At 35.9% G+C, this 72,089-nt stretch overlaps 2 protein-coding genes and 1 long non-coding RNA gene across 11 annotated transcripts in view; all 3 read right to left on the minus strand.

The window, feature by feature from the left end:
- nos1 (nitric oxide synthase 1 (neuronal)) overlaps positions 1-17,545 on the minus strand; it is a 130,357-nt gene extending 112,812 nt beyond the window's left edge. Inside the window, exons 1-2 of one of the 3 annotated variants that reach the window (XM_073951027.1) lie at positions 17,339-17,545; positions 9,832-10,576 (exon numbers count right to left, since the gene is read on the minus strand). In XM_073951027.1, coding sequence (XP_073807128.1) covers positions 9,832-10,538 — 707 coding nt within the window. In that variant the 5' untranslated portion in view covers positions 10,539-10,576; positions 17,339-17,545. 3 annotated transcript variants of the gene reach the window in all.
- Positions 17,546-24,868: 7,323 nt separating this feature from the next.
- Positions 24,869-59,836, minus strand: LOC141385761 (uncharacterized). Of its 2 annotated transcripts, XR_012406737.1 has the most exons (4): positions 59,792-59,836; positions 52,964-53,260; positions 52,776-52,857; positions 24,869-25,658 (listed from the first exon to the last, which is right to left on the minus strand). It is a non-coding gene; the product is annotated as an uncharacterized lncRNA (long non-coding RNA). The 2 variants fall into 2 exon arrangements; XR_012406738.1 differs by lacking the exon at positions 24,869-25,658 and having other exon boundaries at positions 51,702-52,857.
- Positions 59,837-63,516: 3,680 nt separating this feature from the next.
- The window catches only part of ksr2 (kinase suppressor of ras 2), a 216,187-nt gene continuing 207,614 nt past the window's right edge, over positions 63,517-72,089 (minus strand). For 4 of the 6 annotated variants that reach the window (XM_009301241.5, XM_009301240.5, XM_073950865.1 and 1 more), the window contains 2 exons: positions 67,188-67,317; positions 63,522-65,760 (listed from right to left, as the gene is read on the minus strand). In XM_009301241.5, coding sequence (XP_009299516.1) covers positions 65,614-65,760; positions 67,188-67,317 — 277 coding nt within the window. In that variant the 3' untranslated portion in view covers positions 63,522-65,613. 6 annotated transcript variants of the gene reach the window in all.

Here is a 72,089-nt window from a genome sequence, read left to right on the forward strand (position 1 = left end):
TCGCCATTGTGTGTGTCTGAGCAGTTCGCTCTGAGTTCTCTGTGCGGCAGTGATCTGTCTGAAACCTTTCTTTTCAAAGTCATCTGGTGAGATACTCTGTTAAATACGGTAATAGGACGGTAACCTGCATTAGCTGTGGCTAATTGTTTAATGCCTTTCTCCAACCCTGTTTCAAAGTCATCTGGTGAGATACTCTGTTAAATACGGTACTAGGACGGTATCATGTGTTAGCTGTGGCTAAGATTTACCTTAATGCTGAATGATCAACGGGAAGGCCCTTTTTCTTTTGTCCAGTTTTTCTCCTGTTTTGTGGTTAGTTATGGAGGTTAGAATTGTATGCCTTATTTATGGAATTTTATTTTTGGTATAGGTAAGAGGTTTAATATTAGGTAGCGTACCTTGTTTTGTTTGTTGTTTTGGCCTTTTGTTCCCTGATTCTGGTTTTGATCTTTTTGTTTAATAAATCTGATACCCCTTATTGACAACTTGGCCTGTGTGTGTGTGCTTGGGGGAACAGGAACGGGGACTCCGGGTGACCACTTTTTATGGCGGTCATCCTTAAACTTATGTGCGTAGCGGGGTGCATCCGCTACGTAACATAATTGGGGGCTCGTCCTAAACTTCGTGTGAAAGCTCGTCTGCCTTTTGTTTGTCTGCGCATCAAATTGGGTGAGTAAAACTTCTCTCTTTACATCGTGTCGTGAATTGTGTTAAACTTTGGGTGTGGGGGGAGGAAATATGGAAGCTGAAGTGAAAGCTTTTATTGATTCTCCGTCGTTAGAGCAATTTGATCGCTTCCGAAAAAAAGATTTGCTGCAAGTGGCAGAAATCTATAAGATATCCGTTTCATCTGGTGCAGCGAAAGCTGAAATTAAAGCCGAACTTCTCTCTGAACTGACATCACAAGGCGTCTTTTCAGAGGAGCTCGAAGCCGCTGCTTCCCCTGCAGCAGATTATGACGTGAATGTGGCACTGAAGTTAAAAGAACTCGAGTTTAAAATTAAACAACAAGAATATGAGACTCACTTATTACGTATTCGCGAATTAGAACTACGCCAGGAAGCGAGAGAAGTACAAACTGCTGAGAGTAGTCGTTTCGATCCCAGTCGATATATGAAACTCGTTCCTCAATTTAGAGAGTCGGAAGTGGACGCTTATTTTATTGCTTTCGAGAGAGTGGCAGGCAAATTGGGCTGGCCAAAAGAAATGTGGGCGATTATGCTGCAGAGCAGTTTTGTGGGCAAGGCGCAGGAGGTGTGCTCCGCGTTGTCCATGCAAGATTCGCTCAAATATGACGTGGTTAAAGCTGCGGTATTGAAGGCTTACGAATTAGTGCCAGAGGCATATAGGCAGAAGTTCAGGGGCCATATTAAGAAAACGCAACAAACCTTTTTAGAGTTTGCTCGTGATAAAAAGACCATGTTAGAAAAATGGTGCACGGCATCTGAGGTTACCACTTTTGAAGGTCTCCAGGAATTAATTTTGTTGGAGGACTTCAAGAATGGTTTGCCTGAGAATATGGTTTTGTATTTGAACGAACAAAAAGTCACTACCCTGTCTAAAGCCGCTACACTGGCTGATGAGTACGTACTCACTCACCGCGCTGTCATTCCTGCAGCCCGCCCGCATCGAAATTTTAAAGTGGATAGTGAGAGATTTCACAAATACGTGTCCCGTGAAGCCAGAGATTGCCCGCACGCGAGCACCTGCGGGTGGAGTGAATAGTCGTACAGAAAAACGACTTTGTTTTTATTGCCTTGATCCGAATCATGTTATTGCGGAGTGCAAGGCATGGAAATTAAAGAATGCGTCCGGTAGAACTAAAAGTGTCGCACATGCAGTAATTGAACCTCGAATGATGAAGGCTGCGAATACTGGGCTGCACAATGATGTCTTCAAGCCTTTTCTGCTAGAGGGCTGGGTTTCCACGTCTCCAGGGGAGACCGAGAAAGCCGTATCCATCTTGCGGGACACTGGTGCCGCCCATTCCTTCATTCGGGAGGGCATTCTGCATTTGTCGGAGAGGACTTATACTGGTTCAGATGTTTTAATTCGCGGAATTGAACTGGGTTGTGTGAGAATTCCGGTTCATTCTGTGTTTTTAAAATCTGCACTTGTCACTGGAGCAGTTAAAGTCGGGGTGTGCGCACAATTTCCCGTTGAAGGGGTAGATTTTATTCTGGGGAACGATTTGGCCGGAGGTAGTGTGTTTCCCTGTCCAATTGTGTCCGATTTCCCCGATAATAATATTGCTGAGGTAACCGACACGTCTAAATTTTTCCCAGCCTGTGCGATTACACGCTCGCAGTCACGGAAATTTGAAGACACTGTTGATTTTGTCTGATTCGTTTTTGCTGCGCTCGGATCCTACCGAGTTCGTTCTGTCAGTGGATGACAAAGTGGTGAATGATAATGAAATAAAATTGGACAATCAAATTATTAAAATTGGTCGTAAACAATTGAGTGAAGCGCAAAAATCCGACCTGTCATTGTCTTATTGTGTTGACTCTGCTGTCCAAACCGAGTCGGAGTTAGACGGAGTTAGAATTGGATACTTTTGGGATGGTGATATTCTGATGCGTAAATGGACATCAGCGTCTGTGGTTGATCCAGACACACCGCCCACCTATCAAATTGTGTTGCCAGCCTGTTACCGGTCGGCAGTGTTGAAATTAGCGCATGACCACGTCATGGCAGGACACTTTGGTGTTAATAAAACTTTTAGTCGCATCACTAAGTATTTCTTTTGGCCTAGTCTGAGATCAAGTGTCGGGAATTACTGTCGTTCATGTCATGCGTGTCAGGTCGCCGGGAAGCCTAATCAAGTCGTGCGGCCGGCTCCCTTGCATCCTATACCAGTGATGGGTGAGCCCTTTGAGCGTTTGATTTTGGATTGTGTTGGTCCCCTTCCAAAATCTAAACAGGGTTATCAGTACATTTTAACTCTAATGTGCGCGGCCACTAGATTTCCCGAAGCTGTACCTTTACGCAACATTAAAACTCAGTCTATCGTGAAGGAGCTGATTAAATTCTGTTCCCTCTTTGGTCTGCCTCGCGTAATTCAAACCGATCGTGGCACGAATTTTATGTCAACTCAGTTTAAGCGTGCGCTCGAGGCAATTTCAGTGTCACATCAAGTCTCCAGTGCGTACCATCCGCAATCACAGGGAGCGTTAGAGCGCTTCCACCAAACGCTTAAAACAATGTTGCGTACTCACTGTGTCGATGCAGACAAAGATTGGGCAGAGAGCCTCCCGTTTTTAATGTTTGCTGTGAGAGAAACCGTGCAAGATTCGCTCGGATATAGTCCGGCAGAGCTCGTTTATGGCCATGTTTTTCGCAGCCCTTTGAAGCTTTTAAATGAGCAGTTACTAGCGAGTGAGTCTTCTACAGTACCAGTAACGGAGTACGTGGACTCGTTACGTAAACGTTTGTCGCGATCATGTGAGCTTGCCAAAATTCACCTTACTAATTCTCAAGCGTCTATGAAGGAGCATTATGATAAACGGAGTGTTACCCGTTCATTTGAGCCAGGTGATTTAGTGCTCGCCTTACTGCCGGTGCCAGGCTCCGCGCTCCAGACTAAATTTGAGGGCCCGTATGTGATAAAAAGAAAAATCAATGACACAAACTATGTGATAAAAACTCCTGATCGTCGCAAGAAAATCAAAATGTGCCATATCAACATGCTGAAACTCTATCACTCAAGAAACCCTAGCGAAGTGAAGTGTAAATCTGCAGTGGCAGTGCCAGATGATTCGAAAGAGAGTGATATGGATGTGGAAATTTGTGACTCAGTGTGTGTGGGGAGTTTACAAAACTCCGTAATATTAAAGGACTTGAATTCCCGTCTGTCTTACCTAGGTGATGGTCAAAAAGACAGTGTGAGAAACTTGATACACAGTTTCCCAGAGATTTTCACAGATGTTCCGTCCCGCACTAACGTTTTGAGTCACGATATTGATGTTGGCAGCGCATCTCCAATCAAGCAACACCCATATAGAGTCAATCCTTTTAAACGCAAAATTATGAAAACAGAAGTGGAGTACATGCTCGCTCATGGTTTAGCAGAGCCATCTCAGAGTGCATGGAGTTCGCCCTGCCTTTTAGTTCCGAAATCTGATGCATCTTTTCGTTTTTGCACTGATTTTAGAAAGGTAAATGCAGTTACCAAACCTGACTGTTTTCCGTTGCCGAGGATGGATGACTGTATAGACAAAATTGGACCTGCAAAGTTTGTTACAAAGCTTGACTTGCTTAAAGGGTATTGGCAAATCTCACTTAGTGCACGCGCTGCTGAAATTTCTGCCTTTGTCACCCCAGACTTTTTTGGTCAGTACTCTGTGATGGCGTTCGGGATGAGGAACGCCCCTTCCACTTTCCAAAGACTTATGAATATTGTCTTACGAGACATCAGAAACTGTGACTCGTATTTGGATGATATTGTGGTGTACTCTTCCACGTGGGAGGAGCACATTGAAACCTTACGTGAGGTATTTTCAAGATTGAAAGCTGCGTCATTGACTGTAAACCTCGCTAAATGCGAATTTGCTAAAGCTTATGTCACCTACTTGGGTAAACGTGTGGGGCAGGGTCAAGTTTCCCCTGTAAATGCTAAAGTAGAGGCTATAATGAATTTTCCCAAGCCTTCTAACAAGCGAGAGCTGCGCCGTTTTCTCGGCATAGCCGGGTATTACAGAGGGTTTTGCCGCAACTTTGCCAGCCTGGTGGCTCCCCTGACTGATCTTCTTCGGCCCTCCAACGTATTTCGCTGGTCTCCTGAGTGTGAACTTTCTTTTAATGGTGTAAAAGTTCTGCTGAGCAACGCACCTGTTCTCACTGCTCCGAACTTTGAGCGCCCATTTCAGCTGGAGGTAGACGCAAGCGCTGTGGGAGCGGGAGCTGTCCTTTTACAAAGTGCTGAAACTGGCATTGTAAAACCCGTGTGCTACTTCTCAAAGAAATTTAATCGAAACCAGTGTAACTATAGCACTATTGAAAAAGAAGCCCTTGCTTTGTTGCTAGCTTTGAAACACTTTGAAGTTTATTTGGGTGGTTCAAGTTTCCCGATCAAAGTTTACACCGACCACAACCCTTTGGTGTTTCTAAATCGCATGTTTAATGCGAATCAACGGTTGATGCGTTGGGCACTTTTACTGCAAGAATTTAATCTTGAAATTGTGTACAAGCGTGGGACTGAGAATGTGATCGCGGACGCGCTGTCCAGAGCTCCTGGTGTTGAAAGCTCTGTGTAAAGTAAAAAAAAAAAATTTGGTGCAATTTTTTTTTTACTATGGGTGGGGAGGAGTGTTACATATTGAGTAACATTAATTGTGACAATGCAAGTGTGTATTGTTCCTGTGTGTTTCCTCCCATTATCTATCTCTTTCTCTCTCTCTCCACATGAGCGGAGATCAGGTGCAGCTGTGAGAGGGGCGGCGCCAGCTATAAAGGCACGCCGTTGACGCTCCTCATCGAGTTCTCTTCCTGTTTCCCCTCGCCATTGTGTGTGTCTGAGCAGTTCGCTCTGAGTTCTCTGTGCGGCAGTGATCTGTCTGAAACCTTTCTTTTCAAAGTCATCTGGTGAGATACTCTGTTAAATACGGTAATAGGACGGTAACCTGCATTAGCTGTGGCTAATTGTTTAATGCCTTTCTCCAACCCTGTTTCAAAGTCATCTGGTGAGATACTCTGTTAAATACGGTACTAGGACGGTATCATGTGTTAGCTGTGGCTAAGATTTACCTTAATGCTGAATGATCAACGGGAAGGCCCTTTTTCTTTTGTCCAGTTTTTCTCCTGTTTTGTGGTTAGTTATGGAGGTTAGAATTGTATGCCTTATTTATGGAATTTTATTTTTGGTATAGGTAAGAGGTTTAATATTAGGTAGCGTACCTTGTTTTGTTTGTTGTTTTGGCCTTTTGTTCCCTGATTCTGGTTTTGATCTTTTTGTTTAATAAATCTGATACCCCTTATTGACAACTTGGCCTGTGTGTGTGTGCTTGGGGGAACAGGAACGGGGACTCCGGGTGACCACTTTTTATGGCGGTCATCCTTAAACTTATGTGCGTAGCGGGGTGCATCCGCTACGTAACAACTTGTTTGCGCACGTCATTCATCATTTATTAATAGAATGCTCATTAGTGATTAGTGTATGACAAGATTGGCATTAAAACATTTTTTTTTTTTTTTTGGGAAAATCATTAGTCAGTTCAAGAATCACTGAAAATGAATATATTATTTTAACTGGAAGCTATAGTAAATGTGTATGAACTTATATTCAAATCTTTTTTTTTTGGAAAAAACATATGTAACATAGTTCAAGGTCCAGTATATTTGGTTAACAAACCACACATTGTGGTTTTAATGGGTTTGTGAAGCAATTAAAAATCGAATTGAATTGAATTAATATGGTAATTGGTTAATCTAAATAATCATAATATATTATAAATAAATATATTCAATATTATCTTAGACTTTTACCCCAAAATAACATTTAAAATGACTGAAAATGTATTTTTCAATAAAGTTTGAACAGGTATTACAAAAAAGAACTGCTTTTAATAGCATTGTCACAGTCACCAGCGATCTAGCCCATGCAGAGAACTACAAATCTGCCAGCAAAAGGACTACAAGTTCCATTCATACACTACTCACACGCACCTGTTCCTCATTCAGTAGACTACACACACTCATGGCTGGGAGCTGGTCATGAACTGATTACATGGACTATATACACAACACACACGCACACCTATTTGCTGAGTCTTGTTTTACAGTTTTGTGACATCGTGTCTCGTGACAAACATGATGCGTCGCCATGGAATTATTAAGGCTAAAAATATTTTAAAATAATGATCGCCTAAAAAAACTCATTCCCTGTTCCAGATAGAATCTTTTAAACTCACCAGTGAAAGGGTCAATAACAGTAGTAAAGCAGCGGTAGTTACTTTACATTGCAAGACCAAAGACATGTTTATATTCACTTGCCTGTTATAGATCATAAATTTTTTCATCGGTTGTCATGTACTGGATTCCACTTTAAATGAAAATATATATAACAAACTCGATTAGTGAATTCATTTAGCAGAAAATGGCATGTTTTATTATAGATTTTAGACTTAGGGCACTGCCATCTTGGAATGTCGTTGTGTCTGACATCACAGGGTTGGTTCTGTTCCCTCAGCTGAACAGATACAGTGGAAGTAAAGGACTGAACACAGAGTCTTGAAAACCTAATTTAACCCAATGCGTGAAGTTGTGGATGTGGAGCTGGTGCAAATACAAGCAACAGATGTGTGTCTAATATAGAAGCATATATTTATTTTACTGTATTTTTCTTTTTTCCCTTTTAATCACTGATCATTTGATGCACTTTGATCCACTCTCTGTATTACGCTGCTTGACTGCCTGTCTGGGTTTCAACCATGGTAGTAACAAACTAAACACAGACACTGGACAGCCTGATTTAACCCATTGAATGAAGTTATGAACGTGCATCGCAGGGCTGGTGCTTTTAAGCGACTTAAGTTGTGTATTTTTCTTTTGTCAATACCTTTTGTTTGGTCCACTCTCTCACGCTGCTCCAGCGCTGCCTGATGAGGGGATTTTCATTCAGACTAATGCAACAATTGAAATGATATATGACTTCACGCTTTACTAAGTCACGTCTTTGTGGATTTGCTCTTCAGTGTTTGGACTCTCAGTACTGACTATTAAACCACACTGAACTAAGCTAAACTGAACTGAACTTAAACACTGAAAACTGAACTTCACTGTTTCAATTTACTATGATCTTTTATGTAAATCTGCTGTGACACAATCTACATTGTAAACGCGCTATACAAATAAAGGTGAATTGAATTGAATGTGAAGACCTATTCCCTTCTCAAGTCAATGAACTAAACTGTAAAACAAAATTTAAAAACCTGCCATGTGAAAGACTTGGCTGATCTTAGTTTGGTTTGAACACGAGCAGAGGTGAAAGCTGTAGCAGTAAAAACTGAAATTACCCGCCTTTATTAAGTTAGTACCAGAACTTGTTGAAACCCAGACAGGGAGTCAGGCAGCGTAATACATAGAGTGAACCAAAGCACATCAAATGATTGGTAACTAAAAGGGAAGAAAAATAAAACAAATATATATTTTATATTAGACACACATCCAATGCTTGAATTTGCACCAGCTCAACGTCCACAAGTTCATGCATTGGATTAAATTAGGCTGTCCAGTCTCTGTGTTTAGTCCTTTACTTCCACTGTATCTGTTCAGCTGAGGGAACAGAATCAACCCTGTGACGTCAGACACAGTGATATTCCAAGATGGCGGTGTCCTAGGTCATCTACGAGCAGATCAAGGTAAAGACAGATGCAGCTCGACTAGTGTATTCAGCCTTGAACTCCTTTGTGTTATAAATGAAACAGTTTTTTTTTACAGTAATAAGCTCAATATAAAATTTTAAAAATGATACTGCATTAGACATTTAATATGATTTAACCTACTAAGCCTTTAGTGTCCACACTGAAAAAGTGTTGCATGCAGAACTGTTGCAAACAATTTATTTGTGTTGAATTTAAACAAACAAATTAATTTTAATAATGTTCAACTTAATTTGTTTGTTTAAATTCAAAACAAATAAATTGTTTTCAACAACTTAACGTAAAAAAAAAAGTAAATCCAAGGAATCATCTTTGAATATTTTTTTTCAGTGCACATGGACAGCACATTTTAGCTCTTAAGTGGTTAACCTCTTAAGGCCCAAGGTGTTTTTTTACATGATTTTTTTTATTATTTCTCTTTACTATTTGGGCTTATTGGAACCTAATTAGAATAAAACCTAAGTATTATCTTTTGATATGATGTACTTTTAGAGAAAATTTATGTTCTTATATGTGGAGGAATTTACATAAAACACTTTTTACTGACTGTATTTTAATGCACATATAAAATATACATTTCTTTTAACCTGCTTTGACTATCAGAGAGTAACCCCCCCCCCCCCCCCTCCCCCCTTCAAAACAGTTGCAGGATGACACTGTATGTCTGTAACAAAATATAAAACATTCAAAACACTTTATTAAAGCAACGTTTTCTGGTTTATTTAAAATATTAGACTAAATGAAAAAAAAATCCCTTGGCAAATTGAATATAATACGGTGTGACAGAATGTCAGAATGTTCAATTTTAGGTGAACTATTCCTTTATTAACGTTAAATTAACAGCCCCAATCATAAAACAATTTTGTGTAAGTATTTGTGTTAAAATTTATTCTAATTAATTAATTAATAACTAAACTTGTAATCACAAATTTGTGTACAAGTAATAAAGTTGTGCTTTATTGTGTTTTTACAGTTTACAGGTTTAGTTCACTCAAAAAATGCTCACTATTTACTTTCCCGTAGGTGCTTTCAAACATTTTTTTTTATATAAAAAAGGAAGATATTTTATTTTAAAGAAAGAATTTCAAGTTAGTTTGGAACAAGTGTATGATGAGATAAGGATGACAGACTTTACATTTTTGGGTGACCTATTCCTTTTTTAACATGTTAAATTAACAGCCCTAATCATAACAAGTTTTGTTCAAGCATTTGCATGAAAGTACTTCTAATTAATTAACTAATAACTCACCTTGTAATAAAAATTTGTGTACAAGGAATAAAGTTGTGCTTCATTGTGTTTTAACAGTTTAAACTGATAGTTCAACATTAAAAACCATTATGCAGTATGCTTCTTTTTTCTGTTAAATATAAAAGATATTGAAGAAATTAAAGGTATTGAAGATTGTCTTGAGTATTGCCACAAAGACATTGATGCATTAATGACATCCCTCACCTCTCCACCTGCACCTCTGCATCCTTCCTATCGATGACCCTCTGGCCCTCTCCGTTGATCTCTTTTTTGCTGTTCTTGATGAGCTTCAGCACAGGCTCGATCTCTTTCAGCAGGTCATTGTTATCCTCCACCCCATTGAGGAGAAGTCCTGCGTGGCCTCCTTCTCTGAGAAGAGAGTCCTGTGACAGCAGGGGAATCAGGGGTTTGTCATCCCGCGACTCTTTCCTGGGAGTGGAGGAAGAGGATAGGTTTTCTATTGCCCTGAGCTCTTTGGTCATGTTGGGCGTGAGGGGCGAGCATCGTTCGCATGGCCTGCTTTGGGCCGGGTTGACAGGCCTGGTGACCCGAATCGTCTTGGTTTTTCCATCACTGCTCAGCGTGGTCTCCAGGTGAGTGGTGAAACCCTCTGGTCCACGAAGGATCAAGACAGCGTGGCTTTCGGGTGACACGTTCTTCAGGGTTTCAAGAGCACGTTCATAACTCATGTCCACCAACGGCTTGTTGTTTACAGCAAGGACGATGTCGCCCACTTGGACAAGCCCGCATTCCTCCGCCGCTCCTCCCCGGATCAGGTCCGAGACGATGACAGGTGGTTTGCACACCCGCTGCTTGACCAGAAAGCCCAGTCCACCGATCTTTCTTTTAAAGAGGCGAACTGAGATGATGTTGGGCTGTAGTTGACACACGCTGGGCTCTGATTCCTGCATTGTGTCTTACTGTGCGTCAGCGCTGATCTGCGATTGAGCTAAATGCGACAAAGGAGAACAACGTGTCAGATGTGTCAGACATGCATGAGATGAAAAAATATGCAGAGCTGCAAGACAATGCAGACTTTTTTCCATTCTGTGACATTTAAGAAAGTGCTCCCTTTCAATTAAGTCCAACTATGTATGAATATAATCAGTATGTACAGTTGAAGTCAAAATTATTCGCCAGCCTGTGATTTTCTTTTTCAAAATATTTCCCAAATTATGTTTAACAGAACAAGGAATTTTTCACAGTATTTACTATAATATTTTTTTCTTCTGGATAAAGTCTTATTTTATTTTGGCTAGAATAAAAGTAGTTTTGAATATTTTAAAAACCATTTAAGGTCAATATTATTAGCCCCTTAAGCAATATATATATATATATATATATATATATATATATATATATATATATATATATATATATATATATATATATATATATATAAAATGTCTACAGAACAAACTTACCTAATTAACCAAGTTAAGCCTTTAAATTACACTGAATTAAGCTAAATACCACCTTGAAAAATATCTAGTAAAATATTCTGTACTGTCATCATGGCAAAGACAAAACAAATCAGTTATTAGAAATGAGTTATTAAAACTGTTATGTTTAGAAATGTGTTGGAAAAAAAAAATCACTAACACTTTAGTTCAGGTCACAATTTATGCTATTAACAACTTGGCTTATTACCTGCCTATAATTAATTTATTAACTGTTCAATAGTCGTTTTAAATTAGGGATGTCCAGATCCGATCACATGATCGGAAATCGTACCTGATCACACGGTTTCAGACTCGATCGGAATTAAATTTTTCTTCCCGATCAGGACTCAAATATATATATATATATATATATATATATATATATATATATATATATATATATGTGTGTGTGTGTGTGTGTGTAAACTTGAGATGCAAAAACGTCTGAAATTTCCATCGAAAATTAAAAAAAATTTTTAACCACCTTTGTTTGTTTAGATATTTCACTTTAAAGACCAGGAAAAAGACTTATGCTTTGCCATAAAAATGATATTACTGAACATACACACAGGAGCCTGTTAAAAATGTTAATTTTAGAGGGAAATTATTCTCTATACGGTGGCACAGAGTTTTCTTGACACAGTAACAGCAACGCATGCAGAATGACATCACTTTGATGCAGAGACGCTATTGGTTATATGCTGGCAAAATATAACACGGAAGCAGCTTGAAGCGGAAAGTGTATGTCTGCAGTCTGGAGGTATTATAAAGTTGATGACAGCATTGCCATAGCCAACTATGAGATATGTAAACTTGGGATTGTCTGCCGGGTATATTAAGTTGAGGTGCTATTTGTTTTTATATTACATTTACTGAAGAATTGATGTAATTTATCACTTGATTTTTCAAGAAACCTCACAGAAGTGCTCTGTTTGATAACAGAGTTGTTAAATGTTAAAATAAGGATGAATAAAAAAAGAACATTCTGGATCTGTTTCTTCGCTCTTCTTTATTCTTTTTTAAATGTTTTTCAGTATCGGTAAATAGTCAAAATCAAATTACTCGGACTCGAGTTTTTATTATATTATAATTATAACCTATTATATTATAAAGTATGATCTTATTCAGCATCCCTAATCCTACCCAAAACCTAAACCCAACTTCTACCTTACTAATAAATTGTTTATTAAGCTAGTGTTAGTTAATGGTTTGTTTATACTGTGATTAGAGACCAAAACTAAAGTGTTACCTAAAAATCTTTGAGTCAAACAGACATTGGGGAAAAATATACAGGGGCTAATAATTCGGGAAGGACTTTAACTGGATGCAAGGATGCTTTAAAGGAATAGTTTAACCACAAACTATTTGTTCTGAGCTTGTAAACTGGAAGGAACAAAAAAAAAAAAAACTTTGTGTAGGAGACATTTTTAGAGTGAATTCGCTGCTTAATTTCCAATTAGCTGGAGAGAACACATTGTAACATGCAACTAAATGTGAGCTTAGAAAATTGAACAGTATGTTCCTCCATTCTTCAGTGCTGTCATTTTACACGAAACATGAAATTCCATTAATGTTACCCACACAACTAATACCTGATGTTAATTATTGTTCTTTCAAACAGGTCACAGTCAATGAATTGGTAATCTTGCTAAACTGAGGCTGAATGATTGCATTCAGTGATCAGGTTTGTGACTTATCAACTTTCTCCAAAACCCTTCAAATACCTCCAGAAGGCTTGAAATATAAAGCACTGAAGATTCCTCCCAATTCTGCTTTTTGTGTTTCACAGAAATAAAACAGCATGACACAGTTCAGAATGATATGAAGGTTAGTAAATAATGACCAAATATTCTTGGTTTTTGGATGAACCGCTGATGTACTTTGAATGTGATCCATTATTTGTCTGAAAAAGCCATTCAGTTCAATTCGTCACGATATTTTTTTTTTTCCTTTTTAATAATTTCCGTGATTGAGTGGTGACTCACTTCACAGTGTACAAGCTGTGAACGTAGACTTCAATTCACTCTTTCCTTTCTGTTGACAAGCCAGTAGCGTTTCCTCCATGTGCATCAAGCTCAGGCTCGGTTCATGTAAGAAACACTTAATAATCTACAGTCCTCTTGCATCTCGCCTTTCCTGGCAGCATGAAACGCATATGGCCTCGTGTGAACAACTATTGTCCAATTCTATCAGAATGCGACATTACTAATTCATATTTAGAGTCACGTAGAGAGATATTACAACTGCAGGGACTGATTTGTAATGGAGAAAATAAGCAAATACACAACTTTAAACAGCACTGAAGCTTTAGAGCAAGTATTATTAACTTCTGGTTTACAATACACCAGTTTTTAAGAAACTAGATCATTAGAAAAAACTGTATATTTGTTTGTTACATGTGACACTTCCATTTAGGATATGCACAGATGCTTTACAATCATATTTGATTATATACATACTGACATTTTGCTTGTTTGCTACACTGTATTAAAAATGTTTTTATTATTCACAAGCTTTTTTCCAGAAAAAAAAAATATTTCATATGACTGAATTAACCGTATTGCATTAGGTTTCAATTTAACTGTTAGTTCATAAAGAAAAGCTCCTGCTTTGCCAAATGTTACACATATAATTCTGAATGTCCTGATATTACCTTTAAAAGAGTCTGATTTTCAAAGGTATTAAGGATTTTCTATCTAACATAAGCTTTGCATGCAGATCATGTGATAATTTTACATTGAAAAACGTTATATTAATTATAAATTTAATAAATGCTTAGACATTTCTGTGAATAAAGCACCAAAAAGATTAATTAAACACAACATGATGTAGATGAAGTGCATGCTTCATATCTAATTTGCCTTTTTACATGCAAACACTTCAAATACAAGGACTTTTAACCACTTATTGACAATATTATTGTTATCATTATTTTAGTAATAAAAACTATAAATGTGCAAGGAGTTAAAAGAGCTGACAATCATGCATGCATGTTCAACAGGACACACCAGTTGCTTCTGTTGCATCTTGAACAGCTACACATCCTCACTGCACAAAATAGCATCGTATTTACTGTATGCATTTTCCAAAGCATGTCAAATTACAAACGAGACATACTTTTGCAAGCATAAGGAGCCGCGCAACTTACCTTTTAACTTTCTAAATAATGCCTCAAACAATGCGGTTTATCCCCTTGGCAATATTCCGATAGAATGCTGTGACTTTGCTCTCGGTGTCCCACTCAGAAGACGCGTGGCATGTTTGCTCGAGCCGCTGTATAAACACGCAGCGCGCGAGAAAAGCTTCTGCGCTCCTGCCGCTCCGGTGCGCGAGCATTTATTCCGCGCGCACTGCTGTCATTCTGTCATCCATCCCTCCCGACGCGCTGCCTCCCTCAATGGGAGGGTTTTACAATCCTAGTGCTCTGGCATCTATACGGGGACGAATGGCATTTTCACAGTAATATTTGCACATTTTACATTAAACAAGACGAGTTGGTTGTTAATTAAAGTAGAACGCAACATGTGTGTTTACTGTGAGAAAAGGCGACTGGATGATTATTGTATCGTCATTAGGTTAAACTACACCCATAATCAACGCCGTATAAATTTATATTACGAGAAAGTGGTGCAATATATTATATGTGTTTATTTTTCTATATTGTATTTAACTGAGGACAGATAGACTATTGAAACAACAACGTTACTTTAAAGTTTTGCACACAGAACAAAAACTGCTAGCAATATTGTTTACCATGATACTTTGAATATTCGGTCTGACATCACGTGTAGCCTAAGTGTGACTTCAAAACAACAACATTAATTTGACTGTGAACAATGCTGTAACGTTACTTCGACAGTCATTGGCTGTTAATATTTCGCAAAGACTTTTATGACGTTATTGTTATGGCTGAATGTGCTAATTAAAAATCAACTTTAGCTCAATAACCAATTGTGCCATTAGAAACAAAGTTGACAATGAAACGCAATAATTTTACTTTTGTGCATACAATTAACTTGTATGTGTTTACTTTTAAAACAAACAGCCTAGAAGTTTAACTAATACTTCAAACAGAATATTTTAACGTTACCATAACCCAGGGGTCATCTTGGTCCTGGAGGGCCGGTGTCCCTGCAGGGTTTAGCTCCAACTTGCCTCAACACACCTGCCTGGGTGTTTCAAGTATACCTAGCAAGTCCTTGATTAGCTTGTTAAGGTGTGTTTGATTAGGGTTGGAGCTAAAATCTGCAGGACACCGGCCCTCGAGGAACAAGTTTGGTGACCCCTGCCATAACCAGAAGGTTTGGGTAGCCAAGGGGGGTTTGGGGGGTTCGAAAGACCCACCACCTACTAACAAAGTCCAGAATTTGGCATCTATAAGAGCTGATTTGTCCTATTTTAGACTGTATGCCTTAATAAATTGTGACAATAACCAATAGAAGAAGGATTAAAGACAAATTTTATTTAAAATATTTCAAATAGACCAATTCTGACTCAGGAAATGAGCTGGCCAGTTTGTTATTGGCCTCTATACAGTTTTTAATTTAAAACAAGTAACAGATTCTTCTATTACTAATGTTTTTAAATGGTAGATGATGATAAATTTGTATTAAAAATATGTATTTTATATTTCTTTGTTCAAAAATGTTAATTTAAAGCTCTAATCTCATTAGATTATTTATTAAACTAATAATGTAGTTTAAAATGCACATTCATGGTACAATTTTTGTTGCATCAACAAGTGTGGTTATGATCACCATTAAACAAGCTAATCCAGCAAAAAAAATTGTGCTTAAAATGCCACTAAAATGCAGTATTTTAACCTCATGATTTGAACGAAATTGAGGCGAATATCTACAAAAAGGTTTGGGTGGTTTGAAAGACCCACCCCCACTGATAAAAGGTCCAGAATTCATCCCATACATGAGTTCATTTGTCTTATTTTGACTGCTATACCATCATAAATAGTGAAAATAACCCATCAAAGAAGGCTTCCAATGAATGCAAACAATTATTTTTCATGAGTCCAACGTGCAGCTCTACAAAAAAAAAAAAAAAAAAAAAACATACAAAATGATAAAAGCAAAGTCATCTTTCACTACAAGTATAGCCCAACTTTTATTCAAAATCTTTGTCCTTATTCTTGAAAGAAAAGAAAAAAAAACAATAAAAAGGCTTGAAGCACTAAAAGTGGCCATAATTTTACAACTAATTAGGCTATTTTTGGCATGAACTTTCAAAATGTACTTTTTTTTTTTTTTTTTTTTACAAAAGAGACTAGAATAATCATCAAGCTCTCCATTATTAACATTGGTGTTTTATATATTTTTTTTAGCATTCAGATGGCCAAATTCTGATTGAGAAATATTTAATGTGCTGCCCAGTTTGTTATTTGCCTAATAAATGACAATAAGCCACAGTTTTGTTTTGTTTTTCATTCAAAACTTTAACTCCTGTTTTTCTAATGATATATCATAAAAAAAAATGGTATATAATATTTCTTTATTCTCTATACTTAGCTAATGTTTGTGGTACCTTAAAAAGTATAGTGATGATGACCATATGACAAGCTAATCCAGATAAAATGTTGCTTAAAATGTCACTAAAATGCAGCATTTAAACCTCAAAATAAATAGAACATAAGGCAAATACTGCAAAAAGGTTTACTTTTTGAGAAAACAGAACCACCCTTTTCAACAAGCTGGCTACAGACCTGGCTATAAGTTGATAGGCTATACCAATAAAACAAGTAATTTACAAATCAAACAATTTCATATAATTACTCAAAGGACTGTAATATTATTACACAATTATTTTTGATTGCCTTGATACTGTTATAATGGTTTATTAAAATTTTATTTAACAGAATACATTTGTCTAAACTGTATTGTGTTTGTTAAAAAAGGTAAGGTTTTTGAGGTAAAGTTGAGGTAAAGTTTTATATTGAGGTAAAGTTTTGTTTATTTATCATTGAGGTAAAGTTTTATATTCGCACAATCATTGAGATAAAGTTTTATATTCGCACATTCAGACTTTCTCCTTAATTAACTTAATATACCTTCATAAAATAATTATTTGCTAAATCTAAATAGGGAAACCATATTCTCAAAGTACAACATTGTTCACAAACAACTAAATAGTACTAATGTTGTTTTCAAGTCATACTTAAATGAGATTTCAGACCCAATATTCAAAGTACCATGGTAAACAATATAGTGACCGTGTCACTATACGACTGAACGAATGTGTGAATATAAAACAAACTTTACCTTGATGTCATGGCTGCAAAGATAAAACATATTACTCAAAAGTCAAACCTTTGTGGAGTTCATAATTAGTTCATATAATAGCTAACTGAAGCAGTCTCTATATTTTCAACACTTTGTTGTTTATGATGATTCACTAGACGACTCAGTCAGCGAACGTGCACAATTTAAAGTTCCTCGTTTTTAAAGCCAAGTAATTTAAACTCATCTAATTGGTCACTGCGTTCATTGACTCAACATAAACGTTTGTGATTGGTTATTACTGTCAGAGCTGATGTAACGTCGCCCACACATCTAAAGAAAAGCGAATAAATTATAAAAGTAAAGCGAAGCACGTTTTATATCCATTTTTACATTGCCGTTTTAATCGTGATAATTAAGCAGCTGCAATTCCTCCTATTATATTGAATGTATGGTCCTTTCTGCGGCATTTTAGACGAGCTGGTCAACACGAAATTTCATTCATATTTCACAATTTTTTTGCATGTTACTTTTTTCCCTATCAAAGTTATAAGTAAAATCAACATTTCAGAGTATTAGATATCAACAATGATTCAAAGTATTGAGCAAAGTTATTTATTTATTGATTAATTTACATTTGGTCTTTTAGCACACCCTAAGTTCCACAGCAAATTATTTCAATACAAATATTCTATGGTCATTATGAACCACATAATCTAGTATTTTGCTGTAAACAACAGCTATCTGCTAACAAGAATGCTTTTATCATTGTGAACCTTTAAACACGCCATGAACTCCACAAATAAACTCTATTACAGATTATTTAGACTTCACCGCATAACGGAAATGTTAAAACTGAGCCACAACAAAACTTTCAACCTTGGATATATGAATAACAATTATATGCATTATGCAGTTTAATCTTCTACTAAATTAGCTAGAGGAACTTTACTTGTGCAACACCCACACAATAAACAATGGCATGTTTTCATTTAGGAACAGGTTAAACCAGGTCATAATTTCTTTTATCTTTTGATCAGAAGCTTTTTCAATTAAATTAAACTCTCGATGGAGAACAACAAACAGGATCTATTCCTCGAAGAGGTCTTTATAAATTTGAATGCAGGTTTTTGGTGTCAATGCATGCATTGCAAGCTGCTGTAGATGTGGGGGTTTTTTTTCTCCAAGAGGCCTTATGCTGATTGCAGTGTGTCATTCAGACGGGATCTTAATTTAAACAGACAGCATAAATTGAGGATTATGAGTTTCCACCATCCGCAACAGAGACTCTCAAGCCGCAGACTGACCAAAGACTCACATTAGAGACAGTCTAGGATTACTTCATTAAACGAGATTGAATTTATTATTAACTTATAGGGTTGTACAGTATATATCATCTGCATTAATAATGCAGCACAATAAATAAACAAATTCATTCATTCATTTTCCTTTGGCTTAGTCTCTATTTCAGAGGTCACCACAGCAGAATGAACCACCAACTATTTCAGCCTATAGACTGGATTCAATGACCTCACACACAATTTTCCAATAAAACCTCTCTGTTGACTACGGTAGCAAGTACAGGCAATTTTTTTATAACGTAATTTTTTTTTTTTCTCAAATACTAAGTCAGTTATATACAGTTGTAGTCAGATTTATTAGCCCTTGAATTGTTTTCTTTTTCAAATATTTTCCAAATTATGTTTAACAGAGCAAAGATATTTTCACAATATTTACTTCTTAATATTATTATTTCTTCTGTAGAAAGTCTTATCTGTTTTATTTCAGCTAGAATAAAATCAGTTTTAAATTTTTTTTTAAACATTTTAGGTCAAATTTATTATTACGCTTTATTTTTCTTTTGATTTTCTACTGAACAAACCATCGTTATACAATGACTTGCCTAATTAAACCCTTGAATCTCACTCTGAATATCTCAAGCTGAATACTATATCTTGGAAAATATCTAATAAAATATTATGTACTGTCATCATGGCAAGGATAAAATAAATCAGTTATTAGAAATGAGTTATTAAAACTATTATGTTTAGAAATGTGTTAAAAAAATCTGCTCTCCCTTAAACAGAAACTGGGGGAAAAAAATATTACTCAGGAAGGCTAATAATTCTAACTTTAATACTACACTGGAAAATTCTGAGAGGATTTTACAGTGTACAATCAAGTGCATAGAAGAATTTCAATCTGCGACATGAACAAATGCAAACACACACACACACACACACACACACAAACACACACACACACACACACACACACACACACACACACACACACACACACACACACACACACACACAGAGCCATGGCCTGGTCGAGCTATTATGTCAGTCACTTCCGACTTGAGTGCTGCCATCTGCCCCCTAATGAAACCATGCACTGTGACACACCCACAGACACACACGCACAAAGCAGCAGTGAATAAAAACATTTACACATGCACCCTCTCAATGAAAGCTGCCGAAACGCAAGACATTTAGCTAAAATTACAAACGCTGCTTTTTTGGGGCATTTCTTTTTATAGTCCTCTTTTCAGATAGTGGGGGATTGTGGGTCGTGATACATTGCAACACTTATTGCAAACATTTAGACCTAAGATTTATGTATTCTGATTGTATATAAAACTTCATTCATTCATTTTCCTTCAGCTTAGTCCCTTATTTATTAGAGATTGCCACTGCGGAATGAATCACCAACTATTCCAGCATGTTTTACACAGCGGATGACCTTCCAGCTGCAACCCAGTACTGAGAAACACACACACACACACACACACACACACACACACACACACACACACACGGCCAATTTAGTTCCTCCAACTTATCTATAGTACATGTCTTTGGACTGTGGGGGTAACCAGAGCACCCGGAGGAAACCCTGTTAGTTCCCAAGTGACAGCTTTTGTACTTTTATTTACTAACCTTGGGTAATGATAATAATAAAGCACAGTTAGGCCGGTTAGTTTACATTTCAGTTTCAGTCTGACCAAAGATGTTAAGTGATGAATAACTGCAGTATTCCACATGACAGATCTAGTATAGCAGCCTGACGTCGTACCCAATGTTTTTGTTTTTTGACAAAGCTCGAGTAGATTTGTAACAGGTCAACTAGATTTCAGATATGTTCGAGATAAATGTGACAGATGTTGCCTGTAATCATAGTCTCAGTGGCATGTCAGGCATGAGAAACTGCTCTTGGGTTACTGAAACTGCTCCTGGGTTTCTGAAATCACAAATGCTCCTCGCTCACTCCCTCAACGCTAACGATAAACAAACAGTATATTATACATGATTTTACTAGAGTCTTCTTGAATGCTTGATTTTGATTGGACGATAAATACAGCATTAACAATCTCCTCGAATGCTTAATTATGATTAGATTATGATTAGATTAAGCCAACATAGGCTCATTCTGAAAATGTCCCCCATAATATACTTTTACAATATAATATACAATATCAATTTCTGAAGATTGCGAATTATGTGTACGTATGGCTGCATTTTGTCTTTAAAACGGTGCTTTTGAAAACACTATTAGTTGGGTTTAGGGAAGGGGGAGGGTTCGTCAGTCAATCTGTCAGTTAGTCAGTCAGTTGATAGCGGCCTCTGGTGGTTTACGCAAGAACAGCAGGCGCGAATGCCATTTGCGTGAAAAATTTGAGATCTGAAAACGCAGACACGGTGGCTCAGGTGAATTCACAAAAAGAAAAATGTAGGTCCTGGGATGTATTTGCCGATCTCCAGAAGTGTATATAGCGGCACGCTTTCAGAATGAGCCTGGGTTAAATACAGCATGTAAAAATTATTGCTGATTTACATTTTATAGTTCAGCTTCACTTTTCTAGTCACCTCAACTTTTGTAGACCAAAAATATGAAGGTAAACTTTGTATAACTCCTTGAATGCTTGATTGTGATTGGATAATAAATACAGTGCAAGTCTGCAGATTGGAGACAGACAGGAGTTGACCACAACAACGTGGTTCGAGTCTGGTGAAGTACGGTTCCAGAAAGCAAAAAAAAAAGTAAATGAACGAAAAAAAGACAGGGTGAGAATGTGGTAAAATCTGAAAACTTAGTTAAAATCAGGCAAGGGCTTTACTTTTTCTGGATTATTTTTTAGAACTGTCGGTTGGGTTTAGGGAAGTGAGTGGGCGAGTCAATCGGTCCTTTTGAAAACACTATTGGTTGAGTTAAAGGAAAGAGGAGGCTGGGTCAGTACATTGGTCAGTCAGTTAGTTGACAACAGCCTCTGGTGGATGTACACGAGAAATGCAGGCACAAACTGCAATTGTGAGATAAATCTTAACAAGCGGACACAGCTAGTGGATTTGAAAGAAGAAAAACTGCACACACAAAAAAATAAAAAAACGTACCTCCTGGGACATATTTGGTGCTCTCTGGAAATGTATATAGCGGTACATTTTCAGAATGAGCCTGGGATGAATACAACGTAAACGCAATATTGCTGAGTTATATTTTTTTAGTTCAGCTCAACGTATCTAGTCACCTCAACTTGCATAATCTAAAAATATGAAGTTAAACTTTGTATAAAAAAGTTGAAACCTGATTGTCTTATTAAATAAGTAAAACTAACATTAAAAATCATTTGTCGTCATGAAGTTATGTCATATTACTTTGACAGTGATTCTAATTAGACAAGTGTAAGAAACTAAGTTTATACCTAAGTGTATGGTTATATTTCTCAAAATTACTAAACGCTGAGAACTGCTGTGAAATTCCATAAGATCAAACCTTGAGAGCTGCCATGCAATAAATCAAACTTTCTAATCTTCGGAGAAGATCTGGAGAATGCCATCTGACAGCTGACCCTTCACCTATCCTCAGGCCCTCTTGCCCTCCCCAGTTTTATGGCCTGGGTCAATGAGAAGTTACTCAGGAATTACCAGATTCCAAGTTTCTAAGTTGATATGATGTAGTTTGTATATTTGCAGACTTGTCATGATCTTTGTCATTTTAAAGGTCTCAGTGCGACTGTAAATCAGAAAACCAAAATTGTTGAATTGTGTCCTATTAGGGAGAGAATGTCTTGTCTTCTTCCTCAGATGGTATTTGGCTCCTATAGGGTCTTTGTGAAGCTTTTATTAATTTGAATTCATGATTATTTCAACATAGGCTCATTCTGAAAACATTTCCCTATATACATTTGAAGATCAAAAATTATGTAGCCAGAGGTACCTATGGTAACATTTCGTCTTTAAAATGAACGCTACGGGGCGGTGTGGCATCGCTCCATTTTCCTTTTCTGCTGTTACCATTATGCCCAGTGGCTCGCCACGTACGTCGGTGGACTTGTGATGTGGATCAGAGTTGACCACAACGATGTAGTCCAAGTCCGGCGATAAACGATTTCAAAAAGCAGGTAAGACAAAAACAAACGCCAAAAAATTATTTTCTTTTTCTGGATTGCTTTTGAAAACACTGTCGGTTGGGTTCAGGGAAAGAGGAGAGTGGGTCAGTCAATCTGTCAATCAGTCGACACCGGCTTCTGCTGGATTTATGCGAAAACAGCAGGGGCAAATCAAATTCAAAGTAAAGGATAAAAAAAAAAACATTAAACTTTTTAGTAATCTCAAATTACATGACTAAAACTATTAAGTTGCAGTTTGTATAACTAGTTGAAACCTGAATAACTTAATTCAAATTATTCACGTCAAGTTAATTATTTTTAGTAAATGCACAGCTAAACAAAATAGCATCTCCTGACCAAAATGGCTTCTCCTGTCTCATACTGTATCACTGGCAAATATTTCCAGTTATTACTCTTTGATTTCAGGATTGTTTTATGGACAATCCCTAACAAATGTATTCAAATAAAACATAGAAACAATGCCTTTCAATTGACTAACCCAAATCACCCAAAAATTTAAATTACCTTATTTACTCTCCCTCATGTGGTTTTAATCCTCTATGAGTTTCTTTCTTCTGTTGACCACACAAGAAGATAATTTGAAGAATGCTGTACTGTAGGCCATCGACTTCCAAAGTAATATTTTTTTCCTACTATAGAAGTCAATGGTTTCCAGCATCCAGCCTTTTCCTAAATATCTTCTTTTGTGTTCAACAGAGGATAATAAGACTATTAAGTTAACTTAGTTGTTTTTACACATTTATCCCAAAAAAAAATTCATTTTAATTAAGTAGTTTGAACAAGTAAGAATTGTGTTGTTTCAGTTTATTTTAAATAAATAACTTGAACAAACAGCAAACATAACTTAAGTTAAAATGAAAATATTAATATCAAGTGGTTTTCTGCTGAAAATGGACAATACAAACTCCAAATATATTTTTTTGTGCTTTTCAAGGGCATCATAACCTCAATGACCAACTGCATCTTTTCACAAACAGCCGCTTTACAGTTCCATACACTATATGTGATGGTCACTTCAGTGGTCCTGATGATTTATTATAAAACCTGAGGATATCTAAAAGACTATAGTATAATAAGGAGATACAGTCTTTAATACATGACAGTACAAGTTCCTCTGTTAATAAAAAATGCAAAGAACCAATTAAACATGCATTTTTTTCTGATGTGCTATCAATCGTGTCTGACGTCTATTAAGACAGCCACATATGAGACTGCAGTGTCCTCCGCCATTCACACTACTCACTTCAAGTAGCCTTCGCAGTGAGTGGGGCATAGAAATGCTCTCTTTTAAGTCCTTTAAGTGATCATCGTTCATTTTGTTCATGGCCATATGGAAGAGCCCTTCACGAAGGGATGCAGTCACTTTTCATTACAAAATCACCCCCCCCCCTCCCATTTACAGTACCGTTTGAATGCACAAAAATGCATTATTCTGTGTTTGTACACAACGTTTTACACAACTCTCAAATGCATCTTAGATTACATTTAAGAGGTCATATGACTGAAAAGTTTTTTTGTTTTGAACCTGTGCAAAAAGAAGTTCATGCAAATAACGAAAGATGGAACACATTTACCCAAGTAAACTCTGATGTAGCGATCATTACACTAACCAATCAGCTATCTTCATTAGTTACCTTGTTCACTATTGGTTACTAGGTTAGCAACACTACAGTTAGCCTCTCTAACAACTAAATGGAAATGGAACACGAATTTGTATTTAGGAATTTATCGTTCTTTTCTGTGAACATCATGTTACAATAAACTCGACTATAGTCACTTTGATCAGCCTTTAACTAAACTGAATCATTATTTAAAGGTTCACGAAACCCTTGAGTACTTTTTTTGAGATTTTAACAGATTTGTGTGTGTCGAGCATCAGTTAAGACAATGTTAGCACCTGTTAGTTTTAATTGTGGGATATTTTTGAGCTTTTGTCAGCTAATTTCAGCTTCAGGGTTTAAAATAATTTTTGGGGAGGGATCAAAATCGGTGACGTAGCGCAAAACTGCAAGAGCAAAGATGTCGCATCGGTTTTATTATTATTCATTGCGGAGTTTTCTTATCCTATGAGAACACCTTGTTTCTTAATTATTCATTAAAGCACGTGCTCCTCCACACAATCATCAATATAAAATTGTAATGTTTTTTTTAGAATAGTTTTTGAAGTCATCTGATGAAAGTATTCATATCACAATGTATATCTTAGAAAAAAATTTGATAATGCAATAAGTTAGATTTTCCAATATCGTGCAGTCTTAATTCCATTATTATTAATTAATATTGGTGCAGTTTGTTTGTTGTTGTTAGGGAGTAAGTTATTGGTGATCAGTTGACTAGTCAACTACATTTAATAACTCATTTTTCCCAGGTTTGTGTTCCACATACGTTTATTTAGGTTCTAGAAAATATTATGCAAACAACGGTTTTCAACATCGATTATGATAATAGCAAATTATTTTCAAAATCAGCAAATAAGCTTACACTCAAAAAGGGATTTTTGCTAGCTTATTTAAATTGAGCTGAAACAACCTAATTGTTTAATGTTCAGTCCACTTGTATTTGGATCGGTTTGTGTTGGGACAACATGAATTAATTGTCTGGAACCCAGCAATTTTTACAGTGTATTAGAATGCAACACTGAAGACTAATGATGGTGGGAACTGAGCTTGACAGGATAGGGTAAACATTGAATGACAGGAATAAACTAATCTTTTAAATTTATTTATGCACATCGCCGCTCAATGAACATATCTGTGTTTGCTTACAGCATTCCTCAGATGTTTCTCCAGGCAAACTGTGATGCTGTTTGGCTAGTACTGTGGCCTGACAGGTTGTCCCGAAAGCTTTGCTTGGGAAGATCAAAGCCATTCGGCCAATCACAATTCACGGCATGTTCTTCAGACACAGCTCTTCAAATTATCTCTAGCCCCAAAAGCCCCAATTGAGCTCAATCTGTGAAAAGTAGTGGGGAAATCAATATATTATTATTATGTCTCAATAATGTAGCACCAAAACATGTTTGCACAATTAGTCCATGCATTCTCCAAGTCAAACCAAATGCCATTTATATAATAAAAAGCAAGCAAAATATGTTTGTTTGGATTTTACATGATAGAAAATCAGGCGCAATGTCTAAAAATAGGATTTAATAGCATTTCTTCTCTGATTTCTCCTCTTCTCCTCTTCCGAGCCAGGAAAACAAACAAGATTTAAGCAGGTTACATGCGGATGAAAAACTTTATATATACACAATACAGACAACAAAAAATGAGCAGTGTTTTCTGGTTTTCTGATACATCAAGTGAATAATCAAATGTAAGATAATACTGCATAGTTTACATTGTATAAACAATTTCATTATATTTAATCATTATTAAAGTTACAAATGGTACAGTTTCTTCACAGTGTAAAATATTGCATTCAATTCCTTCATACTGTCCCGACACAAACTGATTAAGTTAACTTTGTTGATTTTACAAATTTAAAGGGTAAATGAAGTACTCAGTTCAGACCTGCACTCAGGTTTACATTATTTTGTAAATTGGATTTCACTTTAATGGAAATATGTATAACAAGCTCGATTAATGTAACCATTTAGCAGCAAACGGCATGTTTTACTATAGCTTTTAGACCTAGAGAGCTGCCATCTTGGAATATCGCTGTGTCTGACATCACTGGGTTGGCTCCGTTCCCTCAGCTGAACAGATAGAGTGGAAGTAAAGGACTGAACACGGAGACTGGACAGCCTAATTTAACCCAATGCGTGAAGTTGTAGACGTGGAGCTGGTGCAAATACAAGCATCAGATGTGTGTAATGTAGAAGTATATATTTATTCTACAGTATTTTTCTTTTTTCCCTTTTAATTACCGATCATTTGATCATTAATGTAAATAATAAAACTTTGACTTTTGCAGTGGTTTCAAAAATCTCAACATTTCATATTGAGCAATGTGATTGTTGTGGATATGCACAATGCAATATTGATGCTGTTAAAATTAAAATAGTACAATGATTTCTGAAGGATCGCGTGTGTGTTGTATATTGATGCTTGAAATTCAGCTTGACATTACAGGATACAGATGTAAGCTTCAGCGAAGGTTCTACCAGGAAGACTCTAATTCTACAAGATTCTTCATAATTATCAATTCTGCCAATAATGATCAAGCAGCTTACATAAATAATCCATCTAAACAATTTCCTTCGCTGATCATAGGTGACGTAGTCAAAGTTCCCTCCATCCTCTGCCATGGGGTTGGCTCTGCCCTGCCTTCATCTTCAGGCAGTATTTGCCAGCTCTTCACGAGGCCTGCATCATTGACAGGGCTTAGGCCAAAGGACTACACAAAGGACAGCAACTGAAATTGCAATGTTTTATGCATTCTCAATAAATGTTAAAACGTTTATCTGCCCCAGAGTCTTTCTGGTAAAACTACATGCACGTCACACCATACACTACATCTTCCAGAACGCCTTACACTAATCTCCTCGGTCCTCATGAGGACACATAAGCCCCGTTCACACAGTGATACCGGTAAATATCTGGAAAATTTCCGTAACGACTTTACCGGTTAAAAAAAAACAAAAAAAACGCTGTTCACACAGGCGAGGACATTACGAAATTTTTCCAGAAAAGACCGTTCACACTGTCCATTCCAAAATACCGGTAAATTCTGACATCATTCACCACAAATGAGCTTTAAATGGCTGCGCTTGTATATGTAGACATTTGACTACATGACAAGCTCTGTGGATGATCAGTATTGTGAACAACTTCGATGAAAACATGTGGAGGATCACTTTCGCATGTCGAGATGTTCATAATATGTGTGTGCTGTTTCATGGGCAAATGCAAAGCTTGAAGGTAAACAAACAGCGGCTTATCATAAGCATCTTATTGATGATTATTTACACAATTGGCATTAAGATAAACATATAAACGTTATCTGACTAACTTCTAGCAGCTAAATGCGTCTGGGAAAATATTCAAAGGCTTTTATTCTCATAAACCGCATGGATGTGAATGCGTCTGACTATTCGGATTGGTTAAAGCAGACGTCACACGTCAGCACGTTCTAGACGTGCATGTGCTCTTTCCGGCAATCTTCTTTCTCTATTCACACAGCGCTGCATTCCGGCAAATTACCGGTAATGTTACAACATCTCTTTCTGGAAAATAGCCAGAACGAATTTACCGGTATTTTCAAAAAGGACCTGTTCACACATACAACCTTTCCGGAAAATTGCCGGTAATTTTCTGGAAAGGTCTGTATGTGTGAAAGGGGCTAAATAGAGCTGCGGTGGATATTCTAATTATTAGGAGGACTATATATACACAAGTTTGTGTTGCCTTCTGGTTGTGGATTGGTAATTTGTTGCTTCTATAATGCTGGTGGTTTTATGATCTTGGTTAGCTTTGTCTTAGTATTGTTTTATTAATCCTTATTTTAATAAATCTTCGTTATATGATGTGTTTTGATCCACACATTTTATATCCTTCACCCAACATGCCGAGCCATAACACAGGAACTTTTTTTAAAAATACATATGAAAAATAGAAATGAGATGTCACAACTGTTTTATTGTTTTTCTGATAACAAAAAAAAAAACTTACAAAAAAAAAACAAACTTGGTGAACATAAAATACTTTAACAAAACAAGGCTTATTCTTTGACTGCAAATACATTTTTATACTTTATTGGTTCAGTGGTTAATGCCTCCAAACCAATAAATGATCCATGAATTACTGGTATTGTTCCCCTGAGAGGCACACTTAACATTACAATTGCTCCACGGTGTCACTTTAGTCACTAGCTAAAAGCGTCAACCTAAATGACTGCAATTTGCCGAAAAGGAAGTATTAAAAGGTTGCAATTTATGGTTAAGGTGAGATTTATGGTTGACCAATCACAATGACAGCGCACACAAGCAATTTAGGCCTGAGTGCTGCTTAAAGAGGAGAAATGTCAGCGCTTTACAGTGGCTTTCCACATTCATCTCAATGTTGTGGCTCGGAAGTACTTGACAATCTGGACGTAATCACCTGAGCAATAAATGTCACGGGACTAATCGCTGTACAGTTACGGGATAATTACATTGGGATACACTGATGCACTGCATTAGCTGTGATGTTAAAGCTAGTAGAGAGGAGAAGTATATATTTTATGATGAGCAGTATAACAGGGTTTCTGCAGGCTTAATCATGTCAAATTTAAAACTTTTTAAATCTCTTTTAAGACCGTTGTGAATAAAATTGTAGACTTAAACAGGGCTAAACATTTATGATTATTTCTAATGGCCCGGTTGGTTGCCAAAAAAAATTAAAATAAATAAAATTCTTTCTTAGTGACATTATAATGTCAAAACAACATTTATGCATCAGCATAGCAGTGGATTCAAAGCTTTAATAGCGGACAGCTGCTTCTCACTCAGGGCTATTTATGCTAATGTAGAAGAAATCATCACTAATGGGCGGGGCTTTCCCCCTCTGATGAGATGTACAATGGGAGAAGGTCAATCAAAGTGTTTATACAGACTGTTTTTATAAACTATCATAAAATATATATATATATACATTTTTACCATTAGAATCTAGTTGTATTCACCGACTGTTGTCGCACAACTGTTTAAACCCCTTATAAAAGTGATCTTTGCATAATAGGTCCCCTTTAAACCAAAACTTCTGAATGTAAACATCCCCATATGAGCAGTAAAATGGAGGGTTGGCAAGATGAATTGCGTAATAAAGGAAAACAAGCATCAGCACTTGTGTTTAATCAGCATGCAGAAGGCCAGTTCATCAGCAGTTCAATATGACGTGGCCTTTCTGTTTGAAGGGCTGGTGGTTTTGTTCCCACTGCACCCTCAGATAATGGCGGTAATGTTTTTTTTTTTCAGAGCTCAAAAGGGCAAGCCTGGCATTTGGTGTAAAACATGTTGCAGAATAGCAATTATTTTTGCATTCAGGTTTAAAAATAGACTTTATGCAGTTCAATTTGACATGTGGATGATTAGACTGGAGATATAGAACTGTTTTCTGTGGCAGCAATAGTTTTTTGGAATCAAATTAGTTTAAAGTATCTAAAGTTAATTTAAGGCAAGACGCTGATAGGCGAACACAGAGAAAAAATTATGAGATAGAGTATTTCACCCAACAAGGACTTAATCTCTTGAATTGTTCCAAACCAGTTCGATTTTTTTGTTTGTTGAACACAAAAGAAGATATTTTGAAGAATGCTGGAAATCATTTACTTCCATAGTATTTGTTTTCCGACTATGGATGTCAATAGTTACCAAACAGGATTGGAACAAGTCGAGGGTGAGTAAATGATTACAGAATTTTCATTGTCGGGAGAACTATCTCTATCAGAACTACCGTCACAGTTCATGCATTACAAACACTGTTAGTGTAAAAATGTGTTTAGACATGCAAATGCAACATTACATAATTAAATATGCTCTAATTTGCATACATTCGTTTGTAGCACGTGTCATTTTTTTGTGGCTCATTATGGTCAAAAGTTTCTGGATTTGTAGTGTGTCTTTTTATCACTGCATTATTCAGAAAATACTGTGAAAAGTCAGAGAAAAAAAATATATATAACCAGACAATTCAGTTAAGATGTATTAATATAGATATGAATATAACTGGGATGTTTGTTGTAGGTATACTTGAAGAATTCATATGCCATCTGAAATACTCTTCTAAAATGAGCATTTTGTTCAGCCTTCTTTGTTAAATTCCTTCACTTTAAATACAGTAAAATGAAACTATTCTTTGCCGTAAAAGTAAAATTACTGAACCTACACACAGGGGGCTGAGAAAAATGCTGAGTCTTATAGAGACTTTTTTATCTGAACTCTTGAATTTTAGAAAGGTTTTGTCACGGTTGCAGGTTTGTGCGCTCTTCCGGAGTGTGTGTTTGATCACGTGGGTTTGTTTTGTTTTGGTTGTCCATGTGTATTTGTTATGCTCACGTGACATGACGACACTCAGCGGGGCTGATTGCACACCAGCTGAGGCTAATTATTAGCCCTATATCAGGGCGACGTTTCTATGTTTCTTTGTCAGTTCGTTACATCTGTTCTCATGTGTGTTATCTGTGCTCAGGCCCCTGAGTAGAATTTTCTGGACCCTGTTTTCCTGTCTGTTCCTGCCCTGTGTTCGTCGTCCTCCTAGCCTGTCACTTTGTTTGTTTATTTTGACTTGGTCAAATAAACTTTTTCACTTGCACTTGGATCCTCCTTGACTCTTATTTTTGAGCGTGACAGGTTTATTGTAATTGCAATCTACAAATACAAATTGACAAACCCTTTAGATAAGCTAGTGCAAAAAAAGTTTAACTTTTGTATATATTTTTATTATAGTGTGCACGCATAAATTCACTTACTATGTTTACTGCGTCTGAGAACTTAGCTGCTTATTTTTATTTTCTTAATTATATCAAGGTAAGTGCACAAAAGTCTGTTTCAGACACTCGCATATACGCCCACACAGACACTACACCCATATAATTGTCCAGAAAGTATGCTTTTTTTGTGCACTGCAACTAATGATCAACAATAAAAATTAGTAACTTCTACCTCTTCCCAACAAGGAAAACCAGCAACTATCAAGAATGTATGATTATATGATGTAATGGATTTGCAATCAAAAAAGGTCATTATAATGGAAGTCAGCACATAAAAGGTGGCATGGCACCCAGCCCCACCCTGAAACCTAATAGTCATTGGATGATGTGCAAATCACACTAAACTGTACAAATGAGATCCTACAAATCCATACGAATTAGCCACTAAATCTGTGGTAATAAGTTTCAAACTGCTTTGAGATAGCACTGCTGTTTTTACTACAGACAGGTGGATGGATGTTATCTTTAATAACATTAAATTGACATTTACTTTTACATTACTCTAGTAGCTTTTGAAAATAATATGGGGGGAGTGGGGATGAAAATTTTTTTTCATAAAAATCTCATTTTAAAAGAATGTTTTTAGCAGAAATATATAACTCGAATATAACTTCACTTTACACAAAAAGTTGCACATTGTTACTTTTGACCCCATTAGTAGAGACGAAAGTTACACACAGGTGATTCAGAATAACAATATTTGCTAGATTTACTGGCTTAATCTTGTTTATTTTAGGTATATCTGACTATGACAGGCAAACATTTTTTTTCTACTGTAAACATATTTTGTCCTTTATTTTTGGAAAAAAAAAATTTAACTGCATTTTCATTTTAAGTTTCTGCTCCATCGAATGTTTCAAAAGCAATCCAACAATGCAATTTTTTTACACTTTCCACAATTTTTAAATATATATATATATATAATTGGCAATATGCATTAATTTGGTAAAACAACTGAATCTAAACACTGCAAACTCTAATGTGGAAGCGAAGAATAATGTATGGCTAGTGAGACATGAATAACTGGTTCTCCACTGGAACTCTTGCCATTAAGCTGATTTACTTTTAAACTGAAAAACTCAAACTTAAGGATGTGTAATTACACCAATGGCCAGTTTCCACTGAGTGGTACAGTAGGGTAGGCTTTTATGGCTGTTTCCACTGTCAAAGATCTCAAAAAGCAAACCGTACAATACCATTTTTTTGCGTACCCTTTCAATAGGGTACCTAGCACAACAAAAGGGAGCCAAATGGTGGAGTGAGATGTGCAGCTGAACTCTATTGGTTTACAGAGATCCGCCACTAGCTCGTGCACCTGCAGAAGAATGAAAACAAAGAAAGCACTATTTTTTAAATACACAGTTGAGACACTAAACTGTATTAACATATACATATAAAAAAAAACCATGGTCCCCCAAGCTTAAACAAACCTTGTTGTCATCTTGAAGAACAGCCACAAAGCCAAGAAGAAGAATCTACCCTGTTTTCAGTAGTTGTCTACAAGGCCGTCTAAAACGCAATCGGTTTCGCTTTCCCGTCTATATTTAAAATAATGAACTTTGAGCTGATGATAATAACGTTCCCTTGATTATTGAAGTGCTTCTGAAATACAATCCTTTTAGAAATAGACAAACGCGAGAGTGACATGCGAAGAAACAAAGGAGCAAATGATTCTTTCAGCAACCTAAAACATGAACAAACTGCCATTATTATTATTATCATCACATTTCAGACTATTATGAACTCAAAATGATGAAATTACTTTCTAACAAGAGGTTAGATGTGCTGGTGAACAATAATGATACAGATGAGAGGTTTGCACTGACTGTGGGCTATGTATTGCTTTTGAACCCCAACTAAATGTTCGCTGTGGTACCCTTTTGGCTGTGGAAATGCAATCCTGATAAAGGTGACCCGTACTGTACCACTCAGTGGAAACAGGCCATGAATAACCTGTAGATTCATAAATAGTGTGTCACATAAAAAGAAAACTATATATCCTGTAATAAGGAAAAAAGAACCACTACAATAATTTACTTTCTGCACCTAAAAACTGAAATTTGGAGCTAACTGCAGGACACAGTCCCGAAATCACATGATATTTGGCAGCTCCATCAAGAGTTGCATGCTAAATGTTCTGTTATAGCCTGGAAAGCAGATGTTGTGAGGGCTTCGGGAAAATCGTTTTGTTACTTTCATCCCATGTTACTTACGTTCCCGATTTCCCCTATGTATTATCGTGTTTTCTTTTCTTTTTTTCTTTACACTTGCCAGGTTATGTAGGTTCCAGTGTCCTGAATTTTGCTTGGCAATCTTAAGCTAATTGTAATGGTCTGTTTTGGTTTGATTTGGAATTTCCCCAACCAATCTCAGAATCTTGGAGACCAGAGTGAGTGCTCCGACTCGGCCCCCCTAATCCATATACATTTTTTCTGACAAATAAAAAAAAGTCTTGTTGTTGTATCACAAGCTATGAAACTCCCTGTTATTAATGACTACAAGTGTATGACACAAGTTTCACTGTCAGACTCTCAGTTTGTTGTGAACAGTAAACTTCAACATCCTGTGATTATGTTGTGACTTTCTGCTCCTTGAAAAGGATGATGCTCACTGTTAGCGCAGGGTTGCGTCACTTTGCGCTACAGAATGTAGGGAGCAAAGAGTCATAAGTTAATCACGGCATTCTGAAATATATACACCACAGGAACATTGAGTGGCTCAAAGCAAGCAAAGAGCATAAAATTAAAATGTTGGCAGGGCAGGTTCTCTATTCATGTCATTGACAGCAGCCGGTTCCTTTGCTCAAACACCAAACAAGATTAACTTACTGTACACGATGCCTGAACCAATTGAGATGAAACCCACACACACCAAAGGCAAACATCTTTACATCACTTCAGACACTGATGCATACTTGCTTTAAGTTGAATTTAGGACTGAAGCATTAAAGGGGACCGATTATGCCCCTTATTTTACAAGATGTAAAATAAGATTTTGATGTCCCTAGAGTGTGTATGTGATGTTTCAGCTCAAAATACTCAACAAATAATGTTTAACAACTTTTTGAAACTGCCTGTTTTAGGCTTTGATCCTAACTGTTGCATTTTGATGACATGCGCTTTAAATTAAAATGAGATGCTATTTTCAAAAGATGGCAGAGCAACAAATGCCTGTGTGTCAGCATAGTGGCAGATTTAAAAATGAGACTAATGTGGAGCACAGCTGCTTCTCACTCAGGGCTGTTTATGCATTGACAAATCATTTCTAATGGGCAGGGCTTCCCCCCTTTGATGACAAAAAGGGGAGAATGTCAAAGTGTTTCTGGAGACAGTTTTTATATAGCGTTATTATTAAAATATTTTTTTTTTTGTTTACTATTAGAAGCTTGTTATATTCACAGACTGTTGTCACACAACTGTTTAAATCTCTTATGAAAGTGATTTTTGCATAAAAAATGTCCCCTTTAAAACAACAACTTCCACTACCACTACCACCACCAACAACAACAATCTATCTTTGTAAATTACTGTCTGTCCATCCATCCACCCATTCATCCATCCATCCATCCAGCTAATAGCCAAGTTCATAAAAAAATAATGTTAAACTGACTTTAAAAATCAAGCTAAATCTCATAGAATTAGTTTTTAGGAAGAAATAAACAAAAACAAACAATGATTATAATATTTACAGTGTTTTTCATATATTTTATACTATATATACACATAATATAAATGTTGAAATTAACCTACTGAAAAATCCTATTTAAAATAAAGAAAGATTAAAATATTATACATTTAAATATTTTTAGTTGTATCTACAGTGTGTTGCTGTCTATATGGAATTCATTTTATTGATCAAATGCTGAATGTCCTTCCTGTACAACTTATTTACCTATAGGTATTAATAAAGACACATTGACCTACATCTCATTTTAACTTAAACAACAACAAATAAAGTTAAAGCACAGCTAACACATTTTAGTAAGTCAAATGAGCATAAAAAACATTGTTGTGATGACTTGTTGATTATTTGTATACCTGTCTAAGTGCTTAAATGCAAATTTCTAATCAGCCAATCACAAGGCAGCAACTCGATGCATTTAGGCATGTTTTCATGGTCAAGATGATCTGCTGCAGTTCAAAGTCAAACCGAGCAACAGAATAAGGAAGAAGAGTGATTTAAGGGACTTTGAACATGGCATGGTTATTGGTGCCAGACAGGCTGATCTGAGTATTTGAGAACTGCTGATCTACTGGGATTTTCATACACAAATATCCCTAGGGTTTACAAAGAATGGTCAGAAAAATAGAAAATATGCGGTAAGTGGCAGTTCTGAGAGTGCAAATGCCTTGTTGATGCCAGAGGTCAGAGGAGAATGGCCAGACTGGTTCAAGCTGATAGTAAGACAACAAAAACTCAAATAGCCACTCCAGGTTACAAACGAGGTATGCAGAAGAGCATCTCTGAACGGCCAACCGGTCCAACCTTGAGGCGGATGGGCTACAGCTGAAGAACACACAGAGTACCACTCCTGTCAGCTAAAAAAAAAAAAAGAAACTGAGGCTACAATTCGCACAGGCTCACAAAAATTGGACAATAGATTAGAAAATTGTTGCCTGGTCTTATAAATCTCCTGCTAGGACATTTGGATGGTAGGGTCAGAATTTGGCATCAACAACATGAAAGCATGAATCCATCCTGCCTTGCATCAATGGTTCAAGCTGGTTGTTGTGGTGTAATGGTGTTGGGGATATTATCTTGGCAAGTTGTGAAGGTAAAGTGGGTTCAACCTGGTATTAGTAAGGTGTGCCTAATAAAGTGGCCAGTGAGTGTATATACCCTGACATTTAAACTGTATGCATGTCTGAATGTATAGTAAAGGTATACGGATCACTTTGATATACACAGTCTATTATTTGTAAATTAGAAACAGCAGTATAGTCAGATCCAGAATATATCCTTTGCTTCCTGCTTTTGAATATTGCAAAGCCTTTTTTGACCAAAGGAAACATAACAAAGAGGTTCTTTTGTGATTTGTGAGAGGAAGTGTGCAATATGGCAAAGTCCCCAAATGTGCATGTATCACAGAGACGCATGCAAATAGGGCTGAATCGTGTTAATAAACATCAGGGTCGAAACAAGGGAAAATTGTTTTCTGCTTTTTAATATATAGCCGACGGGCAAAATAGCCAGTGTCTGTTGATTCCAAATGAAACCGTGTGGCCCTGGTCATTTTCACAGGAATTATGTTGCATTAATGATCTAATTTCAATATCAGAACAAGGGCGGAAATTTGGAAGATTAATAATTTCTGGAGGCAAGTTATGACTCACACCCCTTACTGAGCCAGTATACGGTAAACCTGCTTTCTTTTTTTCTCCTCTCTCTTTTCCTCAGATCTTTTCACGCAGGATTTCATGTGCAGAGCTCGAACAAAAATGATGGCTAACTTCACCTCAGAACATGCATGTTATGCTAAACTCAGCCGCGTGTGTGTGTGTGTGTGTGTGTGTGTGTGTGTGTGTGTGTGTGTGTGTGTGTGTGTGTGTGTGTGTGTGTGTGTGTGTGTGTGTGTGTGTGTGTGTGTGTGTGTGTGTGTGTGTGTGTGTGTGTGTGTGTGTGTGTGTGTGTGTGTGTGTGTGTATTCATAGGCGACGCAGTGGCGCAGTAGGTAGTGCTGTCGCCTCACAGCAAGAAGGTCGCTGGTTCAAGCCTGGAGTTTGCATGTTCTCCCTGTGTTCGTGTGGGTTTTCTCTGGGTGCTCCGGTTTCCCCCAGTCCAAAGACATGCGGTACAGGTGAAGTGTGTAGGCTAAATTGTCCGTAGTGTATGAGTGTGTGTGGATGTTTCCCAGAGATGGGTTGCAGCTGGAAGGGCATCCGCTGCGTAAAAATGTGCAGGATAAGTTGGCGGTTCATTCCGCTGTGGTGACCCCGGATTAATAAAGGGAATAAGCCGAAAAGTATATGAATAAATGAAGATATATTCATTCAAACATTGTAAAAAAGGATGGGTTCCACAAAATTTCATCATGTCCACTCTTAACTATTTTTCCAACTTACTCAGTACTTAACTGTAATATTAACTGTATTTTACTGTACAGTTATGCAGTATGTTACTGTATTTTACAGTTGTATTGTAAAAAAATTACTATATAAAGATATATATACAGTTGAAGTCAAAATTATAAGCCCCCCTGAATTAGCCACGCAGTGGCGCTAATATATATATATATTTACACACATATATATATATATATATATATATATATATATATATATATATATATATATACATATACATATACATATATATATATATATATATATATATATATATATATATATATATATATATATATATATATATATATATATACACACACACACACATACACACACACAATTTTATAAATAAATATACAGCAAGATAAATGGTGCTGTAAATGTAAATACAGTATTTTTGCTGTAATTGATCAACAGTGAATAGTCTATGTTATTGTAGAATCTGGAAATTGTTAACCGCTATTAGTTCATCTGAATCTTTTTTACAATAAGTGGGTTAAACATAAAACAATTAAGTTGCCCCAACCTCCTCAATAATTGTGTTGTTTCAACTCATTTTAAGTAGTTTGACCAAGCAAAGTCAATTCTCAATAATTATGATTTTTAGTTGAGTAAACCATAATTGATGGTTTTATTCTGTAAACTACTGAATATATTTTCTTTCTTATTTAAAAAAAGTTATTTAGAGCTTTTTTTTTTTTTTTTTTTACAAATTAAATACTGTTAATTTAAATGAAAATTTTGTAAAACTATAACCTATATATAACCTATAACTATATTACCACATATAACATGTTATTGTTGCAATACATGTAAGGCAGACCTAATTCACATGTTCTGGTCATGTACTAAACTGAGATGGCTTTGATCTTCAATATTTGAGAATTTAAACTGTATTTTAAAAAAAATACTTTCTTCGGAGTCACAAGTGATGACAAAGAAAATGACTTGGTCTTTGTAACATTAATACAGTAGCTAGAAGTCTGAGTGGAAATTATCAATGCCACCTAAACTGCCACTGTGGCTTAGTGATCTAAAAACATGACTTTATTAAAAATCTTTTCTTTAAAAGGATGAACCTTATCAAGAATATTTTACAAACACTGTGGAGTTCTCTACCTTTTCCTATTAGGAATGTCCAATATCATTTGAGGGTTTTAAGAAATCTCTAAAAACACACCTTTCCCCTAAAGCTTTTAAATTATAATTTTTATACATAGTTGCTTGCTGCTGTGTATTGTGTTGTTATTGGGACTGCAATTATGGATAAGCAATGTTTTATTGCTAGCGTATTAAGAAAGGCACATTACAAAAAAAAATTGTATTATTATTTTTGTGAAACATGGGATTCTTTAATAATTTACATTTAGAAGAGTGTATCCCCCCCAACACCCCCCTCCTTTAGCCCACATAAGCTCTATTTTTTATGATCTCTTCTTTATTGTATATTTTCTTTTTTCTTTTTTTTGTTCATTTATTCATCCCATTGTTTCAGTTTTGATAAGACAATTTTGTTTCAAAAACGAAAACACCTGTCATTGATTACTTGCAATGTACTTTGTTTACAAAACAAAAAGCACACCGTTCTCATGCCTTCAGTAGTCATGTTAGTGTTCACCAGTCATTCATTCATTTTCTTTTTGGCTTAAGGCCCCACGCTTTTTGCTCGTGTTTTCTGCCGACGTTTAACACCTCGTGACTAAATAAAAGGCGCCAATGTGATCGTGTACACCAGGGGGTCTCAATCCTGTTCCTGGTGATCTACCTTCCTGCCGAGTTCAGCTCCAACCCTGATCAGACACACCTGCACCAATTAATTAGGACCTGAACAGCGCTTGATAATTACAGTCAGGTGTGTTTGATAGGAAGGTAGATCTCCAGGAACAGGGTTGAGCACCCTTGATGTACACCAACATGCAAAACGGCAGGCGTAAAAGCGTCATTTTCAAGAAACGCCTCATGCTTGTTATTTTTTGTGTTTTTTTTAGACGTGCCTCGTCAAAACCTTCTCCACTAATCAGATTGGCACTTTTGTTCATGAGCACGGAGCTGCTGAAGTTACATTAAACAGCACTTGAAGGTGCTCAAGCGCAAAACTGTCAATGCGAGCGCATTAAAGATGATGCCCAGGGGCGATATGAACGTGGAACTACTTATTGCAATGGTGAACAATAGTCATTTCTTCATCGCTAGAGCTGCTACTTGAGCCATCCATGCTTGTCTGAATCGCCAGTAACTTTAAAAACAAGCATGTCAACTTTGTCTTCTTCGGTGGTACAAGCGGGTGTGAGAAGCTTAAAGTTGTGTAGTGCCATCTAACACCAAAGAGTGATTTTGCGTACTCTTCTGCTGGACGCAAGTGAAAAATCGCTTGGGTTTGAATCCGGAAAAACGTCAAGTGTGTATGCACCTTTATTCCCTTTAAAAATCAGGGGTTGCCACAGCGGAATGAACCACTAACATATCTAGCATATGTTTTACACAGCGCATGTCCTTCGAGCCCACAACCCATCACTGAGAAACATCCATACAAACTCATTCACACACATACACTATGGCCAATTTAGCTTATTTAATTCACCTATAGAGGCATCTTTTTAAACTGTGGGGAAACCCACATTATGCTACCCACTGCACCACCATGACAACCTTCGTCATGTTTCATTCAGACCTATTTACATTCAATTTTAGACAACACAATACCAACATTTCAACTTCTGAAGAGCCAAGAAATTAATGCTTGGTTAAATTACCATGATTTTTAATTCTCAACAAATAAAAGACTAACTGGTCAATTAAAAAATAATGGTCTAAATTATATTTGATATTTGGATGAAATGTAATTGGACATTTATAGACAAAAACATATATTAGCATTTTATTTAAACCCATACTTAAAGGTGCTGTAGGTGGTCTGCCAAAATGCTAACCGGTTAGTATATTATCTTTAGACTGCAGGGGATAGACAGTGTTTCAAAGCCACACCTCCTGAAATCACAAACACACGCACTGTAACATGAGAGCAGACAACCCACTCGTTCATGTCATTTACCAGTTAGAAATGTAATTAGTGTTTGGCCGGCAGTGTGCAGAAATTACACTTATTACTAATCCACACATACATGATATTTCAGAGCAAATATTCAGAGTAACATAATAAACCCTATATGGAGCGCATCACTGGCTGTCATAGTTCAAAAATGAACCAATGTGAATATAAAAGCAACTTTACCTAAGTAAAGCAGGCTAGGCAGAACAGCACAATTTACTGATGTTTTGTTGTTAAACTAAATAAAAAAAAAATCTACATTTTCGATGCTGTAAAAGGTCCCTTATGAACTGAAAATAGCCACATCAATCTTTCCCTGGAAGATTTCAGTGGCTGAACAACACTTCTGTGCATATAACCTATTTGTAACAACAACATCTACATCAGCTTTGGGGAACTAAATTAGTTTTAAAACAGAACATTACCTGTCTAAGAGAAATACTTGAGCCATGGTGTCATCCTTCCTCCAGCGTGCAAAACTGACTCCAATACTGATTCAGGATTTTAAAAAGTTTCAATTTAGCATTTGATTTTACCAGGCATGCTCAAGCTAATGGCGGATATGCATGAACAGAGATGCGCAGGAGCCCAAATCTACATTTGTTGACAGTTTGGGCTGCTTATCAAAACTATGGAAGATGTCGGCCTGACATTATTTCATTGGATGAACATTTTTTTTGTTTAATGCTTTTCCCAGAATTAAAAAAATACATAAAAATACAAAATTTACTTTAATCATTACTACTGGACCGTAAAGAGGCTTTCAACCAGCACAACAAAACATGTTTCTGAAGACAATCACCTACTGCACCTTTAATAAATTAAAATTAAATAAATCCAGATAATTTGCAGACCTTTAATTTTATGTTATGATACCTTTACATGCAAGTTCATCATTTTCATGTTCATCCCTTAAATCACGCTTCTCAAAAGTCATGCAAGAACATAATAAAATCACTGCTTTTTGATAAATAAGTCTTTATTTCTCGGGCAAAAGTAGAACCTGACCAAAAAGCGGCACAACGGAAACACATATTTGGTAACAAGGCCTGCAGCGCTCCAGAGCTGACATTCATGACATCTGCTGTTATAAATACTGAGAGTTTACAAGAGTAGAAAAACTATAGAAATATCACTGTACAAAATGTACACAGCCGTTTATCATCTTTTGTTTTGTTTTTGTTTCACAATGTGCAGTTTTTATTCACAACATTCTGTGAAAGGAAACTCCAGGAAGAGGTGAAATGTGTGGAGCACAGTTTCGAGTTATGAAGATGAAACAAAAATAGCAAAACAAATGCTAAAGGCTTTTGTGAATGTTTGCATTTATGATAAGGCCTGAAACAAATATTTTCTGTGTAATGCAATTTTTTTTTCATTTTCATTACCATTATAAAGTACAAAACATGTTAAGAAGCATTTCATAATCCAATAATATACTTTTCTAAGGCCCAGTCTCAATCTTCTATTAACATGCATTCAAGCGACCACTTGTATTTCAGTTTTTGAAAACATTTCCACTTATTTTGTACTCAGTGGCTGGATTACAATCGTGTGCATTTTAGTATCACATGAGAAATGAGTGATGGATGTTACAAATTACAAATAAAAAAGGATAATGCTTGCTTGATTTTGTTCTGGGCAAAAACAAATAACAACAGATGTTAATAAAAATGATAATAATAAATAATAATAAAAATAACAATAAAAATGATCAGAGATAATTAATACAAGTTAGAGAAAGTTAATGGTAGATAGCAAATAATGGGTGATGGAAACACATTTGCTGAACAAACTCTATAGACCATTTCAATGTGGTCATGTCATTGGCCCATAAACATTTCCTGCTTGTTATTAAACTTTCATAACTGTAACAAGAGGCAATACTTAATGTTAAAACAGCTATCATAAGATCATTTATGTGGCTTTTTTTGGATTAGAAATTAAAAAATGTAAAACAAGAAATACGCAGGCACCATTGTTTTGGTTTACATCCCTCAAAATGGTCTATATAGTAGCGAACATCACACCCACATGACCAATCAGCTGCCTCTATTATGCTTGACTTGTTTACCGTTGGTTACTAGGTTACAAATACCACAGTCAGCCACTAACAAATTGATCGAATTACAATTAATTCACATTTGGGATTGTTTCTCAGATTTTTGTTTTATGTTACAATGTAAACCTGACATGTTTTTCTGAAACTTCAGAGGCTCAAAATGCACACAAAATGCCAAGTGTAAAACAACTAATTCTCTTTTGTATAAACAGAAAAAAATAACCCAATCTCACATAGTATTCTAACTATTTTACATATTTTCAGAAGTGACCAATTGATATGAATTCATATGATTTTATTCCTATTCATATTTATTTTTAATTCATATTTATTTATTCATTCATATGAAAATGTATGATTTTTAAAAGGAGGCATGTCCCTAAACTCCACCCATCATTGGGGGATGAGCAAATTGTATTAATATGCAATTATACAAATTAGCAACTAAATCAAAGTTAAGAATAGCTGTGAGATTGGTTGGAAAAAACAATCAGGGTTATGTCAAAAAATAAATTCACAGAATTTTGGTTATTTGTACATTTTAGATTACATTTGGAATCATTTTTTTAGCTTTGCAGATAACTTTCCTGCTCAAACCGCAAATTACACAATAAAAATAATTGAAAAAAAGAAGCATAATAGGAGTCCTTTACAAAATATTTGACAATCAACAATGCACCATGGCACTAATCTGATCTTACAGACAATAGATCTTGGTCATATACATCTAACCTCGCCTTTTGTTTTTTAAAGCACATGTGCAATGGTTGATGTGCACCCTTTTCTTGCATCACAAAGGACACATTCAGTAGCAACCCACATCTGCACGTCTTGCAAATACAGCGTAATTTTCTCACCGAGACCATGAAATATCACAGTGTGAGTCCTAACAGTAAGATTATGACTGGCAAATTCTTGTTGTAAACAGATCTGATGCTGTTTGCAAAAGAAGTGCATATTTTATATACATGATCAATAAATTTGGGTTTATTTCATGGAGATAGTTCACCCAAAAATTAAAATGTAATTACTAATTACTCTCCCTCAAGTGTTTAAAAACCTTAATGAGTTTCGTTCTTTTGCTAAAAAAAAAAAAAAAAAAAAAAAAAAAAAGATTTTGTCTTCCATAAAAGGAAAAAAACAAAATCATTGGTTACAGTTTTTCAGCATTCTTCAAAATATCTTTTGTGTTCAACAGAAGAAAAACAGGATTGGAACAAAAGTAAATAGTAAGTAAATGATGACAATGTTTTAAAACAGAAAAAAAAAAAAAAAAACATAATTTACTCAGCTTTCACATCACAAACCTGTCTCACAAACAACAAAGACTGCCCAGGGCTACATTTTGACAACCGAGAAATATGTGCACAGAAATATGTAATGACTGCATTTTGCATGTAAAACAAGCACTAAGAAGCGGTATCGCTGACCGCTTATCTCGGCTCATTGAAAAAAATGTTTCATTGGATTTACTAGTTGTTATTTTTTAAAGGTAAGTGGCTGCAAACGATTTATATGGGCTGAATTTGAACAAATTAAGATTTAGCTCATATAAATTGTTTGCAACCAGTTACCTCAATAATACTTTTGTAAAAACTGATAATAATTTTTTGAGTGTATGGACAGCTTTTGGTTTTTGCTTAGTCACTCAACATGTATGGTGTTGGACTTGGAAGGGAGTGCAGATTGTGACCAGTGTTCGAGTCTGGTGAAGGACGGATCCAAAAACCAGACCCCCCACAAAAAACAGGGTGAAATCTTGGTCGAAACATGGGTTGTGATGGCTTTTCTCTTCCAGTTTGCCTTAGAATACTATCGGTTGGGTTTAGGCAAGGGGGTGAGTGGGTCAGTTGATATTAAGCTGATATGACATGTCATATGCATGACAACAGGGGCACTACTAGGAAGAAGTTCGTATGATTCTAAAGGCTATTCTATTCTTTTGGTGCCCCCAGGGTTACTGTACTATTAGGGGGCCCAAACCAACCTTCTTGGTTCTCAAAAATGTAGCCCCTGCACATATCTCCAATGAGCCTGGATTGAAAGAAAATGTTTAGCGAAATGCTGGAAAATGATGACAATTAGCTTCAATATTTTTTCATATTAGAATACTAATTTTCCTATAGATGTCAACAGCTACCAGTTTCCAGCTTTCTTCAAAATATCTTATGTGTTCAAGATAAAAAAAAAGAAACTCATAAAGGTTTGAAACCACTTGAGGCTGAGTAAATATAGTGAGTAAATTTTCCTTTTTGAGTGAAAGAAACAAGCAATGTAATGTAAATAACCCTAATGGAATGGATAAAAGGAAAAACAAAGATTCCTCCCTCCACAGAATCTAAGAAACGTTCAGAAAGCTAATCAGAGTGTGATGATATTCGAAGCGTCTTATAAATGAGTGCCACGAGAGAGATGAAATGTGTGATATGCCTTTCAAACGAAGCATCAGAGGTGAAGATTGTTAATGAATTCTCTTGCTCACAGGGTTGTTTGGTCTAATTATCTGGAATGTGAATTATTTGGTAATTATCAAAGCAGCAAATCATTCGCCTACGTTGAAAATTGCATGAAAATGTGCCTCAAAGCGGGGCGCGTTGAAAAATTAACAATGCTGGTTGTTAACGACTTGTGGAATTATGAAATCAGCTGTTATGTATGGTTGAGGGTGGGTGGGTGGGTTCTTTTATGCCATAACATGATGGTAAACATGTCCCGTCATAAGTAATTAAGTGCTCTGCATTTTAATCAGATGCTTCTGTGAGGCAGGTTGACTGTGTGGTGGCTTCAGGTTATTGTTGACAACAAGCTTTTATTTAATGCTGCACAGATCAATCAGCTCATCTTCCCGCTCAGCGAACACTCACACAGTCAGAAAGAGGATCAGAACAAAGGTTAAAACTTCATACATTAAGAACAATAACAAACGTTATTACATTGCAGATTGTGTAGCAGATTATTAGTTAATGTGCTTTTAAATAGTTTGGAATTATTTTCATTATTATGCGAGTTCGTGAACGACTGATCTGTACTGGCCATTAAAGGAAAGGTTCACTCAAAAATGAAAATTACCCAATTTACTCATGTAATGTGGTTTTAAACATTGAGTTTCTTGTTGTAAACAAAAGAAGATATTTTGAAGAATATTGGTTGCTGGGATCCATCAATTTCCATAGTAGGAAAACCATTCGTCAATGGGTCCAAGCAATTGGCATCTTCTTTTGTGTTCAACAGAAAAAGAAAAAAAAATCAAACAGGTTTTGAACAAGTGACGGGTGAGTAAATGATTATTCACCCATATTAATAGGGTGTTGTCAGTGGTTGCTAGTGTGTTGCTATGTGTTTTTTTGTTTAAATTATAGGTTGTTCCTTGTAAAGTTGTTTGATTTAGTATGCTTTTAAAATGTGTACATAATATGAACAATATAATTTATAAAATAATTGAAAATTCTTAGTTCTGTTTTTAGTTGAAAATGTTCAGTATATTAAATGTACAGTTAATTAAATGCAATTACTTTTTTTAAGCCATGTAAAGTGAACTTCATTTCATCTTTCTGCATTATTTAACACTCTAAAGACGCTGAGTAAATCAACCAAATTGAGTAAAATGTGGAAAAATCCAACTGATTGGTTTAATTGAATTTCTAGGACCACATTTAACCCATTGTTTGAGTTTATCCATATTTTACCCAGTTTGGGTTGAAGCAACCCAGCATTTTTAGAGTGCACTATTATAACTTCCATTGTTGGGGAAAGTTACTCTTGAAAGTAATGCATTACAATATTAAGTTACTCCCCAAAAAGTAACCAGTTGTGTTACTTAGTTACTCGTATGGCAAGTAGTGTGTTACATTACTTTTGAGTTACTTTTTATTAGTACTGGCTCACATGGTTCAGGATTGGTAGAGCTATGCATCGATGAATTTGCTCTTCAGTGTTTGAACTCTCAGTAATGATTTTAAATCACACTGAACTGAGCTAAACTGAACTGAACTTAAACACTAAAAACTGAACTACACTATTCCAGTTACTATGAGCATTTATGTGAAGTTGCTTTGACACAATCTACATTGTAAAAGCGCTATACAAATAAAGCTGAATTGAATTGAATATTACCTGGCTGAGGCTTGATCTAACTAAATTATTTGTTTTTTTACTCTATTTTTTTATAGAGGAGTTCTGCAATCATCATCACGCTGTATAAAAAATAATATATTTTAGGATAATGTTATCTGAGAATTTTCTTACCCCAGAGCACTACATGTCGTATACAGTAATCCCTCATAAATCACGGGAGTTACATTCTAAAAATAACCCGCAATACGTGAGATCTGCAAAATATCAGCTTTATTTTTTACAATCATTATAGATGTTTTACGGCCCTAAAACCCCTTATTACACACTTTATACACTTTTCTCTCGTTTTAACACTCTCAAAGTTCAAACCTTCCTAAAAAAAAAAAAAGTCCAGTAATATAGAATGAAACCAAAGATCAAAACCATTTAATCTTCATTAATTTTTTCTGAAATGGCACCCTAGAGCCGCATACCTTCTACCCTCCTTAAGCATGTCCAGAAATTCAACTTTGTGCAATAGTTAGCATCTTCCTCTGCCTTCTGGGTGCTACCTCAGGTGCTTTTGACTCTGCAGAACGTTTCGTCGACATTGTAGGGAGAAAACTTACAAACATACAGTACACCACTTCAGTCACACTGCGAGCGGTCGAAGTCGTATGTAAATTTGGCAAGCTGAACACATTCTGTACAGTCGGAAACACAGCACGAAGGAGTTTGAGTGACAATGGTCTACAGCCAGTCAGGATGCAGAGCACAATGCGCTGTAGAAAAAAGTCAAATTGGATGAAAAAAAAAAAAAAAATCCAAGAAACTGCACGGCCGTGAAAAGAGAACAGTATTATAGGGAGGGACCACTGTATTCAGATTATTAAAAGCTAGCATTGTGTTAGCTACTTTTGCATTATTTGTTTTAAGTAAAATCACTGTCCAATGAGACAATCCCCTTTTAATTTTTTTACAATGCATTTAAAATAATTAACACACTCATTGAATATGTGATTCATTGTGACTACTTTAATTTTGTAAACAATAAGGACTACGTGATGGCCTGGGGCCAGAGTGCAAGACGCTTGGGCCAGTGTACAGACTTGTTACTGGCCCGATCGGGCCAGTGTCGTCTTGTCACAAAAGTTACTTTTGCTGCGACTGTCTGTCAATTGCGTGCAAATACAATCTTAGGGAGCTGTCACACATAGATGTTTGTTTCAGAATCTGTCACGTTTCCCCTGTTAGCGCGGTTCGTTTGGCATGTGAATCTAGCAATCGCACTCGGATCTGGGCCAAATCAATCGGTCCAAGATCGCTTGAATGAGGTGGTCTGCTCTATTGAGCGGATCGATTGTAGTAAAAAAAAAAACTAAAAAAACAATCCAACGAACTAACGACCCAGGCTTTATCATAGTGTCTTATGATTGTGCAATAGCCATATTTACAGCTATTTCAATACAGAATGATGGGTAGGGTGAGATGTTATTCCTGCCCATATATGAGCGTTTCATGTCTACTACGAAAGTAAAAGCAGTAAAAGATCCTTTTTCCATATTTTAATCTTATGTTGTATTAGGCCTGTTGTTTTGTTTATTTCTGCACTGACAGCTCGAAAGAAAGATCTACATTGATCTGCTTCATGATCTGAAGCAGTCTCCGTTTAATAGGTTCATTCAATGGATTGATTTTTACTAAACTTGACTACTGAAATGACGCTCTGTATGAGAAAGTCGGACCTCTCTGATTTTTATTTGGTGACGATGTCTGTGGGTGTTAAAAAGTGCACATTTTTGCTTATCATATTTTTTATCCACTACAGGTCAAAAGTTTGGGGTCAGTATGATTGTTAAATGTTTTAAAACAAGCTTACCAAGGCTGCATTTCTTTCATCATAAATACAGCACACATTGTAAAATTGTGAAATGTTATTGCAAAATATATTTGAAACTACATACAATAAGAAAGCAGTTATTGTAAATTTTAATAGATATTTAACAATTTAACATTTTATCAATGTCCCCATTATGAAAAGAATTATTTACTTAAAAAAAGCATATACACTATAAAATTTAGTTACATCACAATTGTTTTTTTATTAAGTTGACAGTTGTTGTTTTTTTAAAAAAAAGTTATGCTTAAATAAAAGGGTAGGTATTACAATTATGTTTGACTTTTGACACAATATTTAAAAGGCTGTGGCTAAGAAATAGCTATTAACTTATTTTTTTGGTGGGGCCAGTGAAAATTTTGGCAGGGCAAGTAAAAACCTGAACCACCAACCAGATCTGGCAAGTAGAAAAAATCCTTAGCGTTGAACCCTGTTATGACTTATTGTTTTAAAAGTAATGCATTACTTTACTACTTGTTAAAAGTATATTATTACGGAACTCGTGTTACTTGTGATCCATTACCCCCAACATTGACTACTTGTATTGTTTAAAATGTACCTCCATACACCGACTGACAACTATTTTGGAAAATGTGAATATTTACTTCAATTTTTTGGAACTTCATGTAATGGATTGGAAAAAAACTTTAATGCAATATTAATTAAAAAATTTATAAAAACAAGCAAATATAAAAATCATGAGATGTTTTAACAGACATTTTGGAAAAATATGCACAAACGTCATAAAATCTAATATACCACAGATATATACCACAAACTTAAATTTGTCTTAAAACAACTCATAATTTCTAGACTGTCTAAAGAATTTATCTGCAAGTATAGAGTGCCAACATATTAAGTACTAATTGAAATCCTTTGCTTAGCAGACACCACTTATGTTTGTTGATGACTTGGGGGAAAAAAGTTATTATAAATCATAAATAATGTATTAAACAGAGTAATGCACATCCCACTTGCTCCCCTCTTACCTCCCCTGTATGACTAATACAATCATTTATTATGCTGAAAGTTAAAGTTCAGCAGCGATGGTCTGTCCAACGGGCAGAAAATGTCACAGATCATTTTACTGTCCTGAGTGTAAAAGTAATGCAATTATGAGGGCTTGTGCGGTTGCATACCTGAAGAGCTCCTGCACAGACACTGACTCACCACAGCACACACACACACACACACACACACACACACACACACACACACACACACACACACACACACACACACACACACACACACACACACACACACACACACACACACACACACACACACACACACACACACACACACACACACACACACACACACACACACACACACACACACACACAGCTTTGTTTGGGTGAGTATGAGCATGTCTTTGTGTATGTGGTTACATTATGTAAGAGGACAAAGTTGCCTGGGCAATGAAGAAGTGTATGCAGCACAGACGACGGAAACAAATGAAGATGCACTGAAGCGGATATTAAAGTAAAGCATGTATAATTGCATAAAAAAAATCTTCACAAACAATTGTTCAGATCGACCTTCCAGCTATTTTATGGTTAGTTTGATTTTCCAGTCTAGTCTTCACCTGTTCCTTCTATACGGCTTGTTCTAATATTCGGATTTAGGGCCCTATAATACAACCTGTGCAATGTGATAGCAGGTGTGACGCAACTAAAGTCATTTATGGGTGCACAATACACACCTATAGGCAACATGTAGGCAACGCATACAGGGTCTTGAAGCAACGCACAGACATGTGAAATATAAAAAAATCTATGGATTACAATGTAAAAGATGGACAGTAATTTAATGTATGAGAATTACCTAGCTGCAGTAATGTCTGCAAATGTCTTGCAAATTCCACAATATGTAAACACATCCACCATAGAGAAAGCTCAACTAGCTTTCAACTATATGGGAGATGAGATTGGTTTATTGCACACTGAACCCAAAACATTTCTCATTAAGAAAATAGGACCACCTCTTTTAAACCATGAAAAGTGGATTTGGACCCAGCCCACAGTAAGAACAATTGCTGTTCGCTTTGGAAGCTAACATAGGGCACTTTATTAAACATTTCCAATTATTGCCAATGCTGAAAACTGTGCTTAAAATATTAAGCTGTGCTTAAATATGTTTTAAAATTTAAAAAAAAATATTTGAAACAAATCCAAGAAGTTTTTTCTTACTTCTGAAGTGGAAATTAATGCATTCCAAAGCATCTTGCATGTGAGGAATATAAGCAATTACTTTTGTAGTTGACAAAATATTTAAGCACAAGCAGGGCTTGACATTAGCACGTTGACATTAGCACGAGATGGCTTGACATTAGCACGGGCTTGACATTAGCACGAGATGTACATAATGTGTGTGCTGGCGCTCACCGGCTGTTTCATGTGCAAGCGTGTCACGTCAAGCAACTGAAGCAGAGCTTGGAAGTAAACAAACAATGGCTTATAAGCATCTTATCTAAACATTTTTACATAGTTGGCATTAAGAATGAACATAGAAATGTTATCTGACTAACATCTAGCAGCTAAATGTGTCTGGAAAAACGTTCAATGGCTTTTATCTTCATAAACAGCGCGGATGTGAATGTGTCTGAATGTTCTGATTGCCTAAAGTAGACATCTCAAGTCAGCGCGTTCATTCATTTTTAAAAAGGGCCTGTCCACACATACAACCGTTCATACACACATACAACAGAAAGGGGCTAATAACACCTGCCAACTTGCCAAATGCTGGTAGATTTCAGCTGTGTCGGGTTATACAGCTGCTCTCACTTGCCATTTTGGCTTGTTAAAAATAATTTTTAAATTGCTAGTGCTGGCCCGTCAATAAAGATTAAAATTTTAGTTTAGTTCAATATGCGTGCAAATGTAATCTTAGAATGTAGAAACAGCACGACTGATAATTGTTCACGTGAGCAAAAGCTGGTGAATACCGAATAGTGTGATCAGGTGCACAATGAGACAGACTATTCTAACTCACTGACGAGGGCTTTAGTGCTGCGCGCACAGCTGATGTGATGCTTGTGCAAAGCAACCGTGCCTGAAAATGTAAATGGTGCAATCGGTTATCTTTAAAAATAGACTGGAAAAAAAAAAAGTGCTCATGTACGCACAGTCCTGTTGCTTTCTGAGATATTTTGTAAGCAGCAGCAGTTGCTGCTTTCGCTTTAACCATTATTTAAACATATTATTAATGAGCTCAACATTAACTGTGTGCGAGCGATCATTCTTTAATTTTCACACATTTTCTTTTGTGTACAGTTATTTGTATTAATACGGTTTAATTATTTTCCTTTACAATAGCATTTCTTTAAAATTAAATTAACTTTTTATTCATATATAGTTAAATGGTGATCTGGGACCTTCAGCCAGGACAGACTACTGTGTATAGTTCTAGATATAAGTATTTATATATTTAAATATTTATATAAATATTTCTTTTTGAATGTCAATTGTTTAAGAAATTTTATGTTGAATAAAAAGTTATATTTGGCTTGTTTCTACACATTATTCAAAATTTGTGGCAAGGAAATAATTAGTTTGGTGTGGCCAGAGAGACAATAAGTAAATCCTTAATGTTGAGCCATAAAAAGTCATGTGAAATAAAAAGTAATTGCAATTCGACACGATGAAACCCAGACACATTTGCTCATCCTCATTGAGCAAGGTCTCAACATGCAAAAAAAGTGAAATGATTGAAAAGACATGTGGACATAACACAATTTAAATCAAGTGATTTTAGTATGCACAGTCAAATTTATGCATATTTTCCCAACAAAACTGTGGCTAGTAAAAATGCCAAGTGGCCAATAACGTTGAAAAACTACTAACCACAGTGGCTGATGATCAAAAAAGTTAATGTCAAGCCCTGAGTACGTCAAATCTAAACAGTGTGTTAAAAATGTTAAATGTTAAAATAGTAAACTTAACTTTACCTATTGGATTTGTCTATATTTGTATCCCTGGACCACAAAACAAATGTCTTAAACTGCACTGGTATATGTTAAAGAAAATACACTGTAAAATCAAATTTATTGATTTTGCTTTTATGCCAAAAAAATATTCAAATAAAAGATCATTTTCCATGAATATATTTTATAAATGTCCTACTGTAAAAATCAAAACTATATTAAACTGCTAAGCATTTCATTGAGACCATTTTAAAGGCAATTCTTTTTCAGTAGTTTGATTTATTTGATCCAGATTTTCAAATAGTTGTATCACTCGGCCAAATATTGTCCAATGTAAAGCTTGTTTATTCAGGTGGTGTATACATTTCAATTTCAAAAAAAGTTTACACTAATGCCTAGTTTTATGGTCCAGGGTCACATTTTACCAAATATAGGGCTAAAACAACCCAGAGGATTTTGGAATGCAGAATATATGCATTTAAAAATAAATAGCTTTTTGATTAAAGGTTTGAAAGTGGTTTTTAACAATGCTTATTTTTTTTTATTATTATGTGGAAAATTTAGTGTGTAAAAAACTTCAGAGTCATGGCTGCTAAAAATATTCACCTCTGCTTCAGGGCTTCAGTCACACCAATGGTTGATGCTAGTGAGGCTGTTTTAGACCAATCAGAGACAAGCATTGCATCATCTGGAAATGTTTACAAAGGATTAGCTCATAACACAATTATTTTTGCAGATTTAACTGAGAAATTAAAATGTAAAAAAAAAAAAAAAAAAAAAATTGCACACTTCACCTTCAACAAGGCATGAAAATCTCTAGGATGGTTGATGGCTGGCATGCATGATATGGAGAAACCTCTTTCTGAAGCCTAAAACAAAATCTAACTCTGCATAGACCAGTGAATCCAAGGCCTAAGTTTACTGAACTAAGTTCATCCATCACAAGGGCCACAGGAATCAGCGGCAGGACGTCACGTGACTGATGAGGTAAGAACTCTTTCCAGGACTTGACTGGATGTAGTAATGCTGTCCAGATGATCTAATGAGAAAGAAAGGCCTTCTGAAGAACAGGAATCCATCACTGTCACAGCCTATGGAAAGCAAAACAAAGAGTTAAACCAGCATGTTTCCTATCCTTTCCATCGGTTAAACATTTAAAAACAGGCATAAAAAATTCCCTGAAGTTCATTAAAGGACAGCAATTTGTTTGTGTGATGTAATTTCAACTGTCGAAGCTCCTCCCATTTTTAAAATTTACACAACACCTCGTCCAGTCAGAGTAATTGAGTTAAACCCCATCAGACTCATGACATTGCAGTTTGATGAATAATTTCTCCACATTAAAATACACCATTAGAGGAACTCTACGCTTTTTGGGGGAGAAATAGGCTCATTTTACACTCCCCTAAAGTTAAACAGATGAGTTTTACCATTTTTGAATTCCTCAGCTGATCTCTGCGTCTGGCAGTAGAACTTTTTGTTAGCTTAGCATAATTCATTGAATCCAATTAGACCATTAGCATACCGCTTAAGAGTATAATGACATTTCCAGTTAATTAATTAATTTTAGGGATGTTCTGATCAGGATTTTTGCAGTCGATACCTGTATTAAGTACCAATTCCTTGTCATTGTGATCGGCCGATAAAGAGTACCGATTTCACTGCTCAAGCTTTGTAATGCCTAATGCACATTTTCCCTCCAAGTATGATACTCAAGTAAAGATCTCTCCTTACCTAAGAGAACAAATAAAGGATGTTGCATATAATCCTATGAACACATCTCATAACCATTTAGTGTGAACTTTAGCAGGTTTACAGAAAATAATAAAAAGCAAATAGGCTGATAAGCTACTGTTTTTTGCAATAACTAGGCATATATTAAAGTTAGAGTATTAAATAAGTAAAACTATTTATTTTAATAATACTTCTTGCCATGTTGCAGTATAATTAAAAACACAGATCTCTTACTTCTTCAAGTATTCAAATATTTGCTCATCTACTCTTGATAGCAACTCTATGATTGCAGCTCCGCATAGATGCAGCAGCTCAATGATAGAGTGGGGATTTTCTTTACTGCTTCATTCATTTTATCTAACAAATATAATCCTTAGAACATCCCTGTGACTTTTGCGATCTGCTCCCTTGCTCATTCACTTTCGTCGCCTGAGTTTTGGGTATTTTATCTAATTCATAGGAGTCATGGTGCCACTATTGGTGCCTATGCTGGAGAATCGCAAAGCTTCCGGTAAAGGCCATATGGTTGGATGAGACCATATACAGCGGTGATTGCTCCGCTCATGTCACAGCAGCTCAAAACACTGGACATACAATGCTTGCATTAGCAACAAGGAGACCATCACTTATACGAGTCGCACCAATAGACTATATTATTTAACTACTGTGAGGTGAGCACAGTGATCACTCATGCCCCCACGCATCATTTACCTCTACATGTGTTGTAACACTTTCTTTGTGTGTAAACTCGTAAACAAACCCTTGCGATCAGTTCCTGAGATCAGCCAGATTGACGACTACCGATCAATCAGACTGGCCGAAAGATCAGAACATCCCTAAATAATTAACTTATTTATTGCCACATCAGCAACGTATGGCTATTTTATGGCAAAAAAAAATTATATACAACAATTACATGACAAAAACAAATTCTTATTACGATAAAAAGTTACGTAGACAAACATATAAATAGAAATAAATAAATAAAATTCACAAAAATATATACAATCAAAGTTAAATATGATTTTCAGTAAAATTTTTGATGAATAATTTACGATTCTTTGTAGTGGTACCTTTTTAAAAATGTCCATTAAAAACGTTGTTTAATGGTATTCAGACTTTCCCCATTCCAATAAAATATGTTTCATGGTAAGAGCAGCTTGGCAGTAATTACATTTAGACGGTGCCTCGTTATTTAGTTTATACAAATTAGCCAACCTAGAATATCCTATTTGACATCTAGTATAGACAGTTCGTTCATACAATCCCATTTAAAGCTTGACTATTCATAGTTACATCATGTACATTACCAAGACTGATGGAAAACAAAAACTTGCTATTGTCTAGGCCAGAGATCTCTTTGACCTTTCATTTGGCCCACCATCTCATCTGACAAACTTTTTTTAGGTTGTTTGTTTTATTGCTGAGCTACAAAAAAGCAAACTGAAATTATTTGTTTCAATTAAAAGCTGTAAATGAATCAGATTTTTAAAAATATAGTGATTCGACAGACAGAGGACTATGCAAAAGACATTGGCAAGCAAATCAAGGCAAAAACTAAAGAACCTAATGTTATAAATGAGAGTTTTTACTGTTTTGTTTTTGTTTATAGTAAAATAATAGTTTTTACTGTATTGTTTATTATAAATAATAGTTTTTACTGTATTGTTTGTTTATTGTTGTTTTAGTTTATTATAAAATTTAAAAATATATATACTGTATTAATTAATATAAAGAAATGTGTTCTAGTTATTTTAAAATGTTATTAAATTAGGAAATTGTCTATGGTAACTATATTTACCTTCAGATTGTTTTTACTGCATGGTTTCAGTTTATTATTGTTTTTATTATAAAATGATTTTTACTGTATTATTTTAGTTTATTTTTGTTTTTGTTTATTATAAAACAATTTCTACTGTATTTTAGTTTGTTTTTCTTTATTATAATTTTTAAAGTGTATTGTTTTTGTTTATTATAAAATGTAAAAAATATATACTGAATTAATATAAAAGAAAATATTTCTAGTTATTTTAAAATATTATTAAATTGGGAAATAACCTATGTTAACTATATTTACTGAAAGGTTGGACAACCCTATTCTAGGCCCATAAGCAATAGGTTTACACACTATTTTAAGTCAAATCAACTAATTGCTTTAAAAGCAATGGGTTTACTCACTTTAAAAAAAAAAAAAAGTTAAGTCAACTACTCACTTTTGACAGCACTGCTAAATATTGGCTCTAATATTGTTTGACCAGTAAAGTTATTTTCCACATCAGCAAAGCATAGTGTGGATTGTGCAGTTGCAAGGATTCGATGCACAGGATTTGTGTCTGTATTAGAGCACGTTTATGGCCTCTAACCTAAAAATATGTACTAAAAAAAATGAGCAAGACAAAACATTAAGAGCCTGCGTCAGCATTAACGTTGTCAATGTTAGTGAACCTTCAGCCGGCTATGCAGTACAGTATTAGCACTGTTTTATCACTCATCTTTAAATCTAACCTTTTCTCTTTCTCTCTCAGCTCTCTTGTTTTTTTGGCTCGGGTTCGTGACTAATCAGCACAGGCTCAGTGAAGTGTGTGGGTGTCTTCAGTGTGGTAAAGAAAAACTCTGCTCTTCTGCACATAGCGCTTTTAAACTCGAGATCTGAAGCATGAAATTTGGTCAGAAAGTCCTCCCATGTAGAAAAGGCACATATTGATACAGTACCTGTGACTGGACACCCGTTTGATTGGATTGAGCATGCTCATTTCACAGAACCAGAGGCCACAAATCCAGACTTAAGAGTGAGTGTGGCAGAAACAAGGTTTGGAAATTTGGTTTACCTTCAGGCCTGGTTTGTGCATTCAGTTCATTCAGAACGACAGACTCATTATGGGTGAGAGAAATTATGTGGAGGTAAAAAGGGGAAGCAGACAATGAAAGGTTCAAAGCGTTGTAACAGAAGGTCAAGTTCCACACGTCAGACACTGGACAAAACACAAAATGATTTCTTTTTTACAAAACTCAGTGAGCCGCTTTGCTTTTTGTGCACTGCCAACTACATTGACAGAATATTATATTATATTTTCCATTTTATGTAAGCACTTTTCTATTGATGAATAAAAAGCTGCGCCTTTAGTTAAGACTTTTGTTCACAGAACAAAAGAAAACTTGCAATTACAAAAAAAGTCACATCTGGCTTCATTATTCCATGGTGAAAAAAAACAAAACAATAATTAATAAGAATAATGCACTAATTTTAATAAAGCACAATTAAAACTTATAAATTAGTTTTTGTTAATTGAAATTGAGAAATATTAACTTATATTTATAATATATATAAAATATACTTATATATATATTTTTTTTTTGTGACAAAATTGAAATGAGAAGCTCATAATTAGAGGATGCAAACAGAATTGCTAAATGAGTTACAGTTAAGAGATATACGTAAACCCACAATTTTGTTTAAACTAATTAATTTTAAAAAAGTGAGATGCTTACCAACAAGACATGAAACTGAATTCTGGGCCTTAAAAATCTAAATTGTGACCAGCAAATTGCAATCTAAATTTAGATTTATCACTTGGTAAAAAAAAAAGAAAAGGAAAAAAAAAAGCAAGGAGAAAATCCAAAAGAGAGAAATTCCAAAATAAAAAATAAAACAAAAAGTTGATATTTTGCAAATATAAGATATTAACCTAAACATAAGAGTCAGAATTACCTTTTTCCAAAATGGCAGAAAAAATAGGATGCAAAACCCCTGCCAAATTCTGAGCTCATAAATGCAATTGAGGCATGAAAATTGATAACTGAGAAAAAAGTAAAATCATGATAAAACTTGCAATTATGAGTATATAACTTTATAAAATACACCTTCAGCTGTTTATTTCCTCACTTTAATCAAAACTCAGAAACATTAAAATATACATACTTATTTTTGAAAATAAAAAAAAAGTTCAAAAAAGTTGGTCAAAGTATCTTTTACCATTTGTGATTATGTCAAGCTCAGACACTATGTTCTAATCGGCTTGTAACAATGCAAAATACAAACATTATTCCTACCTTTGCAAAAAAGACCCCTTTGTAGTCGGCTCACTTGGTTTTGGAACAAATGTAAATCAAATATAATCATGCATCTACACTTAAAATAGAGCTAATTATACAAAAATGTTGCATTTATTACTGTTTTTATAATAATTTATAATAATTTATTACAAATTATTTATTTATAATTTGCATAAATTTTGCATTTCTTGATTCACAATTGTTTAATTTATTCAAGGGCGGATTTAGTGATTTGGGGACCTAAGCAATTCCAGTCTTGGGGCCCAAATGTTCAAAAATGTACCTTTTGTACTTTCCATTTATTTTTTATTATTATTTAGCAGTTTTTTTTATTATTCAATCTCCTTTTCTACATTTAAACTTAATGCAAAATAATAATAACAACATGTAAAGCACCTTGTAAATCTTCTGAAATTCGTTGTTTTCTTAAAATGAATTTACAACTAAACAATAAATTAACTATTTTGTTTTTAGAACTAAATCTTGACTGATTTGACGGCAGGACTGGACCATGATTGAAAGTGGGAGGCACGTTTGCACAGATGTAATGATGACGTTCAAATTATAGACCCTCAACGTACAAAATATGATAGAAAACAATGTTATATATAATATCATTTATACTTGGGTATTTATTTGGGGGCCCAAAGCGGCTGCTTACATTGCTTATTGGTTTAATCCACTGCTGCACTTATTTATGTAATAATGTGCATTAAGGCCGTGTTTCTCAACCATGTTCCTGGAGGACCACCAACACTGCTTGTTTTGGGTGTCTCCCTTGTCTGTCACACCCATTACAGCCTTTTCAGTCTCTGTTAATGAGCTGATTATCTAATTTAGGCGTGTTTGGTTAAGGTGACATGGAAAAAGTGCTGAGTTGATGGTCCTCCATGCAGGAACATTGTTGAGAAACACTGCATTAAGAGACCTTGATCTCCGTTCTGTCTACTTTTGATGTTGAAAATTCAACTCTACAGTTTAACAAAGTAACTTTTATCAACACTTTAGAGTATTATATATTGTATAAGAAATAATATAAAAATAATAAAGTCCACAAAATAACAAAAAAAAAAAACGTGCTTGCAGTTTATTTGCATTTGTTGTAACTTACAACACCAACCCAGGCAATATATCACTTCAAACTATTTAAAATGTCAATAAAAGTAACATTTTCAAACTTTTCAAGATCAAAAGGTCAAGATCCCATTAAGCAATTTAAAAGCATAAATAAATGAAGAAACTTCATGAATAGAAAATAACACTGTTAATTTACGGATATTTTTTTACAGCGAGCATACCACTTCAATCCTTCCATGTGCTCTCTCTTTCTTTGACGGTTCTTCTGATTGAATTAAGGATCCCCTGCTAATAATCCTGTGTGGTCAGGCAATTTGGTCTTTTAAGCCAGTGCTCGTGTCTTTCTAAAGCACAACACTCGTCTGTCTCTGATCAGGGAACTGAGTGAGTTTATCTGCTTGTAATTGGAGGAGCACACAGGTGCTTCTTGATGCTCTGTTTGTTCTCAGCGTTTCATCTGAGGGTTCAGTCAAACCAAGTCTTTGTATGTATTTAATGTATTTTTTTTATTTTTTTTTTATTTTGTATTTAAATACACATTAAGGTAACATCAGTGTATCAATTATACTGACTATAGTGGGTCAACTATTTTTTCGGTAACGTTAGGCTAATGTTAGTGGTGCTATGCTTAAGTGAAACAACTTCCACGTGAAAAGTGCCTGTTAAAATACAAATTATACGGCTGTTTTACTTTAATTTTAGTCTGTTTGGGGGAAACAAACACTTATTTTACAAGAAATGTTTTTTTTAACACTTACTGTGTCTTTCGGTACTCTGCCGGTTTCCACACGCTGTCGCTGACTAACGATGTGTTGCCGCATATATGCTTCAAGCCAAGGCGCGAGCTTGCCTTGACAATGGTACCAACCGTTATAGGGGAGGTCAAATGTATGTTTACACTATCTATTACTTTTTATTGTTATTATTACTTAAGTAACAGATGAGATTAAACTTTTCATCCATAATAAAAAGGCAGACCCCCCACACATCATATTTGGAATCCTTCAGCAGAGATCATCATGCGTTAATTAGGTGGATCACCCCCGCCCATTTAATTTGCCCTCTTTGTTTAAATCATCACTATTAAAAAATCTGTTTTCATTCATCCATTTTAATTCGGCTCAGTCCCTTTATTAATAAGGGATCACCACCAACAACAAATCCAGGTTTTACACAGCAGATGCCGTTTCAGCTGCAACCCTACTGATAAAATAATCCTTTTTAAATTGAATTTAATATATATATAGCCTATATACTGACTGAATTATAAAAACTATATATATATATATATATATATATATATATATATATATATATATATATATATATATATATATATATATATATATATATTTAATACAGCATACTTTTTTAAAACTCATTCTGAGCAATATATCTGTAAGTTGTTTACCATTTGAGCAGTGATTTGACCTAATTAAACTCATCAGCTAAGGAAGAAACACTGTATAACTGTATATTTATAGAGACGGTACAATACATTATATATACACTGTGGATAGAAAGTCATTAATTACTTTACTTAAAAAAAAAAAAGTTAACCTACTGCCTTAAAAGCAATAAATTGAGTATTTAAAAAGGGATTAAACCTGTTAGAACTACTAAGTTGACTTAATTTTTATAATTATGCACAATTCATTTATTCATTCTTCTTTGGCTTAGTCCTTCAATTTATCAGGGATCCCCACAGCAAAATGAACCGCCAACTTATCCCGCATGTTTTACAGAGCATTTGCCCTTGCAGCTGCAATCCAGTACTGGGAAACACCCACTTACTCATTCACACTCATACACTACGCCCAATTTAGTTTATTTAATTTACCTATAGCGCATGTCTTTGGGTTGTGGGGGAAACCGGAGCACCAGGAGGAAATCGTCACCAACAAGGGGAAAACAGGCAAACTCCACACAGAAATGCCAACTGACTCGAACCAGTGACCTTTCTGCTTTGAGGCAACAGTGCTAACCACTGAATCACTGTGCACCATCACCCATGCACAGTTCATCTACTTATTATTTCAGGGCAGGTTTACTCACTTTTCATAAGTAATGGCAACTAATGGCTTAAAAGTTTAAGACAGTAATCAAGTAATGTCACTTTTTACAGTGTAGTGCTATAAATGAGACACTATTTATACACTTAATTTAAAAAAATGATTATTTAAATATGTTTTGTAAAAATCTTAATTTTTTTATTTAAAAGTGTTACTTAATATTTATTTTGTCATTTTCAATGAAAATACAAGCAATTTATTAGTGAAAATGGTTTAATCTGTTTAACCTTTGTTTCTTTAAGCGACAGGGGCCAAAGCCAGTTCCTGAAGGGCTGCAGCTCGGCACTGTTCCAACTCTGCTTCAACACATTTACCTGTAGGTTTCAAACAAGCTGGGAGGAATCAAATAGTTTGATCAGGTGTGTTTACTAAACTGTGCAGAGAGATGCGACCTTCCAGGAATTGGCTTCAAGATGTCCTCGCTGCAGCCCACAGAGCTTAATGATGTAGACGATCGTCAACTAAATAGTGGACCTTGTACCGCCCACTTAGACAACGCCCATGCTACTTTGACAGTTGGGTTTAGGGTACGAGGAGGTGAAGGTGCTCATCAACTACATAGTGGACCTTGTACCACCCATTAAAATAACACCCATAATTCTGTGATGTTGGGTATAGGGTAGGACAAGAGTTATAGGCAATCGTCAACTATGTAGTGGACCTTGTACCGCCCACTAAGGTAACGCCCATGCTACTGTGACAGTTGGGTTTCTGGTAGGGGAAGGTATAGGCGATCGTCAACTACTTAGTGGACCTTGTACCGCCAACTAAGCTAACACTTATGCTACTGTGATGGTTGTGTTAAGAGTAGAGGGAGGTGTGGGCGATTCTCAACTACGTAGTGGACCTTGTAATGCCCACTAAGGAAACGCCCATTGCTACTGTGACAGTTGGGTATAAAGTAGAGGGAGGTGTAGGCGATTGTCAACTGTGAAGTGGACTTTGTACCGCCCACTAAGGTAAGTTAATAATAATTAATGATTAAAAATGATAATTACTTACATTTATATTGTGTTTTTCTGGACACTCAAAGCACTTTACACATTGGTAGGAGCCTCCTCATCCACCACCAGTGTGGACCATCCACCTGGATGCAGCGATGGCAGCCATATTGTGCCAGATCGCACACCACACACCAGATTGGTGGAAAGGAGACAGAGTGATGAAGCCAATTATGGTATGGGGATGGTTAGGAGGCCATGATAGACAGAGGTCAATGGGCAGATTTGGCCTGGATGCCAGATTTGGCTTACTCTTTTTTGAAGGGCTTTTGTAATGACCACAGTGAGTAGGGACCTCTGTTTAATGTCACCTCCAAAAGACAGCACTCACTGAGCAGAATAGAGTCCCTGTCACTATACTGGGGCATTAGAACCCACACAGACCACAGGTTGAGCGCCCCCTGCTGGTCTCACCAACAACACTTCCGGCAGCAACCTAGCTTTCCCATGTGGTCTCCAACCAGGCGCAGCTTCAGTGGGTGACCATGTGAGAGTTTAGGGTAGGGGGAGGTGTAGGCGATCGTCAATCATGTAGTGCCTCTTGTACTGTCTACTAAGGTAATGCACATGCTACTGTGACAGTTGGGTTTAGGGGAGGTGTAGACGATCGTCAACTACTTAGTGGACCTGGTCAGCTACGTCATCAAGCTGCGGCTGCAGCGAGTACTGTTTCACTGACTTTGACACCTGTGCTTTCAGCTAAAGCAAAAAAGTGTGAATATGTATTGTGAAATCTAGTTGTTGTTAGTCATTTACCTTAAGGCCCAATATACTTGAGGTGAAATTGAAAAGGCAAACTGAAGTTACATCAAAATCAGGCCAAAATTAAGTATGCTTGGAGTTTTGAACCTTTGACTTCCAATGGTCCATGGAGATTATGTAATAGGTAGGTGTGGCTCTGAGGCTCCGCCTTCTTCTGCCTTCTCTGGTTCATTTTCCTCTGTTCAGTCAGTTGAAGTCAGACATCCGTGAGTAAAACATTAACATCAGAGAGCTGCTATAGAAATCAAAGTGAACAATGTTTTTAATTTATAGTACTTATTTATTTGCATTGACGTGATCAACTATATAAATATATGTGACAGGGTTTTATTTGACTTGATCATCCACATATGATCAGATGCTTTCTTTACTGTTTTTACATTTTAATTAGTATATGTTTATGTTGTTATTGAGCAGAAAGCATGCTGCACATGTTTACATATTCATCTCAATGCTGCTGTGAGTATATCAGGGCCCTAACGTTAAGATTATTCTCATTTTCTCTCTGAACCACTAAATAATTTATAATAATATTTTATAATGCAATGTTTCAGGTATAAAGCTTCCACATGAAGTAACACAGACTTTCTGTGAACGAAAAAAACATGAATCATGACAAAGAGTAAAAGGAAATGACAAACAAAAAGCAAAAGTCCAAAATCAACACCTTTTTATTTTCATATAATTTCATAAAGGATGAGTGCAAAGAAAGAGCTTGTGATGTGTACCAGTCGCTAAGCCATGGACCATAAGGCATCAGTAAATACAAGCTTTATATATACTTACAACAAATACATAATACAAAAACTCAATCATGGAGGCCATCAAAGAAATCAGCAAAGACGGGCACAAAATATCAGAAAAGAAACGCAAACTAGAGCGATGGAAAAGTGTAGGTAAATAATCAACGACCACCAAGTAAATGCATGGATGGAAAGTAGGAAAACAAAAACGTTAACAACAACACACGCACACACACACACACACACAGAACAACTCATACATTCATAATGGGGCAGAAATATAATCAATGATAATGAGGTCGGATTCAGTGATTGTAATATTAATCACAGCAACAGATTATTAAGCAAAATCTACAGCCTGTTAAATAGGCCTGATATGGAAGCTGCTAATAACGGTTGTTAACAAGATCCCGTCTTCTCGCAATTTGACAAAATCACTGTCCCGGACATCCTCATAGCCCCGTTTCAAAAAAATATATATAAACATTATAGCACAGTCATTTATTCATAGGTCTAAAATTGTGCCTTACAAGGCCTGATATAGATTTTAAATATCATCTGTTATTACTTTCTCACGTTGTTTAGTCTGTAAAACTACTACTGTATGGATCCGGGGTCCGTAGCATGAAGAAATCCCCTTAAAAACGCCCTCATGCGTGTAAAAACGGTCGACCGTACAAATATAAACGCCCACTCGACGACATCTGTATTTTTGTGATCCTAAAATAGACTTCAAAAAGAACAGCAGCAACAAGTTTGTGAGCACTGGCACTGTTTATGACCCAAAAAACCATGGCTTTTTTTAACGAGTGAGCAGATTGTCTGTACCCAGAGTGCATGGCGCTGATATGGTGGAGAAAGCGGGATAGCGGTTTAGTTTAAGCCATACCTAGCGAGCGACACCGACCTTCACACCGATCCGTGTTACAACATGGACACTCCAGAACTTGCAACATGCAACAGTCATAATAATGAGATGTCGTTTATAATAATATACAAATGGTGAAAAGTGCACTATTACTCATGGTACTGGATGTTCTCTACAATATAACATGTGTGTAGCCTAGTACAAACAAAGCAAAGCTTTTAAATTATGCTAAACATTCGTATGCACTGATAAGAAAAGGTTCGTAAGTGTGATAGATACAGTCTGTCATATCTATCCCTTTCTTTGTAGGCTCAGGAATAGCAGTTTACCTCTAGGTAATTCTGTTTTTGTCACAGTTAGGCATGATACAATTCAAGTGTCGATAATAAACATATACACGCTCAGTTACGGCGCCATTGTACGAACGCGTCTTTCTATATAGGCAAAGTAAATGAGTGACACAGCTGCACGCGCTACTTTATCTACAATGCGAAAGGAAGGGAGAGAAGTTCCTCGCATTCTCGGAACACTCGTCTCCATGGTTACGGTAAAGCTTCGGAATGTCCGCGCATAAAAAAGCATGGAGTTCTGTGAAACACATACAGCATGAATGACGAAATGACGAACAAGTAAAACAAGTTCAAAAGGGTACATTTGTCAAATCGAAATAAAATGAATACATTCATCAAACGACTGAATTCCAAAAGAAGAAAAAACAATACAGACAAAAAGTTGAATAACACTAGTATCAGTTTTATAAATAAACAAAAAATGCATTGCAGAGGTTCAAAGAAAGAAAACATTCACTGAAAGTGGACTCTTTGAAGATAATGAGAAATAATCACAAGCAGTTGATATGCAAAACAGATCAAACATTTAGCCAAAACAAAAAACAGAAATCAAACAAAAGAGAGAAAACATCTGCCTTTCAGAACCAAATCATACACCAATAATATTGTGTGCTCTAAATATGATAAATGATGACTGCGTTTGGGAAACGTCGCTAAATACAGCAGAATACATGCACCACTCTTGTTAGGTTCTCTCAGCCGCGTCGACTGACTCCATTTTAACGTCACGATTTTTTATTTTGTTTGTTTATTTGTTTTATAAACAGGCGGTTTTGAGTTTAGCTCATTTCACATACTCAGCTGATTTCCAGAAGTGTACTGGGTGAGACAGGCGACGGTTGCGTTTCGGCAGTTTCTCCAGTAGTTCCATGAGCTTGGAGAAGCTGGGCCGCTCTTCCTGTTCATACGCCCAACAGAACAGCAGGATGTCCTGCAGAGAAAGAACAATCTGATCAAGTACTAGGTTTAAACTTGACAAAAAGTCCCAGTGATGTCAAAATAAAGTTTTTTAGATGATAGCATATTAGTCATAAGGATATCTATCTATCTATCTATCTATCTATCTATCTATCTATCTATCTATCTATCTATCTATCTATCTATCTATCTATCTATCTATCTATCTATCTATCTATCTATCTATCTATCTATCTATCTATTCATCCATCCATCCATCCATCCATCCATCCATAAATCAACTATCCACAGTCCATCCATCCACCAATCCAAAATCCAAAATCCATCTATCCATCCATCCATCCATCCATCCATACATCCATCCATCCATTCATCCATCCATCCATCCATCCATCCATCAACTATTCACAATCCATCCATCCACCAATCCAAAATCCCTCCATCCATCCATCCATCCATCCCCCTATTTGCCTTTAGAATTGCCCTCATTCTTCATAACATAGATTTAGCATGTTGTTGGAAACATCAGAGATATTGATCTGCATTAACATGACAGCATCACACAGTGGCTGACAAATCTGTCACCTTCTCCACATCCATAATGTGAATCTCTGCACATCCGGAAGGTGCTCTACTGCAGGGGTGGCCAACCCTGTTCCTGGAGAGCCACCAACCTGCAGATTTCAGTTGCAACCCATTTCAAACACACCTGCCTGTAATTATCATGTGGTGTTCAGGTCCTAATTAATTGGTTCAGGTGTGTTTGATATGGGTAACAACTGAAATCTGCAGGAAGGTGGCTCTCCAGGAACAGGGTTGGCGACCCCTGCTCTACTGGATTAAGAACTGGTGACTGGGGAGGCCATTTCAGTTTAGTGACCTCACTGGGTTAGTCTCAATCAGCTCCCTCGTTTAGCCATTTTAAGGGGAATATTTGCACCATGCCAAATGTCCTTTTTCTGCATTCTGATGCTTATTTTGAGCTCTACATGCCTAAATGGTGCCATGTGATGGGTATTTTGATATTTGCTTTACCAAGGTGTACATAATAAACTGGCTTGTGACTATACAGTATATATTGTAAGTGATTTTATAATTGCCAAATTTTTCTGCTTTTAAATTGAAAATAAATTTAGCTATTTGATTATTTATAAAATGTGTTTCTTTTTTTCATAGAGCACAAGATGTTACATGCCATAATAATACAATATCTTATGTAAAATGTGTCTTATGTTGCCAAAAATCATGATTTCTTGTTGTTTGAATTAGTATTTTTTCCATCATGTATCCTGGGAGTTATAGAATCCCCCATGTGCATACAATAAAAACTGACCTTTACTGATATGCTGCAAAAATCTTTAGCCAAATGAAAGTAGCTAATAAAACTTTTTTCATTTGTTTTGCCTATATAAAAGCTGTGGAATGTGTGTGAAAACTCACGGATATTTCCTTGCCCATGCCGATCTGAGTGAGGATGGGCTTCATTCCACTTCCCACCTGCCAGATAATGACTTCAGCCGGCTGGTTCTTAAAGGGCCACTCGCGCGCATGGAGCTCATACCAGATAGTGCTGAAAAACATGACCCACAAAGTATGAATGTTAGTGATGCAGTATTTGCTTAATCAAAACTGCAGATAAATTACTGACCATCAAGCCATCCAAGATGAAGGTGGCATTTTTCCTTCAGTACAGCATTAAAGAAAACAGGATCCTTAGGTATTGTTAAAAGGCAGTATTTGTTTTTGTTTTGCCTGTATGTGTTGTAGTTTGTGAATTGCCGCGGACGTAAAAGTGCCACAGTATAGCCTAAAATTTAATTTAATATTCTACTGAAGAAAAAACTCCTACATCTTGGATGACCTGGAGGTGAGTAAAAATTAATTTTAGAAGTTTTTGGGTGAAATATCCCTTTTACAAATTATATACATATCTAGTATACAATCATCTATTATACAATCATCGCTAGTAATTCAAGTCTTTTGTCAAGGATAAAATCAACAAAAAAATAAATAAATTTAAATAAATCTTTCAAGATACATTCTTCAAAAACTCCCATAGAGGATTCAAGATATGCCAGAAATCATCGGATTTCAGACCCAAGTCATAAGTCAGTTTTTCCAAGGGTAAGAAAATGGCAATTTAATTTATCCACATATTGACCGAAGGAATTTTAGGAGAGGACCACAACAAAAGAATACATTTTCTTGCAAAATATGTACAAAAGTGCAACACAGATTTACAGATCTAGTTTACACTGAAAAAAAGTGTTGCATGCAGAAGTGTTGCAAACAATTTATTTGTGTTGAATTTAAACAAACAAATTAAATTTAACAATGTTCAACTTAATTTGTTTGTTTAAATTCAGTCCAAAAAAATTGTTTACAACCACTTAACATAAAAAAGTTGAGTAAATCCAAGGAATCATCTATGAATAATTTTTTTCAGTGTATGACTAAGGTGTATAAAGCAAGAATGTTAATGTCAATGACTACTGTATTTGCATTATTAAGCTGTTATATAATCATTATACAATCAGTAGCATAAAATGATCTCAAAGTGAAGTTTCTTAAACTAATTTCGAGAGGAGCACGTGATAGGATTGACTACAGCTGATCCCTATCTCTAATCACTAACTAGCCAATGGGAACACTCTAAATACAATATAAATATCCAGCCAAAACTTCATTCCTCATCTTCGTTTTGAAAACTCCCCCCATCCTTCCCTTCTCCCGCCTCCTCAGTTCGGGCGACACGGTGGCTCAGTGGCTAGCACTGTTGCCCCACAGCAAGGAGGTCATTGGTTAAACACTAGCTGAGCCAACCGATACTCTCTGTGTTGAGTTTGCATGTTCTCCCCATGTTCGCGTGTGTTTTCCCCGGGTACTCCGGTTTCCTCCCACACTCAAAAACCATGCAACAAAAGTTAAAGTCACAAGCACTTATTACAAAATAGCGTAGCTAGTGATCTATTTGGGAAGCTATCGAGAACTACCTGATATCATATCCCTCCTAATGCTTATAGACCAGGCGGGAGCCTCGGGCTCATCTATCACCGAGCTCAGGGTTCTCTCCCGGAACAGCATGCCAAACTTGCTTAAATAGTTAAGCATTATCTAAGTGTGAACTCTTGAAATGACAATAATATCGCTTATCGCAACAACTTCTGTGACGATTTATATTGCACAGCAAAAATTCCTTATCATAACAGGCCTAGTTATTTTGTTATACTGTAAATTTGAAAAAAAATTGTAAAATATATAGTATTTATAAGAAGGGACACAGTGGCTCAGTGGTTAGCACTGCCGCTTCACAGCAAGAAGGTCGCTGGTTCGAGTCTCAGCTGGGTCAGTTGGCATTTCTGTGTGAAGGGCATCCGCTGTGTAAAATATATTCTGTACAAGCTGGCGGTTCATTCCACTGTGGTGACCCCTGATAAATAAAGTGACTAAGCTGAAGGAAAATGAATGAATGATAATATTTATAAACATACGTTACATAAACAGATCTCAATTATAAATTGTTTATCTTAAACAAAACAAAAAGTCAGATAGAGCTACTCATACGTATAAGCTGGAGTGTGTGTGTAAGAGCACATGTGGAGAGCGCCACAGGCCTCCCTGAGGAGCCGCAATAAAGCAGTTGAAAAGCTTTAAAGCACTTCTGCCGCACGTCGTCACTTTGCATCCCCGTCGCCGATACAGTCAGAAGTCATCAAAGATAATTAACAAATGAGTCTGACTGCTGAAAAACGCAGTGTTCTGCCCTAAAGAGCATGCTCATGTTAAAGTTTACTAAACCACACTTAAGAGCTAATTAACAATCATTGAATGAAGAGCGCCGCTGAAAAGCCCAATCATCTGAGCTCTGCAATTTAAAATCAAACGTTAAAATGTTCAGCTTGAAATTGGTGAAGAAAAAGAAATCCCTTTTGCAGCACTGAAGAGAAATTCAATACATAAAAAAACCCTGGATTTGCACTCAATGCTGTCATTTAATTGTGTGTTTAAAAAAACTGTGCAGAATGAGTTAGCATGATGTGTTCCCAGTCATCTTTAAATTACACTAAACTATCTGATCTGGCATACTTTGCTTAAATACTATAATACAGATGTCTAAATCTGCTGATTATGCAATCATCTAGAGTAGAAATCTGGAAATGTGTTGGATGATAGTGTCTTTTCCATAGTTTGATGGTTTACTACAGCCATGGTTACTGAAAAATGTATGTTTATTCATTCATTCATTTTCTTTTCGGCTTAGTCCCTTTATTAATCAGGGGTTGCCACAGCTTAATGAACTGCCAACTTATCCAGCATACGTTTACACAGCGGATGCTCTTCCAGCTGCAACCCATCACTGGGAAAATGTACGTAGATATTACTTCTTTTTTTAATTGAATATACATTTGCCAGTCACACGAGGCAAAGCTAAAACAGTTTAACAATATTTATTTACAGTCGCATGTCGTGATTTTGCCAAATACAACACGATCCTGGATTAATATCTATGTTTGTTCGAAAATGTAATCCATAGCAGTTTTTTATTATTTTTAAGGTCAATATTATTAGCCCCTTTAAGCTATATTTTTGACAATAGTCTACAAAACAAACCATTGTTATACAATAGCTTGCCTAATTACCCTAACCTGCCTAGTTAACCAACCTAGTTAAGCCTTTAAATGTCATTTTAAGCTGTATAGAAGTGTCATGAAAAACATCTAGTCAAATATTATTTACTGTCATCATGACAAAGATAAAATAAATCAGTTATTAGAGATGAGTTGTTAAAACTATTATGCTTAGAAATGTGTTGAAACAATCTTCTCTCCGTTAAACAGAAAATGGGGAAAAAATTAACAGGGGTATAATAATTCTGACTTCAACTGTATATATGCTGCCTGCCATTTGACCCATTTGCCTGTGTATTGACCACCACTTTGGATTGTCCGTATAGATCCGTTAGCTCCTGTGTTGACTGTTGCTTGGCTGACCATTCTGTTTAATAGACCCGCGTTTTGATCCTCAACCCCGTTGTCAGCGTCACATCACATTACACATTCTTTTTAGTTTAATGCTTTGCATTTCAGCTACTATACTCCCAAATTCATTCTGCATAAATCCACAGATTTTTTACAAAATTCTGCTCAGAAATAGCAAAAAACACAGACTGTTTTTTTTAAACTTAGTTCCTGATTTATCAGGGATCTCCACAGCAGAATGAACCGCCAATTACTTAGGCATATGTTTTATGTGTGTATTGTGTAATTTTTTAAACAAAATTCTGCAGAAAAATAGAAAAAAAAATGTCCACAGATTCTGTCTGGCCACACTAAAAACATTTTGTCAAGTTAAAATTAAAATTATTAGCCCTACTTTTCTTTTTTTTTTTCCTTGTCTCAAAAAAGAGCAAGGAATTTTTCCACAGTATTTTCTATAATATTTTTTCTTCTAGAGAAAGTCTTATTTGTTTTATTTCAGCTAGTATGAAAGCAGTTATTTAAAAAAAATTGTAACCATTTTAAGGTCAATATAATTAGCCCCCTTAAACTTTTTTTTTTTTTTAGATTTGTTCATCTACAGAACAAACTGGAGTTATTCAATGATTTGCCTTATTAACCTAATTTCCCTATCTAGTGAAATATTATGTACTGTCATTATGGCAAAGATAAATCAGTTATTAGAAATGAGTTATTAAAACTATTATGTTTAGAAAATCTTCTTTCTGTTAAACAGAAATTGGGGAAAATATACTTGGGGGGGGGGGGTAATAATGTATATACAGACTTCAAAATAATGCGCCAATAAATAAAAGAACAAAACGTGCATAAAATATCTCACAGCTGCTTTCATAAGCCATTGTGAACGTTCAGCTGAAATAAAAACGGCAGTGGCAGAGAACAACGCAAGTGAATGGGCAGAAGGGACAAGCGTCAGAATGGCTGTAGGGTCACCTCTAGGTAAAGTCCCTCAGTTTGACCAGCTGGACAGCTTGTACTCGCCTCCCATATAGACTGACAGTGTGACAGAGCCTCCATATGGAGAGAACAGCTGAGGACGCAATTGTGTTAGGACCCAACAGAGCAACATTCCTTCGTTTCGTCAACCATCCATCCATTGTTTTATTCATTTGGCCTGCACACGCACTGCCTCTGGAAAGGCCAGAGTTAGGTAGAGAGAAGTGCAGATGGAGAATCCGCTCTGTGTGGCGTCCCGTGTGGATATGAGCATTGAGCCAATCAATTCTGTGATAAAACTCATGCTAAGCAGGCCATATTCTGGATGTTTGCAGTTAAAGTCAGAATTATAGCCCCCCTTTGAATTTCTTTTTTTTTTTTTTTACAA

Source organism: Danio rerio, chromosome 5 (assembly GCF_049306965.1).
Source record: "Danio rerio strain Tuebingen ecotype United States chromosome 5, GRCz12tu, whole genome shotgun sequence".
Classification (NCBI taxonomy): Eukaryota; Metazoa; Chordata; class Actinopteri; order Cypriniformes; family Danionidae; genus Danio; species Danio rerio.